Here is a 72,089-nt window from a genome sequence, read left to right on the forward strand (position 1 = left end):
AATTATTTTTCACTGGCCCTGCTGTGGCTTTTTCTTCAAACGCTTCAGCCCACCTAATGTCAAGTTTCCTCTGGTTTCTGCCTTTGTAGACTGGAAGCATCTGTTTGTTCTCAATCAGAATCAGAATGGATGGCGTTTGCTTTGACTGATTGAATTACGTTGTGTTGTTGGTCTGTGGATGTGTGTGTGTAAGGCAAAGTGCATGCTATTATGTTTGGGGTAACATTGTGTGTATGGAGACACAATGCTTATGTTCCTTTTTAGTTTAACATGTATTGGCGATCAGGCAAAATGGTTAAATTATTGTGTGAGTGTGTCTGTGTGCCTCTCACTTCAATGACAATGTCTCCCCACAACATGAGTGAAAATGGATAGATTACAGAAGAGAGGATCCTTTTACCCCCTTACACTCGTGGGAATTGGTAGGGCTAAATTGAAATGTTTCTTACAGAAGAAATATGTAAAGCATATGCATTACCAAAAGGGAACAGTTTGGAGATTATGGGAAAAGGATTAGACTAAAGGTGAGGACACAATAGCTCACCTGACACAAGACTGAATCCAAACATTACATTGTTGATGTTATGTGCATTTTACATTTACTGTACTTTCGATGCATTTCTTAATAACGGAATCTGAAAATACTCTGGATACATTCACTAACTGTACATCAAACACAGTGATCATAAACGTTGACACTGTATATTACATGGGTTTTATGATATGGAAATGTAAAGTGCACATTTGGAGTCACGGGTGTTTGGCTTGCTTGTATGACACCAAAACAGTAATTATTATAATCCTAAACGTCTCATCGTTCAAAATACTTTGAGTCCTCGTAATTTCCAGCATTTCCCTCACTGAGACAACAAAACATTTGCAAAAGTTGCCAAATTACCAGGAGGGATGGGGGAAACTTCTTGTCATGAGCGGTGCTCAAGTTCAGAACTGATGTCATTCAAAACCCATACAGAGATGTGAAGTGGAGACCCCAATTTAGGAGCTTATCAGTGTCCAAATGTGCCAGTTTCAACCCATATACGGGTACAAGTGTAATGGGTTAATAGCAGGGAAGGATGAATAGCATTAAAAATGTTAAGCTTTGTGTGGGATGGGAGCTTTGTTAGCTCACAACGCAGCACATAATAAGAAAAATATATTCTTATTTTGCATTTAAAAATATGTGTTCCATTCCCTGCCAATATGCCTCTAATGACTTTGTAACTGAATTGCAAGGTTATTTTGCAAAGATGCTCTCTCTGGAGAATATGGTAATTCCCCAAAAAACTTCAGATGAAAAATACGTTATGAGTGTTACGGAGCCCGGGAGGAGGGAGGAAGAATACCTTAAGTGGGGTGATTTAAAAGAACGCCAAGGTTACCGTCTGACAAATCAATACTTAACCTTGTGATGCATGGATCTCATTTTGAATTACTGTAAGTGATTCATTTACATTTTATTGTTAGAGGCTGTCACTCGTTTGAAAGATTTTCTTTTGAAAAACAACTGATTGTGTGTGTGTGGTGGTGGTGGGGGGGGGGGTCTCTGTGTGCATGAGTCAGGCCAACCAAACATGGAGCTACACAGTTCAGATTTCTTCACCTTTTGAAGTACGCTGTTTTTATTCTTCATACATTCCAAAAAAATAAAAACATTTCAATTTTTTATTGAATATCAAAAACATACAATATACTTGCAGTGAAGCTGCTCAACAACTACACCACACCAATCATCCAACAGACAAAAATGCAAGAAAACAAAGGACATGCCAGTTGAGGACTTGTGAGGCATCTGTTTCTCAAACTAGAAACTAATGTACTTGTCCTCTTGCTCAGTTGTGCACCCACTCCTCTTTCTATTCTGGTTAGAGCCAGTTTGCGCTGTCCTGTAAAAGGAAGTAGTACAAAGCATTGTACGAGATCTTCAGTTTCTTAGCAATTTCTCGCATGGAATAGCCTTCATTTCTCAGAACAAGAATAGACTGACGAGATTCAGAAGAAAGTTTTTTGTTTCTGCCCATTTTGAGCCTGTAATCGAACCCACAAATGCTGATGCTCCAGATACTCAACTAGTCTAAAGGCCAGTTTTATTGCTTCTTTAATCAGCAGTTTTCAGCTGTGCTAACATAATTACAAAAGGGTTTTCTAATGATCAATTGGCCTTTTAAATTATAAACATGGATAAGCTAACACAACGTGCCATTGGAACACATGAGTGATCAAAATCAAATAAAATACACAACAGGTGTAAACCTTACAGTGAAATGTTTACTTACAAGCCCTTAACCAACGATGCAGTTTTAAGAAAATACACAAAAAAATAAAATTACGAAAAAAGTAACAGATAAGAAAAACAAATAATTAAAGAGCAGGATTGAATAACCATGGTGGGGCTATATACAGGGGCTACCGGTACAGAGTCAATATGTCAATGTTTTATTTATTTATTTAACCTTTATTAAACCAGGGAGGCAAGTTGAGAACAAGTTCTCATTTACAATTGCGACCTGGCCAAGATAAAGCAAAGCAGTTCGACACATACAACAACACAGAGTTACACATGGAGTAAAACAAACATACAGTCAATAGTACAGCACAAAAAATAAGTCAATATACAATGTGAGCAAATGAGGTGAGATAAGGGAGGTAAAAGCAAAAAAGGCCATGGTGGCAAAGTCAATACAATATAGCAAGTAAAACACTGGAATGGTAGATTTGTAGTGGAAGAAAGTGCAAAGTAGAAATAGAAATAATGGGGTGCAAAAGAGCAAAATAAATTAACAAATACAGCAGGGGAAGGGGTAGTTGTTTGGGCTAAATTATAGATGGGCTATGTACAGGTGCAGTGATCTGTGAGCTCCTCTGACAGTTGGTGCTTAACCTCTTACATCTGCTCCAATATCCAATGATGGGCGTGGCGCGAAATAGAAATTCCTCTAAAATCCGAAAACTTCCATTTTTCAAACATATGGCTATTTAAGACTCTCGTTAATCTAACCACACTGTCCGATTTCAAAAAGGCTTCACAGCGAAAGCAAAACATTAGATTATGTCAGCAGAGTACCCAGCCAGAAATAATCAGACAACCATTTTTCAAGCTAGCATATAATGTCACAAAAACCCAGAAAACAGCTAAATGCAGCACTAACCTTTGATGATCTTCATCAGATGACACACCTAGGACATTATGTTATACAATACATGCATGTCTTGTTCAATCAAGTTCATATTTATATCAAAAAACAGCTTTTTACATTAGCATGTGACGTTCAGAACTAGCATACCCCCTGCAAACTTTCGGGGAATTTACTAACAATTTACTAAATTACTCACGATAAACGTTCACAAAAAGCATAACAATTATTTTAAGAATTATAGATACAGAACTCCTCTATGCACTCGATATGTCCGATTTTAAAATAGCTTTTCGGATGAAGCACATTTTGCAATATTCTAAGTACATAGCCCAGCCATCACGGGCTAGCTATTTAGACACCCGGCAAGTTTAGCCTTCACCAAAATCAGATTTACTATAAGAAAAATGGTCTTACCTTTCCTGTTCTTCCTCAGAATGCACTCCCAGGACTTCTACTTCAATAACAAATTTTGGTTTGGTCCCAAATAATCCATCGTTATATCCAAACAGCGGCGTTTTGTTCGTGCGTTCTAGACACTATCCCAATGGTAAATCAGGGTCGCGTGCATGGCACATTTCGTGACAAAAAAATTCTAAATATTCCATTACCGTACTCCGAAGCATGTCAACCGCTGCTTAACCTGTTGGGGCTAGGGGGCAGTATTTTCACGGCTGGATAAAAAAAATGTACCCGATTTAATCTGGTTACTAATCCTACCCAGTAACTAGAATATGCATATACTTATTATATATGGATAGAAAACACCCTAAAGTTTCTAAAACTGTTTGAATGGTGTCTGTGAGTATAACAGAACTCATTTGGCAGGCAAAACCCTGAGACAGATTCTGACAGGAAGTGGATACCTGATGTGTTGAATTGACTTTAAGCCTATGCCATTGAAAAACAAAGGGGCTGATGAATATTTTGGCACTTCCTATTGCTTCCACTAGATGTCACCAGCCTTTACAAAGTGTTTTGAGTCTTATACTGTGAGATCTGACCGAACAAGAGCCTTGGAACGGTGATGGCCCATTAGACACCTGGCGAGCGAGTTCATGTTGGGTACTCTCATTCCGAAACGTTTTAAAAGAGAACCCAATGGTCCGCCTTGAATTGTATTCATGTTCTGGTTAAAAAAGGCCCTAATGATTTATGCGATACAAGGTTTGACATGTTTGAACGAACGTAAATATATTTTTTCCGTTCGTGAAGTGAAGTCCGGCTGGCTTAGATCATGTGCTAACAACACGGAGCTTTTTGGACATAAATGATGAGCTTTTTTGAACAAAACTACATTCGTTATGGACCTGGGATTCCTGGAAGTGACATCTGATGAAGAGAATCAAAAGGTAATGGATTATTTACATAGTATTTTCGATTTTAGATCTCTCCAACATGGCGGTTAGTCTGTATCGCAAAGCATATTTTTCTGGGCGCAGTGCTCAGATTATTGCAAAGTGTGATTTCCCAGTAAGGTTATTTTTAAATCTGGCAAGTCGATTGCGTTCAAGAGATGTAAATCTATAATTCTTTGAATGACAATATAATATTTTACCAATGTTTTCTAATATTAATTCATTATTTTGTTGCAATGACTTGACTGCCGGTTATTGGAGGGAAACGATTTCCTGAACATCAACGCCATAGTAAAACGCTGTTTTTGGATATAAATATGAACTTGATAGAACTAAAAATGCATGCATTGTCTAACATAATGTCCTAGGAGTGTCATCTGATGGAGATTGTCAAAGGTTAGTGCATAATTTTAGCTGATTTTATGGTTTTGGTGACGCCTGTCTTTGAATTGACAATACAGTACACACAGCTATTGTCAATGTACTCTCCTAACATAACCTAACTTTATGCTTTCGCCGTAAAACCTTTTTGAAATTGGACAACGTGGTTAGATTAAGGAGATATTTATCTTTCAAAGGGTGTCAGATAGTAGTATGTTTGAAAAACTTGAATTTTGACATTTATTTGGTTTCAAATTTGCCGCTCTTGAAATGCACCTGCTGTTGATAGGGTGCGCCACGGGTGGCACGCTAACGTCCCACATAGCCCCAAGAAGTTAAACCCTTGGCCGTGGCGTTCCATCAGGGAACGAATCCCTTCCAAAAGCTTCTGTTGTAGCTCCTCATGCCTCCCAATGGTGGCTCCCTGCAGGGAGACAGCGTGGCGGAGCTGGTCCAAGTCTGCTGGGTCTGTCAGGGCCAGTTCATACTATAAGGGCCCAAGGCGAGACCCAGATGCAGACACGGGAGGCAGATGGTTTGTCTTTTATATTTATTGATCAATCCAAAAGGGGTAGGCAAGAGAATGGTTGTTGACAGGCAAAAGGTCAAAACCAGTTCAGGGTCAAAACCGGGAGGACTAGCAAAAAGAGAATAGAAGCAGGAGTACGGGAAAATACGCTGGTTGACTTGAAAGACATAAAAGACGAACTGGCACAGAGAGACAGGGAACACAGGGATAAATACACCAAGGAAAATAAGCGACGCCTGGAGGGGGTGGAGACAATCACAAGGACAGGTGAAACAGATCAGGGTGTGACAGAGACAAAATGCGATCGGATCTTCATCTAACTGACCTTTACATAACTCTTATAGAATTTCCACGTGGACGGGGATATTGGACATTTTATAGAAGTTTACTGGAGGACAACTTATTTTTAACTAAGACAAAATCATTTCTGAATTTTTCCAGTATAATACAGGTTCAGCAAATCCCCTTATTGTTTGGGATACCTTTAAATGTACCTTCAGAGGTCATTTAATTAAATATTCAATTAAAAAGCAGTTTCTGGATAACAAGACTAACAAGGGAAATACATGAACTAATAGTACAGGATAGCAATAAAAACGATACTACAGAGATACAAAATAAGTTAGAAGAAAAACAATAAGAACTTGAGAAACTTATTCAAGAATGATCCAATGTAATCTATTACAAAAATAAAGCAAACTGTATAGAATATGGAGAAAAATATACACAATTCTTCCTGAATCTCCAACACATGAACACAAACAAAAATTATTTGTAGAAGCTCTTCACTGAAGACGGAGTCATCTATGATTCTCCAAATGATATTTTAAAAGCTAAATATTTTAAGCAGATGTTGTCTTTTCTGTCTCATCCTCTCCCACTAAATGAAGAATACGGTAAGGAATTCTTTCCAAATAAAAAACAAATGGAAAATTAACAAATGTACAGAAAAATCTGTGCAAAAGCCAAATTACAGAGGAATAACTTTTTGAAGCTATTAAATGCTTTCAGTCTGGAAAAGCCCCAGGGCTTGATGGCATACCGGTAGAGGTATATCAAACCTTTTTTGATATACTAAAAGCTCCATTGTTAGATTGTTTTAACTACTCCTATAGAAATAGTAGTCTGTCAGGTACTCAGCAGGAAGGCCTGATTTCACTATTATTAAAACAAGACCCAGATGGCAAATATAAAGATCCAGTCTATCTAAAAAAAACTGGAGGCCCCTTACACTTCAATGTTGTGATGCAAAAATACAAGTAAAATGCATAGCACAATTAAAAAGGTTTTACCAGGTATTGTTCATCCTGATCAGACAGGATTTTTACATTGACAATACATTGGAGATAATATACTAAAACTACTAGAAATAATAGAACATCATGAAACATCTAAGAAGCCAGGCCTGGTATTTGTAGAGGATTTTGAAAAGGCCTTTGATAAAGTAAGACTAGATTTTATTTATAAATGCCTGGATTTTTTCAATTTCGGTGATTCTCTTATAAAATGGGTAAAAGTAATGTATAGCACCCCCAGGTGTAGAATAGTAAATAGCGGCTACTTCTCCGAGAGTTTTGAATTGTCAAGAGGAAGTAAACAAGGGTGTTCGCTGTCACCATATCTATTCGTTATGGCCATCGAAATGCTAGCTATTAAATCAGATTTAATAACATTAGAGGATTATAAATCCAAGGCTTAAAATGTCCATGTATGCCGATGACTCAAGTTTTATATTAAGTCCGCAAGCTAAATCCCTGCAATGTCTCATTGAAGATCTCGATAACTTTTCTGGACTCTCTGGATTAAAACCTAATTTTAATAAGAGTACAATATTACTTATTGGATCTTTAAAAATACAACTTTTACATTACTCTGCAGTTTACCAATAAAATGGGCTGACGGTGAAGTAGACATACTTGGTATTCATATCACAAAAGATATAAATGAGCTCTCCACAATTAATTTCATTAGAGAACTTGTAAAAATAGACAAGATCCTGCAACCATGGAGAGGTAACCATGGAGAGGTAAATTTATGGAAAAACCTATCTATTTATGGAAAAATTGCCCTGATTAACTCCTTAGTCATATCTCAGTTTACTCACTTACTTATGGCGCTGCCTACTCCTGATGATTCCTTTTTGAAATCATATGAGCAAAAATATTTTGCTTATCTGGGACGCTAAACCAGACAAAATAAAGCATGCCTATCTAAATAATGAATATGAATTGGGTGGGTTGAGATTATTAAATATAAAAGCACTGAACCTCGCTCTAAAAGCTTCACTTATTCAAAAGTTTTACTTGAACCCGAAATGGTTCTCAAGTAGATTACTAAGAAAAAATTACAAATTGCCTATTTGCCTTTGTGCAGATTGCCATGTCTCATTTTCGATTAATTTAAAATTATACTTTTTTCTAAGTATCTCTCTCTTTCAAAAAAGCATTGCAGAGCTGGCTACCATTTAAATTTCACGCCCCTGAAAACATTGAACAAACATTACAACAAATATTATGGCTGAACTCAAATGTGCTGGTTGATAAAATACCTGTATTTATGGGAAAGATGTTTGAAAAGGGTATTTTGTTCTTAAATTATATTGTAAATTGGAATGGTAGAGTTATGTCTTTCATGGAGTTATCAGAATTGTACAGGAAGGTCTGCTCAATCCAAGAGTACAACCAATTGATTACAGCATTACCAGCGGGAGGAGGTAGGGAACTGCCCAATATAAAGGATCAAAACTGGCGGAGGAATAAAAATAGCATATATAGGAAAGTATACCAGTTTCATTTGAGGAGCAGGACGTTGACAACTGTGCCATGCAGATTGCAAAATAGTTGGGAAGAGATTTTTGATGTACCGATACCATGGTACAGGGTGTATGAGTTGATATATAAAACGACGTAAGATTCAAGACTTCATGCTTTTCAGCTAAAATTATTATATAGATTTCTTGCCACCAACAAAATATTGAATATTTGGGGCATAAAATCATCAAAGCTCTGCAGATACAGACTCAATAAACCATTTATTTTGGTATTGCCCTCAAGTAGCCTGTTTCTGGTCTCAGGTTCAGGAATGGCTGAAAATGCATAACATTGATCTAAAATTGACACTAGAAATAGTGCTGATGGGAGATCTGGAGAGACCGGGTCAGTCAATTACTAATATACTAGTACTCTAAGTAAAAATATTTATCTTCAACTTGCAATCTGTGGATTCTATTAGATAGATTGAAATTCTACTTTAAACATCACAGCGTAGTCGACAGATATGCACTACCGTTCAAAAGTTTGGGTTCACTTAACCTCTCTGGGGTATGTGGGACGATTTCGTCCCACCTACGTAACAGCCACTTCAATCCAGTGGCGCGATTTTTGAATCGTTAGAAATGCTATAACTTCAATTTCTCAAACATATGACTATTTCACAGCTATTTAAAGACAAGAATCTCGTTAATCTAACCCCACTGTCCGATTTCAAAAAGGCTTTACAACAAAAGCAAAACATTAGATTATGTTAGCAGAGTACCCAGCCAGAAAAAATCTGACACCCATTTTTCAAGCTAGCATATCATGTCACATAAACCCAAACCACAGCTAAATGCAGCACTAACCTTTTATAATCTTCATCAGATGACACACCTAGGACATTGTGTTATACAATACATGCATGTCTGTTCAATCAAGTTCATATTTATATCAAAAACCAGCTTTTTACATTAGCATGTGACGTTCAGAAAAAGCATAACCACCGCAAACTTCCGGTGAATTTACTAACAGTTTGCTAAATTACTCACGATAAACGTTCACAAAAAGCATAACAATTATTTTAAGAATTATAGATACATTACCCCTCTATGCACTCGATATGTCCGATTTTAAAATAGCTTTTCGGATGAAGCACATTTTGCAATAATCTAAGTACATAGCCCGGCATTACAGGGCTAGCTATTTAGATACCCACCCAGTTCAGCCTCCACCAAAATCACATTTCCTATAAGAAAAATGTTCTTACCTTGCTTGTTCTTCATCAGAATACACTGCCAGGACTTCTACTTCAATAACAAATGTTGGTTTGGTCCCAAATAATCCATCGTTATGTTCCAACAGCGACGTTTTGTTCGTGAGTTCTAGAATGCTTTTTCACGGTCCCGCGCATGGCGCGTTGGCTTGTCAAAAATGTCTAAATATTCCATTACCGTACTTCGAAGCATGTCAACCGCTGTTTAAAACAAATTTTTATGCCATTTATGTCGTAGAGAAGTGATAATATTCCGACCGGGAGTATGCATTGAGCCTAAACAGCCGAATAAAATTTCTCCTCAGAAGCGACTCATGCACGCGCATCATTGAAAGGTCCTCCGAGCATCCACTTACAAAAGGCGATAATATGTTTCAACCTGAGGTTCCCTCGTAAACCTTCAGTTATTTCGCGGGCTCTGAGAGCCTATTGGAGCCCTGGGAATTGTCACGTTACAGCTAAGATCCTTACTTTTCAATAAAAAGAGGTAAGACGCACGACTCCTTGTCAGACAGGGTACTTCCTGCTTGAAGCCTTGTCAGGTTTTTGCCTGCCATAGGAGTTCTGTTATACTCACAGACACCATTCAAACAGTTTTAGAAAATTCAGAGTGTTTTCTATCCAAACCTGAACAATAATATGCATATTCTAGCTTCTGAGTTGGTGTAGGAGGCAGTTAAAAATGGGAACATATTTTTTCCAAAATTCTCAATACTGCCCCCTATACCAAACAGGTTAAAAATGTCATTGTTTTTGGAAGAAAGGCAACATTTTTGTCCATTTAAAATAGCATCAAATTGATCAGAAATACAGTGTAGACATTGTTAATCTTGGAACGCTCGTCCCGTATGCGGGATCAACATCCAGCGTAAAATCATTTCACCATATTCATAACCGAACAATAGAAAAATTTAATTTTCTTTTTTCAAATATAGGACTATTTTATATCGTTTTATAGATACAGCTCTCCTGAATCAAACCACGTTGTCCGATTTCAAAAAGGCTTTACAGCAAAAGCAAAACATTAGATAATGTTAGAGGAGTATATTGTCAAAGTATTCACATAGCCATTTTCCGACCAACCACATGCATCACAAATAACCAAAAAACAGCTAAATGCAGCACTAACCTTTGACAATCTTCATCAGATGCCACTCCTAGGACATCATGTTACACAATACATGCATTCTTTTGTTCGATAAAGTTCATATTTATATACAAAAACAGCATTTTACATCGGCGCGTGACGTTGAGAAACTATTTTCCCTCAAATGCATCCGGTGAATCAGCGCTACAATTTACTAAATTACTATTTGAAAACATTTTTAAAATGTAATATTGTCATTCAAAGAATTATAGATGAACATCTCGTGAAAGCACCTGCATTGCCACATTTAAAAATAACTTTACTGGGAAATCACACTTTCCAATAAAAGGGGATGCTATACTCAGAAAAATAGGCTAGCAATACAGGTCTGCGCCATCTTGGAACAGTCGAATATCAAATCTACTCTTGTATACTATTGTAAATATTCCCTTACCTTTGATTATCTTCATCAGAAGGCACTTCCAGGAATCCCGGGTCCACAACAAATGTAGTTTTGTTCGAAAAAGTTAATAATTTATGTCCCAATAGCTTCTTCTTGTTAGTGCGTTCCGAAGGCTACACAAAATGTTCCATCGTGCGCGGGACTTCTCATCACGAAAGCGCAAAAAAATAATATTTAGGTTCGTTCAAACATGTCAAACGTTGTATAACATAAATCATTAGGGCCTTTTTCAACCAGAGCTTCAATAATATTCCATGGGGACGGTTGCATTGTCTTTCAAAACGTTTCAAAAGGGGAGGGTAGCCAGGGGCGCCCGCATCATAATGGTGATGGCCCTCCCCATGTGACCAAGATCAACAGCATCTCATTCGGTCAGTTCGTATTGTAGAAGACTCAAACCACTTTGTAAAGACTGGGGACATCTAGTGGAAGCCATAGGACGTGCTCAATGAATCCTAACTCACGGTGTGATTTATAGGCAAAGTGCTGAAGTTGAGTCCGCAAATCAGATTTCCACATCCTGTTAGAAACTGTCTAGGGGTTTTGACTGCCATATGAGTTCTTTTATACTCACAGACACCATTCAAACAGTTTTATAAATTTTAGGGTGTTTTCTATCCACATCTATTAACAGTTATGGATAGGGGTCAGTATTTTCACGGCCGGATAAAAAACGTACCCAATTTAATCTGATTATTACTCCTGCCCAGAAACTAGAATATGCATATAATGATTAGCTTTGGATAGAAAACACTCCAAAGTTTCTAAGACTGTCTGAATGGTGTCTGTGAGTATAACAGAACTCATTTGGCAGGCCAAAACCTGAGAAGATTCCTTACAGGAAGTGCGCTCTCTGACCATTTCTTGGCCTTCTACACTCTCTTTATTGAAAACTGAGGATCTCTGCTGTAACGTGACACTTCCTACGGCTCCAATAGGCTCTCAGAAGGCGGCAAACTGCTGAATGATGTCTTTGCAGGCCCTGGCTGAAAAACAGTAGCGCATTTAGATAGTGGTCGATCTGAGAACCATGAGACTGAGGCGCGTGCATGAGGCGACACCATGTTTTTATTCTTTCGTCTTTGAACGAAAACAACGACTCCCGGTTGGAATATTATCGTTTTTTTACGAGAAAAATAGCATTAAAATTGATTTTAAACAGCGGTTGACATGCTTCGAAGTACGGTAATGGAATATTTAGAATTTTTTGTCACGAAATGCGTCGGGCGCGTCACCCTTCGTCACTATTCTGATAGTGTCTTGAACGCACAACAAAAAGCCGCTATTTGGATATAACTATGGATTATTTTGAACCAAACCAACATTTGTTATTGAAGTAGAAGTCCTGGGAGTGCATTCTGATGAAGAACAGCAAAGGTAATAAACTTTTTCTTATAGTAAATCGGAGTTTGGTGAGGGCCAAACTTGGTGGGTGTCAAAATAGCTAGCCTGTGATGGCGAGCTATCTACTCAGAATATTGCAAAATGTGCTTTCACCGAAAAGCTATTTTAAAATCGGACACCTCGATTGCATAAAGGAGTTCTGTATCTATAATTCTTAAAATAATTGTTATGTTTTTTTGTGAACGTTTATCGTGAGTAATTTAGTAAATTCACCGGAAGTGTTCGGTGGGTATGCTAGTTCTGAACGTCACATGCTACTTTAAAAAGCTGGTTTTTGATATAAATATGAACTTGATTGAACAAAACATGCATGTATTGTATAACATAATGTCCTAGGGGTGTCATCTGATGAAGATCATCAAAGGTTAGTGCTGCATTTAGCTGTGGTTTGGATTTATGTGACATTATATGCTAGCTTGAAAAATGGGTGTCTGATTATTTCTGGCTGGGTACTCTGCTGACATAATCAAATGTTTTGCTTTCGCTGTACAGCCTTTTTGAAATCGGACAGTGTGGTTAGATAAAGGAGAGTCTTGTCTTTTAAAATGGTGTAACATAGTCATATGTTTGAAAAATGGAAGTTTTGGGATTTTTGAGGAATTTGTAATTCGCGCCACGCCTATCATTGGATATTGGAGCAGGTGTTCCGCTAGCGGAACGTCTAGATGTAAGAGGTTAACCTCTTATGGCTAGGGGGCAGTATTTTCACGGCTGGATAAAAAACGTACCCGATTTAATCTGATTATTAGTCCTGCCCAGAAACTAGAATATGCATATAATTATTAGCTTTGGAGAGAAAACACTCCACAGTTTCTGAAACTGTTTGAATGGTGTCTGTGAGTATAACAGAACTCCTATGGCAGGCAAAAACCTGAAATGCTTCTGTTCAGGAAGTACCCTGTCAGACCTTTTATTTTCTTTGTTTGACATCTCTCCCAAAAACTAAGGATCTCTGCTATTACGTGACACTTCGCACGTCTCCAATGGAGTCTCAGAGCCCGGGAAAAACAGGAATGACGTAATTCAAAGCCCTGGCTGAAACAAAGGAGAGCAAAAGCTAAGTGGTCACTCAGTGGACTAAGCCTTACGCTTGCGACCCGCCCCGCCCCCGGCTTTCGGTTTTCCCCTCAGTATACAGACAGGCAGATTCCCGGTCGGAATATTATCGCTTTTCTACGAGATAAATTGCATAAAAATTGGTTTTAAACAGCGGTTGACATGCTTCGAAGTACGGTAATGGAATATTTAGAAATTTTTTGTCACATTCTGCGTCATGCTCGTGGCCGAGATTTAGCGTTGGGATAGTGTCTAGAACGCACGAACAAAACGTCTTGATGGAACATAACGATGGATTATTTGGGACCAAACCTACATTTGTTATTGAAGTAGAAGTCCTGGGACTGCATTCTGACGAAGAACAAGCAAGGTAAGAACATTTTTCTTATAGGAAATGTGATTTTGGTGAAGGCTAAACTGGTTGGGTGTCTAAATAGCTAGCCCGTGATGGCTGGGCTATGTACTTAGATTATTGCAAAATGTGCTTCATCCGAAAAGCTATTTTAAAATCGTACATATCGAGTGCATAGAGGAGTTCTGTATCTATAATTCTTAAAATAATTGTTATGCTTTTTGTGAACGTTTATCGTGAGTAATTTAGTAAAATCACTGGAAGTGTTCGGTGGGAATGCTAGTTCTGAACGTCACATGCTAATGTAAAAAGCTGGTTTTTGATATAAATATGAACTTGATTGAACAGACATGCATGTATTGTATAACATAATGTCCTAAGTGTGTCATCTGATGAAGATCATAAAAGGTTAGTGCTGCATTTAGCTATGGTTTGGGTTTATGTGACATGATATGCTAGCTTGAAAAATGGGTGTCTGATTATTTCTGGCTGGGTACTCTGCTGACATAATCTAATGTTTTGCTTTCTCTGTAAAGCCTTTTTGAAATCGGACAGTGTGGTTAGATAAAGGAGAGTCTTGTCTTTAAATAGCTGTAAAATAGTCATATGTTTGAAAAATGGAAGTTTTCGGATTTTAGAGGAGTTTGTATTTCGCGCCCCGCCCATCATTGGATATTGGAGCAGACGTTCCGCTAGCGGAACGTGTAGATGTAAGAGGTTTTAAACAACACAATGGAACTCCAAGTCAATCACACTTCTGTGAAATCAAACTGTCCACTTAGGAAGCAACACTAATTGACAATACATTTCACATGCTGTTGTGCAAATGGAAAAGACAACAGGTGGAAATTATAGGCAATTAGCAAGACACCCCCAATAAAGGAGTGGTTCTGCAGGTGGGGACCACAGACCACTTCTCAGTTCCTATGCTTCCTGGCTGATGTTTTGGTCACTTTTGAATGCTGGCGGTGCTTTCACTCTAGTGGTAGCATGAGACGGAGTCTACAACCCACACAAGTGGCTCAGGTAGTGTAGCTCATCCAGGATGGCACATCACTGCGAGCTGTGGCAAGAAGGTTTGCTGTGTCTGTCAGCGTAGTGTCCAGAGCATGGAGGCGCTACCAGGAGACAGGCCAGTACATCAGGAGATGTGGAGGAGGCCGTAGGAGGGCAACAACCCAGCAGCAGGACTGCTACCTACGCCTTTGTGCAAGGAGGAGCAGGAGAAACACTGCCAGAGCCCTGCAAAAGGACCTCCAGCAGGCCACAAATGTGCATGTGTCTGCTCAAACGGTCAGAAACAGACTCCATGAGGGTGGTATGAGGGCCCGACGTCCACAGGTGGGGGTTGTGCTTACAGCCCAACACCGTGCAGGACGTTTGGCATTTGCCAGAGAACACCAAGATTGGCAAATTTGCCACTGGCGCCCTGTGCTCTTCACAGCTAAAAGCAGGTTCACACTGAGCACGTGACAGACGTGACAGAGTCTGGAGACGCCGTGGAGAACGTTCTGATGCCTGCAACATCTTCCAGCATGACCGGTTTGGCAGTGGGTCAGTCATGGTGTGGGGTGGCATTTCTTTGGGGGGCCACACAGCCCTCCATGTGCTCGTCAGAGGTAGCCTGACTGCCATTAGGTACCGAGATGAGATCCTCAGACCCCTTGTGAGACCATATGCTGGTGCGGTTGGCCCTGGGTTCCTCCTAATGCAAGACAATGCTAGACCTCATGTGGCTGGAGTGTGTCAGCAGTTCCTGCAAGAGGAAGGCATTGATGCTATGGACTGGCCCGCCCGTTCCCCAGACCTGAATCCAATTGAGCACATCTGGGACATCATGTCTCGCTCCATCCACCAATGCCACGTTGCACCACAGACTGTCCAGGAGTTGGCGGATGCTTTAGTCCAGATCTGGGAGGAGATCCCTCAGGAGACCATCCGCCACCTCATCAGGAGCATGCCCAGGCGTTGTAGGGAGGTCATACAGGCACATGGAGGCCACACACACTACTGAGCCTCATTTTGACTTGTTTTAAGGACATTACATCAAAGTTGGATCAGCCTGTAGTGTGGTTTTCCACTATAGGCTGATGGTTTTTGAGTGTGACTCCAAATCCAGACCTCCATGGGTTGATAAATTGGATTTCCATTGATTATTTTTGTGTGATTTTGTTGTCAGCACATTCAACTATGTAAAGAAAAAAGTATTTAATAAGATTATTTATTTCATTGAGATCTAGGATGTGTTGTTTAAGTGTTCCCTTTATTTTTTGAGCAGTATATATGCTGGACGGGCGGGCAGGTGCGGGAGGGCAGGTGCGGGCAGCGATCGGTTGAAGAGCATGCATTTAGTTTTACTTGTATTTAAGAGCAGTTGGAGGCCACGGAAGGAGAGTTGTATGGCATTGAAGCTCGTCTGGAGGGTTGTTTACACAGTGTCCAAAGAAGGGGCAGATGTCTACAGAATGGTGCCGTCTGTGTAGAGGTGGATCAGAGACTCACCAGCAGCAAGAGCGACATCATTTATGTATACAGAGAAAAGAGTTGGCCCAAGAATTGAACCCTGTGGCACCCCCATAGAGACTACCAGAGGCCAACAGGCCATCCGATTTGACACATTGAACTCTATCAGAGAAGTAGTTAGTGAACCAGACGATGCAATCAGGCGAAGCAATCATTTGAGAAACCAAGGCTATTGAGTATGCCGATGAGGATGGGGTGATTGACAGAGTCGAAAGCCTTGGCCAGGTCAATGAATATGGCAGCACAGTATTGTTTCTTATCGATGGCGGTTACGATATCGTTTAGGACCTTGAGCGTGGCTGAGGTGCACCCATGACCAGCTCTGAAACCAGATTGCATAGCGGAGAAGGTGCGGTGGGATTCGAAATGGTCGGTAATTTTTTTGTTGACTTGGCTTTCGAAGACCTTAGAAAGGCAAGGTAGGATAGATATAGGTCTGTAGCAGTTTGGGTCAAGAGTGTCCCCTGCTTTGAAGAGGGGGGATGACAGCAGCTGCTTTCCAATCTTTTGTGCGGGGGCACCGGTGTCGAGGTAATTGAGATGATTATGTACATGCAGGTAGGGTTGTTAACGTGGCTAAGCATAGATAATAACAGAGAGTAGTAGCAGTGTGTGGGGGGAGGGGTGCAAATAGTCTGGGTAGCCATTTGATTAGCTTTTCAGAGTCTTATGGCTTGGGGGTAGAAGCTGTTTAGAAGCCTCTTGGACCTAGACTTGGTCCTCCAGTACCGCTTGCCGTGCGGTAGCAGAGAGAACAGTCTATGACTCGGGTGGCTGAGGTCTTTGACAATTTTTAGGGCCTTCCTCTGACACCACCTGGTATACAGTTCCTGGATGGCAGGAAGCATGGCCCAGGTGATGTACTGGGCCGTACACACTACCCTCAGTTGTGCCTTGCGATCGGAAGCCGAGCAGTTGCCATACCAGGCAGTGATGCAACCCGTCAGGATGCTCTCGATGGTGCAGCTGTAAAATCTTTTGAGGATCTGAGGACCCATGCCAAATCTTTTCAGTCTCCTGAGGGGGAATAGGTTTTGTCATGCCCTCTTCACAACTGTCTTGGTGTGGTTGGACCATGATAGTTTATTGTTGATGTGGACACCAAGGAACTTGAAGCTCTCAACCTGCTCCACTACAGCCCCATCAATGAGAATGGGGGTGTGCTCGGTCCTGCTTTTTCCTGTAGTCAACAATTATTCCTTTTGTCTTGATCATGTTGAGGGAGAGGTTGTTGTCCTTGCATCACACGGCCAGGTCTCTGACCTCCTCCCTATAGGCTGTCTCATCGTTGTCAGTGATCAGGCCTAACACTGCTGTGTCATCAGCAAACTTAATGATGGTGTTAGAGTTGTGCCTGGCCATGCTGTCAACTGTTGTTTACATAAATGCATTGGCCCTCGCCCCGTGTTTTACCAGAGGCTGCTGTTCTGTCTTGCCGATAGTGTAAAACCCGCAAGCTCTATGTTCTTAATGTTGTCGATCATCCACGACTCGGTGAAGCATAAAATATTACAGTTTTTAATGTCCTGTTGGTAGGATATATGTGCTTTCAGTTCATCCCATTTATTTTCAAGCGATTGAACGTTAGCTAGCAGAACGGAGGGTAAGGGCAGTTTAGCCACTCATCGCCGTGCCTCACAAGGCACCCTGATCTTTTGCCTCGCCGTTTCCTCCTCCAGCGAATCACAGAGGTCGGGGCCTGGTCGGGTGTCAACAGCATATCCCTCGCGTCCAACTCAATGAAGAAAAACTCTTTATCCAGTTTGAGGTGAGCAATCCCAGTTCTGACGTTTAGAAGCTCTTCTCTGTCATAGGAGTCGGTAGCAGAAGCATTATGTACAAAACAAGTTATGAACAACGCGACAAAACAAGCAAAATAGCATGATTGGTTGAGGGCCGTTAAGATGGGAGCCCTACCCACCAGTGCCATCATGTACAGATGGTTGCTGATAATGGGCCTCTGTACACCTATGTAGATATTCCATAAAAAAATCTGCCGTTTCCAGCTACAATAGTCATTTACAATGGTCATTAACCTCTTGACGGTCGCCTAGGATAGGGGGCGCTACAGCGATTTTTGAAAAAAATACGTGCCCATTTTAAAGCTAGTGAGGGAGAAGTGTTTCCAGTTTCAGAGATTTTTGTAGTTCGTTCCAGTCATTGGCAGCAGAGAACTGGAAGGAGAGACGGCCAAAGGAGGAATTGGCTTTGGCTAGAGAGATATACCTGTTGGAGCGCGTGCTACAAGTGGGTGCTGCTACGGTGACCAGTGAGCTGAGATAAGGGGGGACTTTACTTAGCAGGGTCTTGTATCTGGAAGTCCCCAAAGGTTGTTTTTCCGAGAGCATCCGAAGCCACCCGAGCTCCCTCGAGAATCACCAGGGACGGGTGAGTCAGATACTCCGGAACCTATGCAACTGGGCAGAGCTAGATTATCACCTAGGGGAACATTCACATAGGCTAAATTCCAACAGTTGTCTGTACTGTGGGGCTGCGTGACATTATATAGCCACCTGCCCAGTCAAGAGACCTATTTGTGTAATAGGTACAAGAACTCTGGTGAATCAGACTGGGAATCCTCTAAATCCCATCAACCGCACTCCCTTTTTTCTATACTGCTGTGGGGAGACCAGTCTAAATCTCTTCGGGTGCTCATTGACTCTGGGGCGGATGAGACTTTTATATGGACGCTACCCTAGTTTCTGAATTAGCTTTCCCAACTCAAATCCTCTCTGTTCCCATGGACGCTAGAGCACTGGACAGCCGCTCCATTGGTAGAGTTACCTACAGCACTGTTCCTGTTAATTTCCTCCTCATTGAGTCTCCCCATGTTCCTATTGTTTTGAGATTTTCTTGGCTCAAGAAACACAACCCCGTTATTGAGTGGACCACAAGTTAAACCCCGGGTTGGAGTCCGTTCTGCCATTCCCATTGCCTCAAAGCAGCGCTACCTTCCCGAGACGGCCTCATCCGGGCTTAAGTCAAGTTTCGGATTTCTCTGCCTTCCCCACGGAGTACCACGACCTCCTGGAAGTCTTCAGCAAGGCATGGGCTACTTCTCTTCCCCCGCACCGTCCTTATGATTGTGCCATTGATCTCCTCCCAGGCACCACACCACCTCGTGGTAGGCTATATTCTCTATCCGGGCTGGAGACCAAGGCCATGGAGGAGTACATAGAGGAGTCTCTGCCTACTGGGGTCGTCCGTCCATCTGCTTCTCCTGCCGGCAAGACGGACAGGACCCTGTGTCCATGCATTGACTACAGGGGTCTTAATGACATTACGGTTAAGAATCGTTACCTCTTACCACTCCTCTCCTCGGCTTTTGAACCTCTCCAGGGGGCCACCATTTTTTCCAAGCTGGACCTTCGGAATGCCTACCACCTGGTTCGGATACATGAAGGAGATGAGTGGATGACTGCCTTCAACACAGCCAGCGGACATTATGAGTACCAGCTCATGCCGTTTGGGCTCAGCAACGCCCCCGCTGTCTTCCAGGCTCTGGTAAACAATGTGCTCCGGGACATGCTAAACCATTTGTGTTCGTCGACCTTGACGACTGTCTTGTTTTGCACGCTTTGTACAAAATAAGTACTACAGGATATTTCTTAACGTAGCTCTTTATTAGCTAGCTACAACTGGCATGTTCACTTATCTCCAACCATGACCTAACCATCTGGGTGGTCTTAACCAATCATAGCAGAGTATGATACGGCGGTAAAATGCATTCAATTATAATTCAGTATGTTTACACTTATGAATATTACATCCCCCTTCTTTTAAAACAAAATAAAAATGTTTTACATATTCTAAGCGTTTCTTTTGAATACATGCTCTGTAGTTTGAACTCAAGGTAAGTAACCATTTATATTGCATACTACACCAACTGAATCAACATACTCTGAAACAATGATCCAACATACTGTTACTTTCGAACAAGAGATACTCAGCTTTCACTGTAGAAATGACATCTTAAAACTTCTTAGGGCTAGGGGGCAGTATTGAGAAATGTGAAAAAAATATGTGCCCATTTTTAACTGCCTCCTACACCAACTCACAAGCTAGAATATGCATATTATTGGATAGATAGAAAACACTCTGAATTTTCTAAAACTGTTTGAATGGTGTCTGTAAGTATAACAGAACTCATATGGCAGTCAAAACCCTGAGACAGATTCTGACAGGAAGTGGATACCTGATGTGTTGAATTACCTTTAAGCCTATGCCATTGAAACACACAGGGGTTTATTAATGTTTGAGCACTTCCTATTGCTTCCACTAGATGTCACCAGCCTTTACAAAGTGTTTTGAGTCTTCTACTGTGAGATCTGACCGAACAAGAGCCATGGAATGGTGATGGCCGATAAGACTCTGGCGCGCGAGTTCATGTTGGGTACTCTCGTTCCAATACGTTTTAAAAGAGAACGCAATCGTCCGCCTTGAATATTATTCATGTTCTGGTTAAAAAAGGCACTAATGATTTATGCTATACAACGTTTGACATGTTTGAACGAACGTAAATATTTTTTTCCCCCTCGTTCATGAAGTGAAGTCCGGCTGGCATAGATCATGTGCTAACAACACGGAGCTTTTTGGACATAAATGATGAGCTTTTTCGAACAAAACTACATTCGTTATGGACCTGGGATTCCTGGAAGTGACATCTGATGAAGAGAATCAAAGGTAATGGATTATTTACATAGTATTTTAGATCTCTCCAACATGGCGGTTAGTCTGTATCGCAAAGCGTATTTTTCTGGGCGCAGTGCTCAGATTATTGCAAAGTGTGATTTCCCAGTAAGGTTATTTTTAAATCTGGCAAGCCGGTTGCGTTCAAGAGATGTAAATCTATAATTCTTTGAATGACAATATAATATTTTACCAATGTTTTCGAATAGTAATTATTTAATTTGTTGTGCTGACTTGACTGCCGGTTATTGGAGGGAAACGATTTCCTGAACATCAACGCCATAGTAAAACGCTGTTTTTGGATATAAATATGAACTTGATAGAACTAAAAATGCATGTATTGTCTAACATAATGTCCTAGGAGTGTCATCTGATGGAGATTGTCAAAGGTTAGTGCATAATTTTAGCTGATTTTCTGGTTTTGGTGACGCCTGTCTTTGAATTGACAAAACATTACACACAGCTATTGTCAATGTACTCTCCTAACATAATCTAACTTTATGCTTTCGCCGTAAAACCTTTTTGAAATCGGACAACGTGGTTAGATTAAGGAGATGTTTATCTTTCAAAGGGTGTAAGATAGTTGTATGTTTGAAAAATTTGAATTTTGACATTTAATTGGTTTCAAATTTGCCGCTCTTGAAATGCACCTGTTGTTGATTGGGCGCACTGCGGGTGGCACGCTTGCGTCCCACATAGCCCCTAGAGGTTAACATTTCAAACAAATACAATACCAAAGCATTTCAAGTGAACTTTCAATAACAAGTTTACAGTCTGGAACTCTTTTAGGGCAGCGATCCGCCTACACCATTTGACATTTCACAGGTCTAGGACAGCTCTGGGCTTGACCTCTCTTCCTGACCTTGTGGGATATGATGCTGAGCATGCTTCTGTGTCAGTCAACAGTTCTTGTGGTGTTGCAGGTAAGTATGTTGTGCTGTGTGTGTGCTTAGTCCATCACGTTCTCTTTCAGGGGAACAATTCATCTCATCTCAGTGTTGTATTTTGTGTTCAGTAGGTGACGACGATTGCAGCGGTACACCGCTCCTTCTGCGGTGCGGACGTGATATGAATGTTCATTGTCAGCTGGCTGGATGATGACTGCTGGCTTCTAGAGGCCATGCTCCTGGATTCTAACTGACTCTCCGTCGATCAGTGGTGGCAGTGGTTTAGCTGACCTGTCATAGTATCGCTTTTGTTGTTGTTGTCTCTGTGCACGTTTTTCATGCATTTCCTTGTAGCTGACGACCTCAGGTTACAGCTGCTGGTTGGTGCTGGGAAGGGTTGAGCGAAGTCTGTGGCTCATCAAAAGCTGGGCTGGTGATTTGAAGTTGTCAACTGGAGTGTTGCGGTATTCAACGAGACTGAGGTAGGGGTCTGTCTTGTCTGCTTTTGCTTTGTCCATGAGTGATTTAACAATCTGCAGATTTTTCAGCAAGGCCATTACTTTGTGGGTAATGTGGGCTTGTGGTGACATGGGTAAACTCCCATGCTTTTGTGAAGGATTCAAACTCATTTGATTTGTAACAGGGCCCATTGTAAGATATTAAAGTCTTTGCAATGCCATGCCTGGCAAAGGCTGCTTTCAGCTTGTGTATCACAGCTGCAGATGTGGTGCTGTGAAGCTTGTCGAGTTCGAAGTATCTGCTGTAGTAGTCCACTGTTACGATGTAGTCCTCGTTGTTCCAGGTGAACAGATCGGTTGCCATGACCTGCCAGGGTTGGTCTGGGATACAGTGAGGTAACATTGGCTCTTTGGTGTTTGAGGGGCGTCGTTCAAGACAGATGGTGCATTTACCAACAATGTCCTCTATTTGTTTGCACATTCCGGGCCAAAACAAAATGTCCCGTGCTCTCTGTTTGCACTTTTCCATGCCCATGTGTCCAGCATGGATCTTTGTCAAAATCTCTTCTCTGAGACTGGTAGGAATAATGATATTCTCTCCTTTGAAAATGATTCCGTTGATCTGTGATAGTTCATCACGATGGTTCCAGAATCCTGAGACGCTCTGAGAGCATTTTCTCCTCTCCTCAGGCCATCCATCCTGTATGACTTTCCCCAGCTGTGCGAGTTGTGAGTCCTTTTCTGTTTCTGCTTGGATCTCCTTCAGTTTAGTGTCACTAACTGGTAAGTTGCTGTACACAGTGTGCACTTGCGTGTCCATGCCTTCACTGAGGCTGCTGTCCTTATAGGTAACAAAATTCCTGGAGAGTGTGTCTGCGACAGGGATGTCTTTGCCTGGACGGTAAGTGATTGTGAAGTCGTATTTTTGTAGTTGAAGGATCATTCTCTGTAACCTTGGCGGGGCTGCGGCTAGTGGTTTCCTCATGATTGACTCAAGGGGCTTGTGGTCAGATTCCCCAATGACTTGTCGTCCATGTACGTACTGATGGAAACGTTTACATCCGAACAGAATGGCGTAGAGCTCCTTTTCGATTTGAGCATAGTTGATTTCACAGTCTGTGAGAGATTTGGAAGAGGAGCTGATGGGCTTTCCTTCTTGCAGTAGCACTGCACCTAGTCCATACTTCGACGCGTCCACTTGGAGTCTGAGCTCTTTGTTGGGGTCGTAGTAGGCAATGATTGGTCCTGGTTCTTTCGTGATCAAGTCTTTCACACTCTGGAAAGCAATGTCGTGTTGCTTGTCCCAGAGAACCTCACTGGACTGCTTTAGCAGTTGATGCAGGGGTGCATTAGCATTGGAGAGGCTGGGTGCGAACTTGGCTAATTAGTTGACCATGCCAAGCACTGTTTCCAGCTCTGCACGGTTCTTTGGTGGCTCCATTTCTTTTATGGCTGAGATCTTCTGTGTATCTAGCTTGATTCCATTCGCTGTGAGAAGATGTCCGAAGTGGCTGACCTCGGTAGAGCCGACTGTGCTCTCCTCGGGGTTGGGCCGGACTCCTCTCTCATGGGATCTTTGCAGCATCGGGCGGAAGTTTCGGTCGTGCTCCTCTTTAGTTCGACCATAGACAAGGATGTCGTCCACAATTGCCACAACTCCGTCGAGGCCTTCGTACACTTCGTCGATCTTTCACTGAAACTCGTCTTGGGCTGAGATAATCCCAAAAGGCAGGCGACGGAACCTGTAGCGTCCAAACGGTGTGTTGAATGCTGTGAGCTTAGATGACTCTTCTGTGAGCTTGATGGCCCAGTTGCCTGATCTAGCTTCCATGACACTGAAGTAGTGTGCTCCCGCTAGCTTGTGTGTGATGCCATCTAGCGTCGGTAAAGGATAATGGGGGCGTTTGATAGCCTTGTTCAAGTCTCTTGGGTCGAGGCATACTCGGAGCTTGCCTGTGCGTGGTTTCTCTACCACCACTAACGCGTTTACACAGTCAGTCGGTTCTGTAACCTTGGTGACTATGTCAGATTGCTCCATGCTGATCCAACTCTTTCTTCAGACGGGCACGGAGAGCAAGGCAAATCTTTCTGAGTGGGTAGACCACAGGGGTTGCGTCTGGGTCAAGGTGAATGGTACATTCTCTTGGGAATAATCCTATTCCTGTAAAAACATCAGCAAAATCCTCCAGTACATTTTCTGTCTCTACTGGTGCTGTCACTGATAAAACTAGCTTGATGAGGTCCATGTCTAAACATGCTTTAAGACCTAGCACTGCAGGTGCTCTAGTGTCAACAATGTAAAAGTCCAACATCATGTCACTTTCCTTGTAATTGCATTTGAAAGTGCATGTGCCTTTTACTGGGAACATGTTCTTTATGTCAGACAGGTCCTTCAGCGCCACCTGGGAGAACCATTTGTTTGTGAAAGCCGAGAAGTGTGACTTCCACCGCTCTACAATCACCTTTCTGGGATATGTCATCGCTGAGGGAAATGTCCAGATGGATCCTGGAAAGGTGAAAGCAGTGGTGGATTGGCCTCAACCTACGTCCAGGGTGCAGTTGCAACGTTTCCTGGGTTTTTCTAACTTCTACCGCCGTTTCTTTCAGGGTTACAGCACCCTGGCGGCCCCCTTCTCTCTGCACTCACCTCTCCCAAAGTACTATTCACATGGTCTCCAGCTGTCGACAGAGCCTTTGTGGACCTGAATCATCGGTTCACCACTGCACCCATCCTCATCCATCCATCCCGTCAATTTGTGGTAGAGGTTGATGCTTCTGATGTTGGAGTGGTGACCATCCTGTCCCAGCGATATGCCCAGGACATAAAGCTTCATTCATCCCTGTGCCTTCCTGTCCCATCGTCTCAATCCTGCAGAGAGAAACTATGATGTAGGCAACCGAGAACTTCTGGCAGTCAAGATGGTGTTGGAAGAGTGGAGGCACTGGCTGGAAGGAGCAGAACAGACATTCCTGGTCTGGACCGACCATAAAAATGTGGAATATCTCCGTACAGCCAAGCGCCTTAACTCCAGGCAGGCACGGTGGGCTCTCTTGTTTACAAGATTTAACTTCACCATTTCCTTTTGCCCAGGGTCCAACAATGTGAAGCCTGACGCCCTGTCCCGCCTATACAGTTCCTCTGTCATTCACTCAGTCTCCGAAACCATTCTCCCAACCTCCTGCCTTGCAGCCTCAGTGGGTTGGGGTATTGAGACACTGGTTCGCAAGGCACAATGTTCCCAGCCTGGACCTGAAGGGGGCCCGGTTATCCGGCTGTTTGTCTCTAACTCAGTCCGATCCCGGGTCCTGGAATGGGCTCATTCCTCCAGGCTGACCTGTCATCCCGGTTCCCGCCGTACCCTAGCATTCCCCCGACAATGTTTCTGGTGGCCCACAATGGTTCCTGACATCTCTGTCTTCATCGCCGTGTGCATGGTGTGTGCCCAGAACAAGACTCCATGGCATGCTCCTGGCCTTCTTCAGCCACTACCGGTCCCTCATCGTCCCTGGTCTCATATCTCTCTGGACTTTGTCACTGGGCTTCCCCCATCAGATGGCAACACCTTCATTCTGACAGTGGTGGATCGGTTCTCAAAGGCCGCTCACTTCATCCCTCTCCCCATACTTCCTTCTGCCAACGAAACAGCCCAGCTCATGGTGCAGCACGTCTTCAGGATCCATGGACTCCCGGTGGTTGTGGTTTCCGACCGGGGTCCTCAGTTCTTGTCTTAGTTCTGGACGGCGTTCTGCACCCTTATTGGGGCGTCGGCCAGCCTATCCTCCGGATTCCATCCCCAGTCGAACAACCAGTCGGAGAGAGCTAACCAGGACCTGGAGGCCACCCTAGTTTGTAGAGTGATTTCCTTTACGGTCCATTGAGGTACTTAACATTACAGTACATTCTTTGATGTTATATCCCTGTTCTCCTTAGGATGGTTGGATCATACAAATATAAATACTACATAATATATGGGTTGGATTAAAATAGATGAATACACAGAATTATTCCTCTGGAATAATTCCTATTTCTCTGAGATTCAAATGTATTGCTGCAACAACTAGAGTATTGCAGCGTGAGACTTCCCAACGTCGACATCCTGAGACTTCCGGGAATGCTTGTGAAGCAGACTCGACAGACCAGACTGTGGTTTGAGAAGGGAAAATTCCTTAGTTGTTCATTTTCTAGATTTCTAAAGGAACATTCTATATTCAAACCAAAATTATAACCGTTTACTGCAGTGGGCTAAATCACTGTCACAGAGTTTTTCTTGAAAGTCTTAAACAAATCGACTTTGAAACAAAAGTATACAACTCACAAACATGGTTATGAGATGAAAAAAAGAAGACACCTGGGCTCCCGAGTGGCGCAGCGGTCTACGGCATTGCATCTCAATGCTTGAGGCATCATTACAAACACCCTGGTTCAATTCCAGGCTGTATCACAACAGGCTGTGTTTGGGAGTCTCATAGGGTGGCACACAATTGGTTTGGCCAGTGTAGGCTGTCATTGTAAATAAGAATTTGTTCTTAACTGACTTGCCTGGTTAAATAATTATTTGTTTAAATCATGTCAGACAGAGTTGAAATGTATTCAATTTTGACTCTGCATCCCAATATTACACTTTATATTTTTATTTTTATTACCGTTTTATCACCAAAGCCCCTACCTACCACTGCGACCTGTATGCTCTCGTTGGTTGGTCCTCACTACATATCTGTCGCCAAAGCCACTGGCTCCAGGTCATCTATAAGCCCGCCTTATCTCAGCTCACTGGTCACCATAGCAACACCCACCCGTAGCACACGCTCCAGCAGGTATATTGCACTGGTCATCCCCAAAGCCAACACTTCCTTTGGCCGCCTTTCCTTCCAGTTCTCTGCTGCCAATGATTGGAACGAATTGCAAAAATCTCTGAAGCTGGAGTCTTATATCTCCCAACTCTAACTTTAAGCATAAGCTGTCAGAGCAGCTTACCGATCACTGTACCTGTACACAGCCAATCTGTAAATAGCACACCCGACTACCTCATCCCCATATTATTACTTACCCTCATGCACCCCAGTATCTTTACTTGCACATCGTCATCTGCACATCTATCACTCCAGTATTAATGCTAAATTGTAATTATCTTCACCTCTATGGCCTATTTATTGCCTATCTTCCTACTCTTCTACATTTGCACACACTGTACATAGATTTTTCTATCTTTCTTTTCTTTTGTGTTATTGACTGTACGTTTGTTTATGTGTAACTCTGTGTTGGTTAAGTAAAGGTGAAATAAAAATATCATAGAAAACTGAAATATGACAAAATCGTTTCACATAGAAACACATGATTTTCTGAGTTATATATTTTTTTAATATAATGTTCATTTTCAAATTATAAAAAATACTAATAACATTCCACCCATGAGGCCACTAGAGGGTGCTTTGGGTTATTTCGACTGCAGGAAAGTGATCTACATACAGTAGCTGAACATATCATCACTATAACCTCATGAAATGAAATTTTCATAAAAAACAACTTTATATCAAAGGAGTGCCTTTGTTTTGATGGCATGCACATGCGCAGTTTGCCCCGACACAACCATTAGAACCGATGGCATATTTCTGCACTTGAGCTTAGCTAGCTATTGTCGTCATGACATCACCTACAGGCGTGATCAGGGATTTCTATTTGAGAAGCAGTTTCTACATATCTTCATACTAAACCAGATTTTATAATATCCTCCAATGTCACAATCCTTTCTGCTGGGTCTTGTTCCCTGAATCCTACAACCAACACTACCAGTGCCGCTCAGCCACTGTTTATGGAGTTTTGAAACAGACCTCTGTCTATTTCTACTTCTCCGAACTATATTTGCCCTAAAGAATAAATTCTAGGCTGGCGGAGATGGTCATACGACACTTAATTATAGTGCAGAGTGAAGTGGGTCAAAGTGTTTGTCAAAGTGAAAGGGTTGAGTTTGGAAAGTGAGAGAGTATAAATTGGGACAAGCTTGGGCACAAAGAGTAGCCTTCAGTCAGCGGCCTCACTTATGGACCCACAGCTCACACCTGCCATCCCTTAGTGATGGGGCACTCACTCACACTGAACCACAGACACACACACACACACACACACACTCTCTCCCACACACACACAGACACTTTCTAAGCCCTAGCTGCCGGGCCCTCCCACGCTTTGTTGAACTCCCATGATTAAAGCGGTCAGCCTATGGGTGTCGTTGGTATCTGGGTCTCCTATCCCTCTTCACTCTCTGTTGCTAAAAAAGCTGTGTGCTGAGAATAAAGAATGGAACAGCTCTACCATTTTTTCTCCCAGCACCTTTTCACCAGATAGGTGTCAGTGTGGGTGTATGTCATCAAGTGATGGCGGGTGTGAGATGCAGGGCACAAATGATGCCGGTCACTGAAGGCTACTCCATTTGTGTGATGGAATAGAAGCTGTCAGTTATGGACAAGTTCACCTATCTTGGCAGCCCACTGTCCAGTGCAGTTCCTATACACCAATGGTCACCAACCTGTCGATCCCGAATGGCAAACATTTCTGTAGAAAAACCAACGATAAAGCCTTGCACTCTTATTTATTTTATTTGTCTACACACCAGTGACCCTATGCAATGGGTAAATTGGTCTGGGTCCGAGCGAATTTTGAATTGTCTAATACATTTTTTAGTCCACATTTCATATTCCTCATCCAACAATACAAGTAATCAATAGCAGACAACCCCATAGTAGAATAGTTTACCTATTCAATTGGTCAGCTTGTAGCATTCTATGCGAGAAAATACTATTCATCTTCAGGCGCTTGAAAATTGTGGGTGGCACATTCTTAATGCAGTTGCAGGAAAACACCTTTGAAAGCCATTTAATGGCCAGTGTTCAAAGAGGAGGATCACAACTTTCTATTCCACCTACATTTATTTCTCAACTCCTAAAAATGAGCCAGCTGGACATAGCGTAGCGCTCGCCGATGGCATTGAATGCATAGTGGAGATTGGGGCTGAATCTAACACGGGTCATGTGTACAGTAACAGCTAGCTCTACATTATATTCACAGAAGTTTATACATCCTTGGCTGAGTGCCAGTGGAAAGTTTTAGGGGCACATCTATGTCATCAATATGTTGCAGAAAAAAGATCATGTTAAGAGTTTGTGATCTAATGGTTAGCGCAATGGTGATGATGGGCAACCCTTTGCTTTAGCCTATTTATTTATTACCACTATGCTGCAACTATTTGGCTAAATGAAATAATGGTTATTGCTATATAGCACACCTGTCTGATAAACATGTTATTGGGCTCATTTCTGGAGGAGGAAATTATATTTTAGATGGTGTCAGCATAATTTATGCTGTCAGCATCATTTATCATTTATGTATGTATTTTCATACATTTGGAGTATAATGTCCTTTTCAAAAGTTCCCACAACTGACCTTCTCACAGTCATTCTACTGGGCCAGAACCTACCTGCCCTATTCCATAATAACACTACAACTCAGCTACCCTTTTCACCACTGCTAAATACAAAATCCAGAGTAAACACTGATCAACCATTGACGTTTTAGATCCTTAAGATGTTAAAGCATGGACTAAATCACATGCTATTTGTTTGTAAGAAATGTGGTGAACAGCTGACAATTACAGCAGTTTAGAAATTAAGAGCCTGTATTATGCTCCCGTGCTGCTTTTGTCAGTATATTAGGTTAGAACATTATATCTTTCACACCCATTATATACAGTGCCTTTGGAAAGTATGCAGACCCCTAGACTTTCTCCACATTTTGTTACGTTACAGCCTTATTCTAAAATTGATCAAATAGTTTTAAAAGACAAAAAAAAACTGAAATATCACATTTACATATGTATTCAGACTTTTTACTCAGTACTTTGTTGAAGCACCTTTGGCAGTGAATACAGCCTTGAGTCTTCTTGGGTAGGATGCTACAAGCTTGGCACACCTGTATTTGGGGTGTTTCTCCCATTCTTCTCTGCATATCTTCTCAAGCTCTGTCGGTTGGATGGGGAGCGTTAGAGAACACAGCTATTTTCAGGTCTCTCCAGAGATGTTTGATCGGGTTCAAGTCCAGGCTCTGGCTGGTCCACTCAAGGACATTCAGAGACTTGTCCTGAATCCACTCCTGCATTGTCTTGGCTGTGTGCTTAGGATCGTTGTCCTGTTAGAAGGTGAACCTTCGCCCCAGTCTGAGGTCATGAGTGCTCTGGAGCAGGTTTTCATCAAGGAACTCTCTGTACTTTGCTCCGTTCATCTTTGCCTCGATCCTTGCTGCCATCACCATGCTTCACCGTAGGGATGGCGCCAGGTTTCCTCCAGACGTGACGCTTAGCATTCAGACCAAAGCATTCAATCTTGGTTTCATCAGACCAGAGAATCTTGTTTCTCATGGTCTGATAGTCTTTAGGTGCTTTTTGGCAAACTCCAAGCGGGCTGTCATCTGCCTTTTGCTGAGAAGTGGCTTCCATCTTACCACTCGACCATAAAGACCTGATTGGTGGAGTGCTACCGAGATGGTTGTCCTTCTGGGAGGTTCTCCCATGTCCACAGAGGACCTTTAAAGCTCTGTCAGTGACCATCAGGTTCTTGGTCACCTCCAAGACCAAGGCCCTTCTCCCCCAATAATTCAGTTTGGCCAGGCGGCCAGCTCTAGGAAGACTCTTGGTGGCTCCTAATTTCTTCCATTTAAGAATGATGGAGGCCACTGTGTTCTCGGGGATTTTTTTTTTTTTTTTACATTTTAGTCATTTTAGCAGACGCTCTTATCCAGAGCAACTTACAGTAGTGAATGCATACATTTCATACATTTTTTATTTTCCGTACTGGTCCCCTGTGGGAATCGAACCCACAACCCTGGCATTGCAAACACCATGCTCTACCAACTGAGCCACACAGTTGGTACCCTTTCTCAGATCTGTGCCTCGACACAATCCTGTCTCTGAGCTCAACGGACAATTCCTTTCACCTCATGGCTTGGTTTTTGCTTGACATGCACTGTCAACTGCGGGACCTTGTATAGACAGGTGTGTGCCTTTCCAAATCATGTCCAATCAATTGAATTTACCACAAGTGGACTCAAGTGGACAATCAAGTTGTAGAAACATCTCAAGAAAAATCTATGGAAACACGATGCACCTGATCTCAATTTCGAGTCTCATAGCAAATGGTTTGAATACTTACGTAAATAAAATATTTCTGTATTTTATTTGTAATAAATTTGCAAAAAAAAATTTTTTTTTCGCTTTGTCATTATGGGGTATTTGTGTGTAGATTGAGAAGGATTTTTATTTATTTAATCAGTTTTAGAATAAGGCTGTAACATAACAAAATGTGGAAAAAGTCTAGGTGTCTAAATACTTTCCGAAGGCACTGAATATCTACCATGTATTATATATATATATACTGCTCAAAAAAATAAAGGGAACACTTAAACAACACAATGTAACTGCAAGTCAATCACACTTCTGTGAAATCATACTGTCCACTTAGGAAGCAACACTGATTGACAATACATTTCACATGCTGTTGTGCAAATGGAATAGACAACAGGTGGAAATTATAGGCAATAAGCAAGACACCCCCAATAAAGGAGTGGTTCAGCAGGTGGAGACCACAGACCACTTCTCAGTTCCTATGCTTCCTGGCTGATGTTTTGGTCACTTTTGAATGCTGGCGGTGCTTTCACTCTAGTGGTAGCATGAGACGGAGTCTACAACCCACACAAGTGGCTCAGGTAGTGCAGCTCATCCAGGATGGCACATCAATGCGAGCTGTGGCAGGAAGGTTTGCCGTGTCTGTCAGCGTAGTGTCCAGAGCATGGAGGCGCTACCAGGAGACAGGCCAGTACATCAGGAGATGTGGAGGAGGCCGTAGGAGGGCAACAACCCAGCAGCAGGACCGCTACCTCCGCCTTTGTGCAAGGAGGAGCAGGAGGAGCACTGCGAGAGCCCTGCAAAATGACCTCCAGCAGGCCACAAATGTGCATGTGTCTGCTCAAACGGTCAGAAACAGACTCCATGAGGGTGGTATGAGGGCCCAACGTCCACAGGTGGGGGTTGTGCTTACAGCCCAACACCGTGCAGGCCGTTTGGCATTTGCCAGAGAACACCAAGATTGGCAAATTCGCCACTGGCGCCCTGTGCTCTTCACAGATGAAAGCAGGTTCACACTGAGCACGTGACAGAGTCTGGAGACGCCGTGGAGAACATTCTGCTGCCTGCAACATCCTCCAGCATGACCGGTTTGGCGGTGGGTCAGTCATGGTGTGGGGTGGCATTTCTTTGGGGGGCCGCACCGCCCTCCATGTGCTCGCCAGAGGTAGCCTGACTGCCATTAGGTACCGAGATGAGATCCTCAGACCCCTTGTGAGACCATATGCTGGTGCGGTTGGCCCTGGGTTCCTCCTAATGCAAGACAATGCTAGACCTCATGTGGCTGGAGTGTGTCAGCAGTTCCTGCAAGAGGAAGGCATTGATGCTATGGACTGGCCCGCCCGTTCCCCAGGCCTGAATCCAATTGAGCACATCTGGGACATCATGTCTCGCTCCATCCACCAACGCCACGTTGCACCACAGACTCTCCAGGAGTTGGCGGATGCTTTAGTCCAGGTCCGGGAGGAGATCCTTCAGGAGACCATCCGCCACCTCATCAGGAGCATGCCCAGGCGTTGTAGGGAGGTCATACAGGCACGTGGAGGCCACACACACTACTGAGCCTCATTTTGACTTGTTTTAAGGACATTACATCAAAGTTGGATCAGCCTGTAGTGTGGTTTTCCACTTTAATTTTGAGTGTGACTCCAAATCCAGACCTCCATGGGTTGATAAATGGGATTTCCATTGATTATTTTTGTGTGATTTTGTTGTCAGCACATTCAACTGTGTAAAGAAAAAAGTATTTAATAAGATGATTTCTTTCATTCAGATCTAGGATGTGTTGTTTAAGTGTTCCCTTTATTTTTTTGAGCAGTGTGTGTATATATATATATACCACCCCCCCCCCACCACTTGCACGCCCCCAAAATAGGGACCCCCAGCTACCAAATCTCAATTTAACCACTGGTCCTATACACCAGTGGTCACCAATTTGTCAATCGCAATCGACTGGTCGATCTTCAAGGCATTCCTAGTCGATCGCCAAACATTTCTGTAGAAAAGCCAACGATAAAGCCTTGCACTACTATTTATTTAAATTTGTCTTTCGCTGTAGGTGATAGGTGCGCTTGATTCATCTGCTATGTGCGCCGGGTAGGCAGTGTTCCCATTTTGAAACGTTTCATCTGTCTGAGAAACAAACTCTGCCCCCTTTCGATACACTAATGTACAATGTGTAATGGTCAACATAAATGTATGATGGATAAACATGTGTGTGTTTATTTGTGTTCTTCTGTTTTATTAATTTGTTACACTACATGATTGTCTATACTTGCTGAAACACTGACCTCAGACAGTGGTTGGTGGAACTATCATGGGCTAACACATCTCAAAGCAGAGTATATATTTTCATGATGTATAAAAGAGCAATCAGAGCTGATTTTTAGCAGTACCTTGGGGCATAAAATAGGTTTCCTTATATTTATTAAAATGAACCACACCAAAATATCTTCTGACTATTCACAGCAATCATTCTACTTCCTCTCCTCGTGCAGGAGGAAGAAAACTATGAATGCATGATTTATCATTCCTGAGCATTGATTCTCTGCATGCATTGACATTCATGCATAAATTATCTGGGATGTGAAATCACAACCCAGCCGACAGGGAGGTTGCTGTTGTTCTGATTGCTTTAAAGGTTGACTTTGGGAAAAAACACAACAATTATGGCTCTAAACTGTTTAACTGATCAACGCATCATCATACCAGGTCATTTAATGCTAAAATAAATGATTCATAGAAGTGTCATTTTTAACGATTTCTACAGCTTCCTTACAAAAACAAATCTGGTGAAATGACGTCAACACATACTGGAAGAGTTACAGGCTAGCTACAGTGGCAAGCTTAGCTAATGAACTAGCTACATCGGTTGCGGCACGCATGACCAGAATGACACATGGATGAACCACCAAAAGGCACAATCCATTTCTGTTTGAAAATTGAGAAAGAGGCGGAGCTGGACCATTTTTTCATGCTCAAAGTCGACCTTTAAAATGGTACCCGTGTGGGCTGGAGGAAAAGAAGGCAGGTCTGTAACAAACTGCAGCAGGATCCACCACCCGGCATCGACTGCTACACCACATTCATCCACTGTTATTGTGTTTTTATTGAGACATCCCTCCCCTCTCCTTATCTGCGTCTGTCTCTTCCTCTTTATGTGTGTGTGAGAGAGTGTCTGTGTGTGTGTGTGTGAATAAGTGTTTGTGTCTGTGTGTGTGAGTAAGTATGTGTGTATGTGAGTGATGCCCAAAGGGTGATAACATCCTACTGCCCCTATCCAGATAATCGCCTATTGATCCCCTTTGTGATCTGGGTTATAAATTCCCCACAGTATGAACGTAAGCTGTCACATCAGTGGGGGCTATCTCCATACCGCAAAGTTCAGACTCCGCAGAGTTCCGTAGAAACCAGTTTTCACTTGCCTGACCATACATAGCCTGTCTGTATATTCATAAACAAACAGTTTCAGTTTCATTTACCGATCAGTTCATAAAGGAAAGTGGCTGTCTACTTTTGTTATTGATCAGTGACTGAATCTTGCCCTTTGATTACATTCCAACTGCAGGATCTGTTCTCAACTTGGAGATTGGAAAAATATATTTTGATAAAGTGTCCCACCCAATTCTACCGCTTCCAATAATTTGTAATAAAGACGTTGGAGACTTATTTGTATTCAGTAAATAAAAAAATGGTGGTGAGGGTCAAGTATGTTACTATCAGTCTTCCCTCAAGACCAAATTGTGTCCTCAATCTAAGAAAGCTCTGACTGCTTTTGTTCCAGTTCACCAAACATATGCATCACAGAATTTCATTTTATAGACATGCTGACCCATGGAGGGAGATGACTGATTTATTCCAGTCAACTCTGACTACTTTTAAAATAATTTCACGTTATAGCTCAAATTTTCTCACTAATTTCACTTACATTACAGGTCTGCGATTGCTCATTTTCTTTGTTTTGTAAGTAATACACAATGTGATGCATGTATTAGAGCCATAATGCATTTAAGCAGTTTGATATTTGTGAGGTCATAAACATTGATTAACTTGGAATAAATATGCAAAGGAGAAAAGGTCAGAATGCAAATGATAATGCATGTTAAATCGAAATGTATGAATGGAATGGTGGCGTTGAAAAGAAGTATGATCTTTCATTCTGTGACCACATAATAGCATAAGCCAATCAAACAGAGTTGTCTAGACTCACTGCATCCAGCAACATGGCTGATGGCAACATCAGGAAGCCACATAATCCTTGACTTGCTGAATTGCATGGCTCCTATTCAAATACTTTGAAAACGTAGTTCAATAGGTACAGCCTACTTTTAAAGTTCATGACAATGAGAAGTGATCTGTGGGTCTACAAGCCCCATGGAGCTTGAATCAGAAATATTACATATCAAATCGCCATTAGTTCCAAAGGTAGCACTTTCAATCTAAACCTTTCAATGCATGGTTATATAAACACGTGTTTCCCCAAACTATTGTTAATGCACCTTGCTAATGTAATCACTGCTGCCATCGCTATGCAAATTACCCATCTGTTTTGTGTGTCCCCGCGAGTCTCCATTGTGAATGAAGCTGATTGGCTCCATTGTCTGTCTTATCTTATGTGTTCATTGCAGATTGGAGTGGATTGTTCCGCTGCACAGCATTGGGTATTCACACACTGGTATGAGTTGACAAGCAGTAAGGATTTTTGACAGATACCATTTTGTTATTGTCAAAGTCTGAAAGCATGCGGCAGACAAACTCCATGGTGTATTGTTGTTTTTCTATCAAAGCTGAAGAAATGTTTACAGATCATTCTAATATCAGTTTACTACTGAAATGAATGAATACCTCATTTGAATAATAGATTGTGTTGGTGGTGTTAATTGTGTTTGAACATCCTTTGGCTCTGTAGCCCCATAGATACCCCCTTGACGGCCAGAGGACAAAGTAGCTTTTACTAATCCTACGACATTGACTAAAATGTGTATGTCAATATGTAACATTTTAAAAAATCCTTCTGACCATTACAATTTCACTGAAATTAAGATCTTCCTGGTTTTATATTCTTGGTACCACAAGCCTTTTCAAATTTGATATTGGAAAATTAACGCCCCCTGCGTGCAATGCTGTTAATACCGTATACCACAGTATGGCACATGAATGGTTTAAAGGTATGAAAATCTGTATTCCGCCTATACTCTAGCAGCCACCAGATTACCAGTAACATGTTGTGGCCACACCCACACACATATGCATGCATGCACACAAACACATACACACACATTTGATGACTGGTGCAATGTTGTGTGCAGGCCCAGACTGAACAGGTAAATGGAAGGTCAGTGTGATACTGAGTACTGGTTCTATCGCTTCAGACCTCATAATGTTTATGGGATTTTCCAGGACCAGCTATCCATCAGTGTCAGCTCATTTATGTCTATTTCTCTGGAAAGCTGAGTCAGACCTACACACACACACACACACACAGACACAGCCCCTTGCTTTGCCCACAATCATGCATGAAACTGCCTGCCCCTTGTAGCAAGTGTTGGTCAGAAGCTTGAATCAAAGGGAGAATTCGGCTACAGTGTGAGATGCTTTGTTCATTCAGCGGTGAGCACATCGGCATTCGATAGCTGCTTGATTCTGCATCCATCAGGCATCAGCAGAAAACTGCATCAGATACAGTGTGCAGTCAATGCTCGGCTGGAAACCCAGCCTGAATGTCAGACACCAGATAACCTGTGGGTTTTTTGTCTGAAAATGTCCTCCCTGTTCAGGTTGGTTATGTAGACATGCTATGAATAGCCTGTTTCTGTGCTAGATACTAGGTAGTAGCACACATGCAAAGAGACAGACAGACAGGGAAGACTGCTTTGAATGGATCATTTCGTCAAACCTCCTTTGTTAGTGTTTTTCAACCTACCTTTCACCCCGGAGCAGTGGGAGGTAACCAATGAGCAGCCAGCCATGTGCAATACAGGACCAGGTTGGACTGGAGGATGATATGCTTTGATGAATTAAACATGGAGCGCCCACTGGAAATGCAATCTTAGCTTAATCGCAGCACATTTATACTAATTAGAGCAAACAGCCCAGAGTATGGAGGCATTTTAGAGTGCTTTTAAACTCCCCCGTTACACGGACTTACATAACATTTTCCATCAAATATCCAGCACTTTTATGATGGACGATTTTCTCATTCCAGCATGTGTATTGCATGAATCTGCTTCATCAGATTTTCAAATAGACACTGTCAATATGTAAAATATACAGGCATGTTGGAGGTCAAGTGTGGTATGTAACACTTGTTTGTTAGCACTTAGCACATAGGTTAACTTCTTTGGGATAGGGGGCAGTATTTTCACGGCCGGATAAAAAACATACCCGATTTAATCTGGTTACTACTCCTGCCCAGAAACTAGAATATGCATATAATTAGTAGATTTAAAGTTTCTAAAACTGTTTTAATGGTGTCTGTGAGTATAACAGAACTCATATGGCAGGCCAAAACCTGAGAAGATTCCATACAGGAAGTGCCCTGTCTGACAATTTGTTGTCCTTCTGTTGCATCTCTATCGACATTACAGCATCTGTGCTGTAACGTGACACTTTCTAAGGCTTCCATTTGCTCTCTAAAGCTGCCAGAAAGTGGAATGGGGTGTCTGCTGTCTCTGGGCAAAGCACAACAGCTCTGTTTGTAAGTGGTCAGCCTGGGGACAGTGAGACTGAGATGCGCATTCACGAGACTTCTCAATTTTTTTTCTTTCAGCCTTTGAATGAATACAACATTGCCCAGTTGGAATATTATCGCTATTTTACGAGAAAAATAGCATAAAAATAGATTTTAAACAGCGTTTGACATGCTTCTAAGTACAGTTATGGAATATTTAGAATTTTTTTGTCACGAAATGCACTCGCGCGTTACCCTTCGAATAGTGACCTGAACGCACGAACAAAACGGAGGTATTTGGATATAACTATGGATTATTTGGAACCAAAACAACATTTGTTGTTGAAGTAGAAGTCCTGGGAGTGCATTCTGACAAAGAACAGCAAAGGTAATCCAATTTTTCTAATAGTAATTCTGAGTTTAGGTGACCCCGAAGTTGGCGGATGTCAAAATAGCTAGCCTGTGATGGCCGAGCTATGTACTCAGAATATTGCAAAATGTGATTTCGCCGAAAAGCTATTTTAAAATCGGACATAGCGATTGCATAAAGGAGTCATGTATCTATAATTCTTAACATAATTGTTATGTATTTTGTCAACGTTTATCATGAGTAATTTAGTAAATTCACAGGAAGTTTTCGGTGGGTATGCTAGTTCTGAACATCACATGCTAATGTAAAAAGCTGGTTTTTGATATAAATATGAACTTGATTGAACAAAACATGCATGTATTGTATAACATAATGTCCTAGGAGTGTCATCTGATGAAGATCATCAAAGGTTAGTGCTGCATTTAGCTGTGGTTTGGGTTTATGTGACATATATGCTTGCTTGGAAAATGGCTGTGTGATTATTTGTGTCTATGTACTCTCCTAACATAATCTAATGTTTTGCTTTCGCTGTAAAGTCTTTTTGAAATTGGACAATGTGGTTAGATTAACCTCTTACATCTAGACGTTCCGCTAGCGGAACACCTGCTCCAATATCCAATGATAGGCGTGGCGCGAATTACAAATTCCTCAAAAATCCAAAAACTTCCCTTTTTCAAACATATGACTATTCTACACCATTTTAAAGACAAGACTCTCCTTTATCTAACCACACTGTTTGAACGGGGTTCCGCTAGCGGAACGTCTGTCCTAAACAGGTTAATACTTCGAAGACTTGGAAGTCATTATACGATTGTAATGGGTTGAAATGACATAACACTTGATAATGATAGATAATGACTTCCTATAGCACTAATAGTGATAGTATACCTTTAGTTACAGTATTTAGATACTTAAATGTGACTGCAATATAAACTCAAGAAATGTTTACCCGACATGTACAAACCCTTTAAAAAGCTTTCAAAGATTGATGCATCTGGAAATACAGCTTTACTGCCAAATAGTCTATCTATGTCTATTTTATGTCAGTTTAATTTTCCTATAAAACCTGATCTTACATCTTTGTTGAAAAGCTACTTGAGAACAAACCCTTTCTGCAAGCTGAATAAAACAGTATGGATTCAAACTTGGCATAAACAAAGCATTAGGCTTCTTCCACACTGGAATAAAACCACAAACTTGCTATCTTATTCTCTCTGCTGTCGAACCACACTCGGAGGCAAAATAAAATACACAATTCCATGGACCAGGACAATAGAGTTGCCCACCATCAATATGTTTTGGGAAAATCTAGCTTTTGTTTGGGCCCACACCTGAGACACAACGCTTGAAGACACAGAGCTTATAACAGATGTTCTATACTGGGGATGCACATCCGCAACACTCCCTTCCCTTTCTCTGTTGATGTGCTGTCCCTAGGCTTTCCTCAGCCTGTTCCAAATGCACAAACAATGTCCTTGTAACTTATTTCTCCCCAAACTCTCTTCCACCATCTGTTTCTGTGTAGGTCATGCACCGAGCTGAAGGGAAGGCTGCGGGGAATGTACTTTTGATGGGTCCGTGGTTCACTCAAAGGCATTAGGGTAGCGTTCAACAAGAGGTGGCGTTCCATGTCGTGTAACAACAATCAAATAAAATCATAATGGCTTGACAGACCTGTCGCTAGAGCCCGTTTATTGGGCAACAAGGCATCCACTGGCATTAATTAATTCAGAGCAGATACAATTGGAGGCTTGCTAGAGTAATTCAATGTCATTTTTTATATGGCACTGAGCGATGACTGTGATTGAAGAGCAATTTAAAGATACATTAACAGACATAGATTGGGAATGTGTGACGTAAGGTTTCAACCATTTTCCAGGGATACCATTTACTATCCAAAAAACTCTCAGCTTTCACCAGTACAAAATCATTTTCCATACAATAAAGACAGAACTAAACCTATCTGTATGTACTCTCTCACACATTTCCTAAAGCAGCCGGACCCATCTTTCCCCACTTATGCTTCCCCACTCAAATTTCTCAATTTCCCTCACTTTCACCCTTCCACCCACCCTCTTGCCACACATCTCCCTTCCTCCTACCCTCTCCTGTTCCATCACTCTCCCCTTTTCTTGCTCAGTAGGGTGAAGCTGTCAGATGCCTGCTGGCTGTCTCTCTATGATTATGCTATCATATTGCCCTGCCGATGCAGTTATCTCCCACTCCGACCAGGGGATCCAGTTTCATATTGGCCATTAAAGTTTAATGAGACAGGAGTTTGGAGGCGGGCATGGGCTGCCATGGGCTGCCCACCCTGGGGGCATTCAAGCCGGGTGGCTATGGAGGCATGCTGGCATGGTCGCACACACATATGCACACACATACTATGTAGTACTACATAATATCTGTATACATACAAGTGCACACACACACTCGTGTGGATGGATGCACACACAAAATGAAGGTGAAACATAAAGAAGTCATCAGTTGTCTGTACTTAGGTGCAGTTTCCGTCTGGTATTCACAGCTCGCACTCTCAATTAGGCCTCCAAGGCTACCTTCCATTTACCTCCACTACCACCATCAATTCCCACCCCACACTCATTACAAAGGGATCATAGACCCATCAGCCGGTAGCTATCTGGCTGCAAGCCAAACTGAAGTCATTAACAGTACATTGATGGAGGACAAATGCATGAAAAAAAGAGAGATGGGTTGCTATTCATATCTGTGGCATATGCATTGCACTTTTGATGTCTCATGTTCAAACGTATTGATTGTTTTTAAGCGCACATAAAGCTTTTAGTGGAGAACGGTGGTGGTATTCAATCAAAACTCATAACCAGGAGTTTCTGGAGTGAGACACTGAAGTTGTGGCAAAATCACAAGACGTGAGGCTTTCATATCTATTCAACTTCACTGTAGAACAGCGATTCAAACAGAAATTGGGTTTTCTGTAAAAAAAACTAAAATGCACATTGGGGGATAATGAGATATCAAAGATGTTTTGAGACAGCACCCAACCTTTGACACTTCAGAAAACTGCATAGTGTGATACTGAAATACCTATCCCCATGAACAGAAAGAATGCTGTTGTTGAACGTTGACTTACCCCATAAATTAAACCTGAGCCCCAGGCATTCTTTCCAGTGGGTCCTTCTAGTTAATTTACAGGTCAAACCAGGTTACTGTAGCTCTGCTTTCAGAACATCTTTAAGTAAGAATGACTAAACAGAAGAGAAAGAAGAAAAACCTAGGTCTCGATTCAATCACAACCTTTAATCTGTGTTGGCAGACATCTGCTTAGTGGGTGTTTTGGTGGTGGAGGTGTAATTCCGGTATGAGCTGACAAATAGATGAGTGGTTGTTCTTGTGTCACAAACCCCTCTTCACCTTATTATGGCTACTGTGTTAGAAGTTCAAACAGTGATAGAAAGGCTAATGTATGTTTTCATGTTAAATTTGATTGGGGATTTATAGCCTATCAATCTAATCAGGGTGTAGACAATAGAACATCACGCATTCGAGTGTTTGAACTTGTAAAGAGGTTGCATAAACTTCTAACTCAACTGCATAGGATTTGTCGGATATAAAATTGGGTGGTTTCGTTGCATCCAATGGCAGTGTGCCATTGGTGCCGATTTGCAAGGTGCCGATTTGACAGCTCTAATGCAGTTCCACCTCCACAAAAACAACCGCTAAGCAGGTGTCAGCTAGCGTAAATCTGATCGAATCTATCCCCCAATGATGTTACATGTTCTGTTTTAAATACGATTGAAGTGAATTTGAAAACTAACTGAAGCATTTGCATAAGCAATTATTTTGCTACGCTAACCAGAAAGCACAATGAATGTTTTCAATGACTCATCTAAACACATTGTTGCTAAACATTGTGTCGCATTACATTAACGTATGTGATGTTGGCCAGGGTGGACGAATTCACCCCTTTAGTGAGTTTCAGTGCTTATTTAGACTTGCAGGATGGTTCAATGTTTTTCTAATGACTACCAGTACACAAGCATGTATGATCTAACTTGTTCAGGTGAGTGAGCATACATGAGCATGTCTGTTCGTTGTCATATGATCCTGCGATATATCAATAGGTCCAAAGCAAGAAACCCATTACTGGCGCAGTTGTGTTCCAGGCAGACCCTGCCCGGAAACTCTTGGTTCTTTTAACATGTGTCTCCACACGTATGCCGTGCCAGCATTCGAGAGCTCCTCCAGCTAATGGCGTTGATGCTCGGCAGCCAAAAACCAATCCATCACGCGGGCGACGGGGGAAAAAAACAACGGCGGCACAGTACTTCATAGTTTTAAAAGGCTATTCATCACAATAGCCTCCCCTGTCAGATTTCCTTCTCATATTTCCAAGGGGGGAATCAAGCCTAAGCCAAACTCGTTTACGGCGCTGGTTGCAGCAAAATGGCACATCATGAAGTTGCTGTGAGAGGGGACAGTAGTAGACACACATGGATAGGCCTTGTAGACACACATGGATAGACACACATACGCACACACACTGGACGGGGCCCTATGTTTAAGGTATGGGTATTTGGGATGTGCAAGGGTTTGCTTGTGCAAAGCAAGAGACCTGGTGGTATTCTTTTGATGGTGTATCGTTTTGCTCATATGGGTGTGATGCGTCCCAAATAGGCTGGTGATCCATGGATCTATAGGAATCTATGACAATCTCTGTCATTTCTCAGCCCTATGCTGAACACAAGTTTTTAAAAAAGGTGTTGTACAAGTATGTTACTATATCTAGTACCAGATAACAGGTACCTAGGTAGTAACTAGTACTTCCTACTGCTTTAGCTATCAAATACAAAATAAGTATGCACAACATAATGAAATACACCATAACTACATCTACTTACTCGTCTATTACAGGTTAAACCACAGCATTGTTGAATACTCATTTTTGATTGGTTAGAAGGGCATTCTAGAATGGACATTAAAACCAGATAACGGGACAGTTGGAAAATAAATTGGGACATCTACACATGCAAACTGTATTAGATACACAGTTACAGAAAGCCAAACCAACAACCACACAAACTGAAATTGGATAAACACAGGTCCAACGAAGTAAACTATTTCTTTTAGCATAATTTTTTGGGGGGAGCAACTGATGACCTAACGTGGTAAGCGATGAATAAGAATTTTGCTGGTCCCTACTGTTGCAGTCATGACGCAAGTGGTGCTATGCTGTCAAATACATTTCTAGTTTGACCAGCTGTTTTCAGCAACTGATATTTTTGAATTCAGTTGTCATATTGGCAGGTGTGCAAGCCACAAACTATTTAGATCATTTCTAGCTTAGTGTTTGTTATGCAATGCAATCTCCTCATAATGAACAGTGTCCAGTGTCCTGACGAGAAGGAAAACTTTTCTAGATATGCCAGGCAAAATCGTCCATTATCAGCTCATTGTTATGGATGTATCCAACTGAATGTCAATAGAAAACAGCTACACTGCTGTTATTCTGACTGCAGAGGTCGTGACTCTGTTAGCTGTAAGCAAGGGATAAGATCGTTGCCAGCGAGCATGGCAACGCAACATAAAGAATGAATGACTAGTTCTCGTTCATAAATATCAAACTGAATGCATGCTTATATAAATGAAAATATTAACAAAAATGTTTTATTTCTACAATTAAATGTGTGCTTATAGTATTGTTTTCTTGGGCAACTGTGGTATAAGCAGAATAAACAACTAAAACAAACGCAACTGAATAAACTTTGCTGTTATTCTGGCTGCAGGGGTCGTGAATGTGTAGCCGTAGCTAGTTGGCTAGCTAGCAGCAAGCAAGGGATAGGAACGTTGCCACTGAGCATGGCAATGGAACATAAAGAACAAATGTCTGGGTCACGTCCATGAATATCGAACTAATCGAATGAACGACTGGTTCACGTTTCTAGCAACCAAAAGGTGATTAAGTATGAATTTGCATATACATTTGAAAATGTCAACAACAAAAAAAGATATTGATAAATGTGTGCTTTGATATTGATATTGATTTCTTTGGAAACTGTGGTAAAGGGTAAACGTAAAGGTAAACGCCTCCGTTCTGTACATTACCTTGGAAAAATGAACTTGGCTCCGCCTTGTCCCACTGCATCGTCCATTATTTCCAAGGTAATGTACAGAACATTGGCATTTATCCCTTACGTAATTACATTGGTTATTGAGTATTCCACTGGTATAAGGCCTCGGTCATCTTAATAAGTGTGGTCAAAGGTGGAAACTACACAATTTCTGTGATGTAGCTGAGCAGCGATTATATCACAGCTAGACTTGGCGAGTCGAATGGCATTTGCTGTGCATGCTACACATGACGGGGCAGCCACAGAGTCAGTGAACGGCCTCAGCTCTCATGTCCGCCTCTCCAGGCAATCAATGGTAAGTAGCTCACTAAGGGAGCAAGCAGCACATGTCAGAGCTTGTTGGACGAATATGTAATCCAATTTCTACCAGGTGTAGATTTGAGCATTAATATCCCTAAGAAAAAACTTGAGTTGCACTACAATGTGTGGTCTGAGGGCAGATTTTTATATTTGGATACATTTTACACTTAGGCTGCATCCCAAATATATATATATATATAAATATATATACAGTTGAAGTCGGAAGTTTACATACACTTAGGTTGGAGTCAGTAAAACTTGTTTTTCAACCACTCCACAAATTTCTTGTCAACAAACTATAGTTTTTTGCAAGTCGGTTAGGACATCTACTTTGTGCATGACACAAGTAATTTTTCCAACAATTGTTTACAAACAGATTATTTCACTTATAATTAACAATATCACAATTCCAGTGGGTCAGAAGTTTACATACACTAAGTTGACTGTGCCTTTAAACAGCTTGGAAAATTCCAGAAAATGATGTCATGGCTTTAGAAGCTTCTGATAGGCTAATTGACATAATTTGAGTCAATTGGAGGTGTACCTGTGGATGTATTTCAAGGCCTACCTTCAAACTCAGTTCCTCTTTGCTTGACATAATTGGAAAATCAAAAGAAATCAGCCAAGACCTCAGAAAAGAAACTGTAGACCTCCACAAGTCTAGTTAATCCTTGGGAGCAATTTCCAAACACCTGAAGATACCACGTTCATCTGTACAAACAATAGTACGCAAATATAAACACCATGGGACCACGCAGCCGTCATTCCGCTCAGAAAGGAGACACTTTCTGTCTCCTAAAGATGAACGTACTTTGGTGCGAAAAGTGCAAATCAATCCCAGAACAACAACAAAGGACCTTGTGAAGATGCTGGAGGAAACAAGTACAAAATTATCTATATCCACAGTAAAACGAGTCCTACATTGACATAACCTGAAAGGCCGCTCAGCAAGGAAGAAGCCACTGCTCCAAAACCTCAATAAAAAAAAACTAGGATTTGCAACTGCACATGGGGACAAAAATTGTACTTTTTGGAGAAATGTCCTCTGGTTTGATGAAACAAAAATAGAACTGTTTGGCCATAATGACCATCGTTATGTTTGGAGGAAAAAAGGGGGAGGCTTGCAAGCCGAAGAACACCATCCCAACCGTGAAGCACGGGGGTGGCAGCATCATGTTGTGGGGGTGCTTTGCTGAAGGAGGGACTGGTGCACTTCACAAAATAGATGGCATCATGAGGGAAGAAAATTATGTGGATATATTGAAACAACATCTCAATACATCAGTCAGGAAGTTAAAGCATGGTCGCAAATGTGTCTTCCAAATGGACAATGACCCCAAGCATACTTCCAAAGTTGTGGCAAAATGGCTTAAGGACAACAAAGTCAAGGTATTGGAGTGGACATCACAATGCCCTAACTTCAATCCCATAGAACATTTGTGGGCAGACCTGAAAAACCGTGTGCTAGCAAGAAGGCCTACAAACCTGACTCAGTCACACCAGCTCTGTCAGGAGAAATGGGCCAAAATTCACCTAACCTATTGTGGGAAGCTTGTGGAAGGCTACCGGAAACGTTTCACCCAAGTTAAACAATTTAAAGGCAATGCTACCAAATACTAATTGAGTGTATGTCAACTTCTGACCCACTGGGAATGTGATGAAAGAAATACAAGCTGAATTAAATAATTCTCTCTACACTTATTCTGACATTTCACATTCTATAGGGTACCATTTGGGATGCATTCTTAATCCAGTTATGTCCACCCCCTCACCCAGCTGCTGTTGAAGGGTAAATGTGTGTGCGCTTTACTCATGCCTAAACAGGACAATCTCCTCCCTTCTCTCTTCCCTTCTTCCTTCCTTACTTCCTTCCCAAGCTCCATTTCTTTCCTTCCCCCTTTTGCTCTGCCAAATTTATGTTCCATGTTCAGTTAAATGTGTGTGTGTGTTAAGTTTCCAGATAAATAACCTGTTGTCAGTGTTCTCAGGCTCACACTCATTCCCCTTTAATACTCCGGTGTCAGGACAATGTTCAATGTGCCAGACCGATGCTGATTGAACGGAGGCGTGGGGAGTGTGAGTGAACCGAGCGTGCCCACTCCTCCCCCGTTGCCAGACCCTTGCACTTTTCACAGGGACGGCGAGAATCTAAGCGTTCTCCCCTCATGCCTTGCCAATTTCATCACGCAGCAGGGTCTTTCACAAGCCCTGTCCCCCTCTGCCGCTGCCATCAATATGCTGACCACCCCTATACAGCCCAGCCTCACAGGGAAACTACACGGATAGCCATACTTGTTTCGTAGCCAGGGGATATCAGGGCTGTATATTGGAGGGGCAACTGAGATTTGAAATAGGGGTTTGAAGTGAATTACACCCTCTCAATTTGAACATTGACTTGGAAGTGGATTTAGAGGACTGTGGTGTAGTGTCTTTGTACAAGAAATGCTGATAATTTTGGAATGACTGCTAAGCAAAATCACAGATTTTGGAACAATTTATTTTACTGAAAATGAGAAGTGTGAAGGGAGGAAGTGAAGAAGCCTTCAGATATGTGTATTTTTAACACAGCAACATAGCTACTGTATTAACCATTTCCTTTTATCATAACCCACTGGACCAGTTATTTTTTTCTCAAAACAAAGAAATCCAAAAGAAAGCAATGGATCCAATCTGTCAATGTTTGCTGAGGTTACAAGATAATAAAGAGAGTATCTCACTTCTCTCAGCACTCAAGCTATCTACTCCAGATAGCTGTCCAGATCAGTCCTCATCAATAGAAGTCATCTGTCTTTGTGCAGAACACAACTGAGTGACAGTAAACCCTTCTTAAAGATGTACTCCAGTGATTGTCTTAACTTTTCCTGCTGAAAAGCAATATATCATGTATAAATAAATCAAAGTACACACAAAGATATTTTCAGCAAAATAGTATTTTTTTTGTTTACTTTCTGTGCGTTCTCAAATTACCTCCCCCAGACCGAAGGTTCCACAAAGGTAAAGCATACATTATCGGCCTTAACCTCTCCTGTAGGTTAGGTTACCTGGACATACAGGCAGCCTATCAATTCTTGGACACAGAGTTTTCTACCGCAGCGGTTCTCATTCCTGATCCTGGGGACCTAAAAGGGGTGCACATTTTTGTTTTTGCTCTAGCACTATGCAGCTGATTCAAATCATCAAAGCCTTCATTGACAACCAAAATAGCATTGCCAAGCAAATGGGCTTGCTATACACACAACGACCTGCTAAGTGTTTGTATGGCATGTTTAACCTTTATTTAACTAGGCAAGTCAGTTAACCTGTTGGGGGCAGTATTTTCACGGCCGGATAAAAAACGTACCCGATTTAATCTGGTTACTACTCTTGCCCAGAAACGACAATATGCATATCATTAGTAGATTTGGATAGAAAACACTCTAAAGTCTCTAAAACTGTTTGAATGGTGTCTGTGAGTATAACAGAACTTATATGGCAGGCCAAAACCTGGCAAGATTCCATACAGGAAGTGCCCTGTCTGACAATTTGTTGTCCTTCTGTTGCGTCTCTATCGACATTACAGCATCTGTGCTGTGACGTGACACTTTCTAAGGCTTCCATTGGCTCTCTAAAGCCGCCAGAAAGTGGAATGGGGTGTCTGCTCTCTCTGGGCAAAGTACAGCAGCATAGTTTGTAAGTGGTCAGCCTGGGGACAGTGAGACTGAGATGCGCGTTCACGAGACTTCTCCATTCCGGTGAATTTACTAAATTACTCACGACAAACGTTCACAAAAAACATAACAATTATTTTAAGAATTATAGATACAGAACTCCTATATGCACTCGCTATGTCCGATTTTAAAATAGCTTTTCGGTGAAAGCACATTTTGCAATATTCTAAGTAGATAGCCCGGCATCACAGGGCTAGCTATTTAGACACCCACCAAGTTTAGCCCTCACCAAAGTCAGATTTACTATAAGAAAAATGTTATTACCTTTGCTGTTCTTCGTCAGAATGCACCCCCAGGACTTCTACTTCAATAACAAATGTTGGTTTGGTCCCAAATAATCCATATTTATATCCAAATAGCGGCGTTTTGTTCGTGCATTTAAGACACTATCCGAAGGGTAAATCAGGGTTACGCGACTTACGCGTTTCGTGACAAAAAAATTCTAAATATTCCATTACCGTACTTCGAAGCATGTCAACCGCTGTTTAACCCCTGTGCGGCCTCCGTCCCGTATGAAAAATTCTATCGCCATTAGCATAACAAAATGTTATAGTTTTTTTTTTTCAATTTTTTTTTCAAATTATATCGTTTTATAGATACACCTCTCCTGAATCGAAACACGTTGTCTGATTTCAAAAAGGCTTTACAGTAAAAGCAAAACATTAGATTATGTTAGAGGAGTATATCGTAAAAGTAGCCACATAGCAATTTTCCGACCAACCACATGCATCACAAATAACCAAAAAACAGCAAATGCAGCACTAACCTTTGACAATCTTCATTAGATGACACACATAGGACATCATGTTACACAATAATGCATTCTTTTGTTCGATAAAGTTCATATTTATATATAAAAACAGCATTTTACATCGGTGCGTAACGTTGACCAACTATTTTCCCTCAAATGCATCCGATGAAACAGCGCTACAATTTACTAAATTACTATTTGAAAACACCTGTAATGCCAGATTTAAAAATAACTTTACTGGGTAATCACACTTTGCGATGAAAGGGGATGCGATACTAAGAAAAATAGGCTACCGTTACAGGTCAGCGCCATCTTGGAACAATCGCATATCAAATCTAGTCTTGTATACTATTGTCAATAATCCCTTACCTTTGATTATCTTCATCCTTTGGCACTTCCAGGAATCCCAGGTCCACAACAAATGTATTTTCGTTCGAAAAAGTTCATCCTTTATGTTCCATTAGCTTGTTGTTGTTAGCGCGTTCTGAAGGCTGCACCAAAAGTTCCGACGTGCGCGGGGCTACTCTTTCAACAAAATGCATTTTTTTCTTATTTAGGTTCGTTCAAACATGTCAAACGTTGTATAACATACATCTTTAGGGCCTGGTTCAACTAGAGCTCCAATAAGATTCGAGGGGGACGATTGCATTGTGTTTCAAAACGTTTCGAAAGGGGAGGGTAGCTAGGGGCGCCCGGCGTCATAATGGTGATGGCCCTCTCCGTGTGACCATGTTCCACAGCGTGTCATTCTGTCAGTTTTCACAGTAGAAGGCTCAAATCACTTTGTAAAGACTGGGGACATCTAGTGGAAGCAATAGGAAGTGCTCCATGAACCATAGCTCACGGTGTGATTAATAGGCAACGTGATGAAGTTGAGTCCGCAATTCAGAATTCCACTTCCTGTTTCGATCTGTCTCGGGGTTTTGACTGCCATATGAGTTCTTTTATACTCACAGACACCATTCAAACAGTTTTAGAAACGTTAGGGTGTTTTCTATCCACAAGTATTAATTATATGCATATCCTAGCTTCTGAGTTTGAGTAGTAGGCCGTTTAAAATGGGCACGAATTGTTTTCAAAATGCGCTGTGGCGCCCCCTATCCTAGGCGACCGTCAAGAGGTTAAAATCTATTTTTATGCCATTTTTCTCGTAAAAAAGCGATAATATTCCGACCGGTAGTGGTTGTTTTCGTTCAAAGAGAGAGAAAGTAAACATGGAGTCGACTCGGGCACGCGCCTCCAGTATCATTGTTCTCAGATCGACCACTTACAAAATGCGCTAATGTTTTTCAGCCATGGTCTGCAAAGCCACCATTCAGCTTTTTGGCACCTTCTGAGAGCCTATGGGAGTGTTAGAAAATGTCACGTCATGCCAGAGATCCCCTGTTTTGGTTAGAGATGATCAAGAAGGCCATGAAATGGTCAGAGAGAGCACTTCCTGTTTGGAATCTTCTCAGGTTTTGGCCTGCCAAATGAGTTCTGTTATACTCACAGACACCATTCAAACAGTTTTAGAAACTTTAGGGTGTTGTCTATCCAAATCAAACAAGTATATGCATATTCTAGTTACTGGGCAGGAGTAGTAACCAGATTAAATCGGGTACGTTTTTTATCCGGCCGTGCAAATACTGCCCCCTCTCCCCAACAGGTTAAGCAGACCACCACAGTGCCTGTGCCCAAGAACACTAAGATAACCTGCCTAAATGACTACCGACCCATAGCACTCACGTCTGTAGCCATGAAGTGCTTTGAACGGCTGGTCATGGCTCACATTAACACCATCATCCCAGAAACCCTAGACCCACTCCAATTTGCATACCGCCCCAACCGATCCACAGATGATGCAGTCTCTATTGCACTCCACACTGCCCTTTCCCACCTGGACAGAAGGAACGTCTATGTGAGAATGCTATTCGTTGACAACAGCTCAGCATTCAACACCATAGTGCCCTCCCTCAAAGCTCATCCAGGACCATGGGACTAAACACCTCCCTCAGCAACTGGATCCTGGACTTCCTAACGGGCCGCCCCCAGGTGGTAAGGGTAGGTAACAACACATCCGCCATGCTGATCCTCAACATAGGGGCCCCTCAGGGGTGCGTGCTCAGCCCCCTCCTGTACTTCCTGTTCACTCATGACTGCACGGCCAGGCACTACTCCAACACCATCATTACATTTGCCGATGACACTGGCAACAATGCGACAGTCACCGACCCTCACCGACAACAACAAGACAGTCTATAGGGAGGAGGTCAGAGACCTGGCAGTGTGGTGCAAGGATAACAACCTCTCCCTCAACGTGGTCAAGACAAAGGAGATGATTGTGGACTACAGGAAAAAGAGGAGAGAGCACGCCCCCATTCTCATCGATGGGGCTGCAGTGGAGCAGGTTGAGAGCTTCAAGTTCCTTGGTGTCCACATCACCAACAAACTAACATGGTCCAAGCACACCATGACAGTGTCACGCCCTGACTGTGGAGAGCCCTCGGGGGTTCTCTGTGGTGTAATAGGTCAGAGTGTGACTAGGGGGGTTTCTAGATAGTATATTTCTATGTTGGTGTATGTGTATGGTTCCCAATTGGAGGCAGCTGATAATCGTTGCCTCTAATTGGGGTTCATACTTAGTGTGTTCCTTTTCCTACCTGCGATGTGGGATATTGTTTTGTTTTGTATGAGTGCCTATGTGCGCAACATTTTTCACAATCGTTATATCTTTGTTGTTTTGGAAGATTCACTATTATTAAAATGTTGAACTCTACTCACACTGCTCCTTGGTCCAATTATTTATATGATGATATTGACAGAATATCCCACCATTACAGGACCAAGCAGCGTGCCCAGGAGGTGAAGGAGAATTGGACATGGGAAGAGATACTAGGTGGATGCGAGACCCTTCCTTGGCGGGAGTCGCCGAGGAGTAAAGGAGGACAGCGACAACGCCGGGGTCCGCGGCCACAAACAACCCAAGGGCAACTCCATGTTTTTTTGGGGGGGGGCACAAGGGGCGTTCGGCCGAGCCGAGGAGAGAGCCAGAGACTGTCTGGGAGTCGATGGGGCAGTTGGAGGAGGGATATCGGAGAGAGATGTTGGTTAGGTGTATTCTGCAGCACAGGCGCCCTGAAGAGTGTGTCATCAGTCTGGTTCAACCTGTGCCGGCTCCACACACCAGGCCTCCAGTACGTCTTCCCAGCCCGGTACGTCCTGTGCCGGCTCCCCGCACTCGCCCTGATGAGCATGTCATCAGTCCGGTGCAACCTGTGCCGGCTCCAGGTCTCCAGTGCGCCTCCCCAGCCCGGTAGTCCTGTGCCGGCTCCCCGCACTCGCCCTGAGGAGTGTGTCATCAGTCCGGTTCAACCTGTGCCGGCTCCACGCACCAAGCCTCCAGTGTGCCTCCCCAGCCCGATACATCCTGTGCTGGCTCCCTGCACTCACCCTGAGGAGCGTGTCATCAGTCCGGTGCAACCTGTGCCGGCACCACGCACCAAGCCTCGAGTGCGCCTTCCCAGCCCGGTATGTCCTGTGCCGGCTCCCCGCACTCACCCTGAGGAGTGTGTCATCAGTCCGGTGCAACCTGTGCCGGATCCCCGCACTCGCCCTGAAGAGTGTGTCACCAGTCCGGTGCAACCTGTGCTGGCTCCACGCACCAGGCCTCCAGTGCGCCTCCCCAGCCCAGTACGTCCTGTGACGGTTCACAGTCCAGAGCTTCCAGCGATGGTTCATAGTCCAGAGCTTCCAGTGACGGTCCACGGTCCGGAGCCTCCAGTGACGGTCCACGGCCCGGAGCTTCCAGTGACAGTACACGGCCTGGAGCTTCCTGCGCCGGTCCACAGCCCGGAGCTTTCTGCGCCGGTGCCATGGCCGGAGCCTTCCACTGCACCGATGCCCAGTCCAGGCACGGTGTTCTGGCCGGAGCCTTCTTCTGCGCCGATGCTCAGTCCAGGCACGGCGTCCAGTCCTGCTCCATGGCCGGAGCCTTCCTCTGCCCCGGTGCTCAGTCCAGGCATGGCGTACAGTCCCGCTCCATGGCCGGAGCCTTCCTCTGCGCAGGTGCTCAGTCCGGGCACGGCCTCCAGTCACGCTCCATGGCCGGAGCCTTCCTCTGCACCAGTGCTCAGTCCGGGCATGGCATCCAGTCCCGCTCCATGGCCGGATCCTTCTTCTGCGCCGGTGCCCAGTCCGGGCACAGTGTCCAGTCCCGCTCCATGGCCGGAGCCTTCCTCTGTGCCGGTGCTCAGTCTGGGCACGGCGTCCAGTCTCGCTCCATGGCCGGAGCCTTCCTCTGCGCCAGTGCCCAGTCCGGGCACGGCGTCCAGTCCCGCTCCAGTCCCGACTTCCTCTGCGTCGGTGCTCAGTCCAGGCACGGCGTCCAGTCCCGCTCCATGGCCAGAGCTTTCCTCTGCGCCGGTGCCCAGTCCGGGCACGGCGTTCAGCCTGGTTCAATGGCCGGATCCGCGGTCTGAGCGGGTGCTACGTCCCGCACCGGAGCCGCCACCGATGCTAGTTGCCCACCCTAACCCTCCCCATCTAGTTTCAGGTTTTGCAGTCAGAGTCCGCACCTTTGGGGGGGTTAGGTTGGGCCCTCGGGGTTCTCTGTGGTGTAATAGGTCAGAGTGTGACTAGGGGGTTTCTAGATAGTATATTTCTATGTTGGTATATGTGTAGGGTTCCCAATTGGAGGCAGCTGATAATCATTGCCTCTAATCGGGGATCATACTTAGTGTGTTCCTTTTCCCACCTGCGATGTGGGGTTTTGTTTTGTATGAGTGCCTATGTGCGTTACATTTTTTACGATCGTTATATCTTTGTTGTTTTGGAAGTTTCACTATTATTAAAATGTGGAACTCTACTCATGCTGCGCCTTGGTCCAATTATTTATACAACGGTCGTGACAGATAGGGACTTTTTCCATGGTCCCACCACTGTAGGGCCTAAATCACATGTGCTTCCATGATTGTGTTTATTAGCCTATAATGTCACCGGTACGTTCATCTGCATTGAAATATTAGGCGTCCATGATATGGGTTCATGGGTTTTATGCCATTACAATGGCAAAATGAGATTGGTTCATAATGGTAAGGAAAGGCCTTCTATTGCAATCACACACACTGTGAAATGCGTTCCATTTTTTTATAGAGTGCTACATCACTTTTACAATCAACAACACCGTAAGATATAAAAAACACCTCTATTACCCACTCCGTAAGCTGCATCATTATATATGTTTGTATACCCTCTGTAAATCACCTCATCCACAAACGCATAAAAATGGGGATCATTTGACGGCCAACACGTTAACTATGTCTAGATCCAAACTGTAATGCAGTGCCCGAGGTAAAAAAAAAACAACATCAGGCCATGTAAATGCACATGGCCTCCTCAACAGGTAAACAATAAAAGTATTCAGGACTACATTTAGGTCTCTATTAAAACCGTATCGAGGAAGTTCGACGTTACAGTATGACTGACATTTAAAGGCAATGTTCCAGCATTAGCGGAGACATCATTCGTGGTAAACGCTGCATATGTCGGCTCAATCGGAAATTTAATTTCTTTCGTGCAGTCTAAAATGCTTCAGCGGTACAGATTGAATACAGCCCTTAAAGGAGAGAAGGGACGAACTGGAGTGAACATAAACGTGTAAATGTCAGTGCTGCCTTGAATTGTTTAAAAAGCCCAACAGTAAATTACTGGGATTTCAACTGATTGCTGTGTCAAATAGGGCTTAAACTTGAAAGTAAAAGGAAATGTAATTGTTACGCTTAACCCATACTTGGGTTATTTCAGTCTTCTTCATTTACTGAGGGAAATTAACAAATCCATTGCTCTACTAGTTCATATTTAGCATTTCCTTCTCTCTCTTGAGTGTGCCAGTAGGCTTGAAAGAACAAAAGTAGCAATGATAGTGAAAATGTATGTAATTGGTCTTCAGAATTAAATGTAAGTTTGGGGCAACGTGTGTCCAGGGAAATCAATTAAGGGTGCTTCAAATGAAACTGATTCGGAAATTACCTGAAGTCCCAGTGGCTAAAGATGGTTAAAGTAAGTAAGCTCCCTGCGTAGGGCATGATCAAGTACAACTAGATGTAGGGTGTCTATCACACCATTTTTTATTTGTGTCGGAGGCTTTTAATGATTGTCTCATTTGGAAAGATTACACCCCATGATTCGCTCCCACTGCTTTTTAAGAATTCATAACAAATGCTATTTTCTTACTCTCATTATTACACAGTTAAGCTATACTGTGTCTTCCAAAGAGAGTTATAATTTCTAGAGATTGTTACTGAACTACTGGGGGGAAGAAAGAAGTCAATTTACATGTGAATAAAATACATACCCTTGTTATTGCCAGCAAGCAAAAATGAATTCTGTCCATATGGTAAGTGCATGGGAATTTTCCCATGTCATACCATAGCTATAGAGATGCTATAGACAATAAGCAATGCATTGTTGGCTGAATGCTAATTTGATACACTGGCTCACCATGGATCATGGATCACCAAGACTTTATTGTGCAATAAGAGAGAGAGAGAGATGGTATATTTTGTGCAGTAAAACAAATATACAGTTCCTTAAAGAAGGCAATCACCTCACATTAAAGACTACTCCTGTCAAATTAATCTGCTTGCCATGTGTAAATGTCAGCTACTCAGCTCCGTACCGCATGTTAGCTTTTTCTGCCATCACCATTTCCTCTTATTTTGTCTTCTTGTGCACTCCAATAAACACTTAATCCCACACTTAGATTTGCTGTGCATCCAGGGAGCAAAGGTAAACAACCTTGAACCATGACTACACTATGAACTGTAAATCACTGTGTGTATCAAAACCCAGAGTCATAACATTTATTGTCCACTTCTTTGTGAGCATTTACTGTTTTTCTTAAAGTATTTTTACAGTCCACTTACTCTATAAAAGCATCTCATGAACTCACATGTACTCAAATAAAATTAAATATTATTTATTGTGAAGGCAACTCCAATCATCAATATTTTACCTACTATTGCATTTTATGAAATACATTTACTGCAAATACTTCCACATTGTTCATGCGATGCCACATGTGAACACATTGAAAGTCAGTGTCACACTTAATGTACGTCCACAAGCATTACGATTCACTTTGTGTATCTCTAGGTAGTTAATGTTAGAGCCTGTGTGTTCATTCAATGGGGCTGTGGCTGCATATAGAGCAACTATCTCTACCCATTGCCTAATCCCAAGGAATATGAAACATGTTGCTGTTGCCACGGTTACTCTGCGCCTCTTCTGGTGCCAATTTGTTCTACCTCAGAACAAACCGTTCCGACATTGAAGGAAAAGTGTTCATGTCGCTGTTCAAAAGAGTTCCATGAAAACAAAGATACCATTGTCATATACATGGTTAAAATGGTTGTATGTTGGACAGTGGATGGTGAGTGGGAGAAAAGTAAATTTCCCTTCCAATTAACCCCTGGTCAAAAATGCTATCCAACTCCACTTTTCCTGGAACCTCTGCTGTGTGTACATCCAGCATACTGTTGTGTTTGTATTTGCTATATGTAGCCCTTACCTTATGTAACACTAACATATATGAGATGGTTGACAAGTGAGTGCTATAGACATTGTGTGGTGGGGTCACCTGCTCTGAGACCTGTAGTAATGTCACCTCAGCCTATCACAGCCATAGTTTCAGTAGGCTAGTTAGCATACTTTGGGAGTTTTGTTTTGAATGTGATACCGATTCCCTGGTTGGCCATACAGGGATGTCTCAGTTTAATTCACACTTACTCCCAGATGCAAAATACTAAAAACCCTCCACAGTATTAAGATGCAGATTAAGCATAAGAAGAACAGATCCAGCAGATCTCAAGCAGTGTCAAGCTGACTAAAATAGCAATCTGCTAATCATGCTCAACAAATAGGGACCCCCTGCCAACTCATCTACATATAATCACTGGCTATCCAGGAGATAACAAGCTTGCGCTATAAGCTATTTAGCATGGCTAGCCTGGAGAGAGGGGGGGTCTAGTTTAGCTTAGCCTGGCTCGACTGGAGATGACATGAAATGACTGGCCTGGCCATGATTCAGCTAAATTGCAAAATGCTCCGTTCTCTCTCCCTCCCTGTGGCCTTATTAACAGGCATCTATTTTAACTTTTGGCGAAGAGCAAGTCAGATAGCGTTGCTCATTTGAGAGAGCCCTCGGCGTGATAGAAATCTGAGTATCAACCGCTTATGTGATTGAAAGGCTGATAGCACCCTTGCTAATGCGTTGGAGTGACTCGGGTTACTCAAGAGGGAATGTGTCTATTGGCAGGAGAATCAAGCGGACTCAAGCATGGCATTGTCTTGTTTTTAAAATATTTTGTATCATTCTTGAATTGCCGTGTCATTTACATCCCTTGCCTTTGCAAACATGAAAACACTTTAAAATGACATAGTTACACATAATACATATTTTTGTTTAGAATAAACTGTTTATCAATGATAAAACATATTGCAAGTTATTTATACTGTAACAGCTTTATGTTTGTGAAATCTTTAAAGTACTTAGGGAAAGCAAATTGGTAGTGATTGTAGTGACATGTTTTGGGGATTTAGAGATATCTATTATTTTGAACGCTAGAAAGTAAACAAAAGTATTTAATTTACGGTATAGATCAGTAAAAACAAAGAATGTTATTAAAATACCTACTTTATAAAAATATAATGTTTCCCTAAGTGTTATGTCATTGGTGTTCCTGCCTTGAAAATCAGTTCTATATTAAATAGTATTAGCAAATCACACCCTTCTAGCATATCGGAAATTTGAAGATTCCATTGATAATTTGGTGTGTCTAAATACAAAGTTTCATTGGTGTTATTCAATTTAAATGAAAGGAATTTCAATTGTGAGGAAAATAATTATTCATAACACTTCAGTAAATTATGTTTAAAGGTTTAATGACCTTAGATTTGAGCATCTGTGGCCAACATTCAAGAAAGTCCTCAATTACCTAAAATGTTTCATTAATGTATTACCGTTAATGGTGCAACTACTCATACTGGTGGCACAATGTTATCATAATGGTAAAACATTATTTTAAGTAATTATGCTGCCATATTAGATTTAATAAAAATAAAATAATGCCATAACCAAATGCCACCGCCATTCAAGAATGACCCTTCTGGTAAGACTTTATTAGGACTTCAACCTATGTGATCAATAATCAATGATGGTTCTACACCTTTATATTAATAGGTCACATGAATTCTAGCTTGGATTGTTCCAATAATGTTACAGAATGTTGACGACAACCTGACAGTGTTGAGATTCTGTCACATGTCGAATCAATGCATATCAAGGCCAAGGTTAGAAAAGAGAAAAGGAGAGGACGATACTTAAGACTATTGAGATGGACCCCATCAGAGTAGTATCAGCAGTTGCTTGTTCCCCAACACGGTCAATACATTAACAGTACTTATTTTTACACCCCAACACCTGTCCCCTAGATTGTTTGGTGCTCTAGCGCCCCTCATGGACCACCAAAGGGTACATTCCGCCGTCTCCTCGGGGCACCGTGTGACGGAGGGCCCTGAATTCCGAGAAGTGCGTGTTTACATGCTGCTGCTGCGACAGTGCTTCATAAATCACCGTTATCTCCCGCCGATGGCACATGCCGCTTTTGTCCTTCACACAATGGGGGCCGCCTTCAGTCGGGTGGGCTGCCAGGAGGCTGGCACTCCCCTCCACCACCCGCTCACCAACCACCCACCCACTCTCAACCTCTGAAAGGCTGTCAGCAACACCCGCCAGACAAAACCAACCCTCCTACAATTCAACATCCAACCCCCTTCTCCACAACTCCAAACTTTTCCCCAAAATATGCTTCTCTCCTTAACTGTCACCGGGGGCTAGCTCACCTTCAATGCGCCAAATGACCCTGCAGCACTTATGTAAAGTCCTCAGTTCCACTGTCCAAGTCTGAGTATATATGAATCAGTGTCTGGCAAAAAGCTGTTTATTTTAACAGCCCATGGGACCTCATTGTGTGCCCTCGTTTTGATAATGCCAAATTACATAATTATCATTACATTGCAAAGCTTAGAGGCCTTTGTTAGGATGTGTGAAAACGTGTGGGTTTAAATTGGTGGATATGGAAAATCAAGTTTACACACACACAAGTGCACATATGTATACAGACACACGCACAGGCAAAGACACACACACACACAACCCTCCTACAACTCAACATCCAACACACATTGACATGGCACCAACCAGGGCACTACAATAGCTCTCTATTATTTGACGCAGCTGGAAAATACATTTCAGGATTATAAATGACACGCCAAACCAAACAATACAGCTATAATTACTGTATTTCATACACAATACACATTGCCAATAGTACAACGCATATAATAGAATTCTAGTGTGATGTATGTTGAAAGTGGAATTCCCATGGAAACGTATATTTCATCAATGCCCCTCCATTAGTATTTGTAATGTTGTCACTGTATTATCTGTATCTCACAAGCTGGGGGCCTATTGACACATACAGGTAACTGCCAAAATAATGGAAACACTTGAGTAAATGAGGGATACAAAGTATATTGAAAGTAGGGGTTTCCACAGTGTAGTTGCTGAATTAACTAAGTAATTAACATGCCATCACGCTTTGGGTCATGCATAAAACTGCTGGGCAGGCCATTATTTTGGCCATTATTTTGGATACCATGACAATGCCCCCATCCACAGGGTTGCCATGGTCGTCTCAGTCACCAGATCTCAATCTCTTTTGCACTCCACACTGCCCTTTCCCACCTGAACAAGACAAACACCTTCGTGAGAATGCTGTTCATTGACTATAGCTCAGCATTCAACACCATAGTGCCCTCCAAGCTCATCACTAAGCTCAGCACCCTGGGACTGAACACCTCCATCTGGACTTCCTGATGGGCCACCCTCCAATTGTGAGGGTAGGCAACAACGCACCACTACGCTGACCCTCAGCACGCGGACCCTCAGGGTGCATGGTTAGTCCCCTCCAGTACTCCCTGTTCACCCAAGACTGCATTGCCGTGCACGACTCCAACACCAGCATTAAGTTTGCTGACAACAGAACTCTGGTTGGACTGATCACCGACGACGATGAGACAGCCTGTAGAGAGGAGGTAAGTGACCTGGCAGTGTGTTGCCAAGGCAACAATCTCCCACTCAACGTCAGCAAGATAAAGGAGCTGATCGTGGACCACAGGAAACTGAGGGCCGAGCACGCCCCCATCCACATCGACGGGGCTGTAGTGGAGCGGGCCGTTGACCAAGTTCCTCTGATTCCACACCACTAAGGAATTATCACACAGTCGTGAAGAAAGTATGACAACACCTCTTGCTCCTCAGGAGGCTGAAAATATTTGGCATGGGCCCTCAAAAAGTTATACAGCTGCACTACTGAGAGCATCTTGACTGGCTGCATGGTATGGCAACTGCTTGGCATCTGACCCGCAAGGTGCTACAGAGAGTAGTGTGCACGACACAGTACATCACCAGGGCCGAGTTCCCTGCCATCCAGGACTTCTATACCAGGCGGTGTCAGAGGAAGGCCTTAAAAATTGTCAGACTTCAGCTACCCAAGTCATAGACTGTTTTCTATGCTAGTGCACGGCAAGCCGATGCAGCAATGCACCAAGTCTGGAACCAACAGGGCGCTGAACAGCATCTACCTCCAATCCATAAGACTGCTAAATATACTGAATAAAAAGATAAATGCAACATGCAACAATTTCTAAGATTTTACTGAGTTACAGTTCATATAAGGAAATCATGCAATTGAAATATTGTAAATTCATTAGGCCCTAATCTATGGATTTCACATGACTGGGCAGGGATGCAGCCATGGGTGGGCCTGAGAGGGCTGGTGTGGTTGCACGTGGTCTGTGGTTGGACGTACTGCCAAATTCTCTAAAACAATTGGAGGCGGCTCATGGTAGAGAAATTAACATTACATTTTCTGGCATCAGCTCGGGTGGACATTCCTGCAGCTTTCCAATTGCACACTCCCTCAAAACTTGAGACATCTGTGGCATTATGTTGTGTGACAAAACTACACATTTTAGAGTGGCCTTTTATTGTCCCCAGCACAAGGTGCATGTAAATGTAAATAAATGTAAACAAATGTAATGTCATAATGGTGGGTGTAGCTGGTGTATGCAGTCAGGCGCAGGAGAGCAGAGAATTGGGAGCAACGTAACTTTACTCAGAATAATGAATGGTGCAAGGTAAAACATTACACTTGCCCAAACACAAACACACGAACATCAACTTTTACGCACGGGTAAAAAACAGCACCCGTCGAAATAACCAGTCACCAACATTACCGAACATGACATAAAACAATCCCGCACAACACCATGGGGGAAACAGAGGGTTAAATACATGAACAATAATTAGGGGAATGAAAAACAGGTGTGTAGAAACAAAGACAAAACAAATGGAAAATGAAAAGTGGATAGGCGATGGCTAGTAGACCGGCGACGCCGACCGCCGCCCAAACAAGGAGAGGAACCGACTTCGGCTGAAGTCGTGACATGTAAACATATTTGTGCACAAACATTTTGAGAAATAATATTTTTCTGAGTATGGTATCTTTTATTTCAGCTCATGAAAAATGGGACCAACACTTTACAGGTTGCGTATGTAACAGTGTAGGTTCCGTCCCTCTCTTAGCCCCAACCCGGGCTCGAACCAGGGACCCTTGCACACATCAACAACTGACACCCACCGAAGCATCGTTACCCATCGCGCCACAAGAGCCACAGCAATGCAAGGGGAAACCCTACTTCAAGTCTCAGAGCGAGTGACGTCACCGACTGAAACGCTATTAGCACGCACCACCGCTAACTAACTAGCCTTTTCACATCGGTTACACTCACCCCCCCCCTTTGACCTCCTCCTTTTCCGCAACAACCAATGATCCAGGTCACGGCACCAATGTAACAGTGTAGGTTCCATCCCTCTCTTCGCCCCAACCCGGGCTCGAACCAGGGACTCTTGCACACATCAACAACTGACACCCACCGAAGCATCGTTACCCATCGCGCCACAAGAGCCACGGCCCTTGCAACGCAAGGGGAAACCCTACTTCAAGTCTCAGAGCGAGTGACGTCACCGACTGAAACGCTATTAGTGCACACCACCGCTAACTAACTAGCCATTTCACATCAGTTACACTTATATATTTTTGGTCAGTGTAGTTCGTTAAATAGTTAAACAATTACTACCCAGACTAATTGCATTGACCCTTTTTGCACAAACTCTTTTGACTCATCACATACGCTGCTGCTACTGTTTATTATATATCTTGTTGCCTAGTCACTTTATCCCTACATATATGTACATATCTACCTCAATTACCTCGTACCCCTGCACGTCGACTTGATACTGGTACCCCCTGTATATAGCCAAGTTATCGTTACTCATTGTGTTTTTATTCCTTGTGTTATTATTTTCCTATTTGTCTTTTTTTCTCTCTGCATTGTTGGGAAGGGCCCCATAAGTAAGCATTTCACTGTTAGTCTACACAGATGCAATTTGATTCATTTGAACCCAAATGAACACTTATGGGAGATCCTTGAGCAATGCCAGTGATAGCGTATTCCACCACCATCAACAAAACACCAAATTATGGAATTTCTTGTGGAATAATGATGTCTCATTCCTTCAATAGAGTTCCAGACACTTGTAGAATCTATACCTAGGTGCATTAAAGCTGTTCCGGATTGTGGAGGACCAGCACCCTATTAAGACACTTTATTTTGGTGTTTCCTTTATTTTGGCAGTTACCTGTGCATTCAGCTCATATGTCAAATTAAAACCATAACTCTCGAAGTGGTGTACAGTAACCCAGCTCCCCGTATTAAGCCGGGGCAGATTGACAGTTTTATTGCGGTGCAGAGGCGCGGCGAGCAAATATGTTTGCCTTTATCGGCTAGGAATGTGGGTAATTTGGAATGTAATAATAGGGAAGATTTCCTTTTGACTGAGGAAGTCAATGGAGTGTATTTACAGCCTTTTGTGATGTAATGAAAGGTGTAAAATGTGCTTGCTGAGAATGTCTGGCTGGTGAAATTTAATGGTGATTTTCTCTGTGTCTTCAGGGTTGTGGGCATTTAATATGAGTATGATGACCACCCTTTTCTAAAGAATAACATTAGTATATTTTCTACAATTAAGCACAGTTGCCTTAAAAAAAAATAACATCTCATTGCATTTCTGAGTACTGAACCCTAATCCGTTTCACATCTAATCAGACTAAGTGGTATGAACCAAATCATGGATTTAGTGAACTGTTACACCATTAGCTAGATGATTTGTTGAGTTGTTGAATCAGGTGTGCTAGCCCTGGGCTGGAACAAAAAAGTGCAACCTACAGGGGGACCTGAGGACAAGACATTTCATTTTATTTTACCAGTAACACAATGGACATCTCACACAACAAACAATGTTTCCCCCATTACTGTTACGCTGAGACTATTGCTGAGGAAGGTTGGAGAAATAGACAGGAGAGTGAGTCTGGAGGAGAGAAGAGGAGCAGAGAGGAGAGGACTGTAGTTCCATAGAGTGATAGAGGCAAGCGGGTGGGATATACTGTAAAGTGGAGAGACAGACCATGGGTGAGAGATGGAGAAACAGGGAGGGGAGAAAGAGGGGGAACAAGTGAATGAGAAAGACACTAAGCGACAGATAGGGAGAGAAGACGATAGGGGGGTTGCCCATGAATTTTATCTAGGCGTCGTGGCGTGACAAACTTTAATCTTGTTAAAAGAACATAAGGACAACACGAGGAGAAAACAGAACATGAGGACAACACGAGGAGAAAACATAATATTTACAGATACTCGAATCGTGATTAAATATGAGTTATGGGGAAGGAGGGACGCTGGCAAGGGCTTTGTTAACTGTGCGAAGCTAACAAAGGCAACACACACTGTTTGCTGTAGCTAGACAACACAGCAATGCCCTTCGGTTTCTAGCAACCATATAAGAGCTTTTACTCTTACATGCAATGTTCCCTATTTATGGGACTTTAAGCAGTTCTGGACCGGTTCCGACCATTTTTGTGTACAGAGCGCTCTGGGAACAGCGCAACATCAATTGCATAGCGAACAAAATGTGAAATGTTTTGGCCTATCCAGACAAAGAATCGATTTCCTCTGGCTGTGAACCTCGCAGCTCCGCTTGCAATACTGCATATGAAATGCGGGAGCCTATCGATTGCAGCAAATGCAGTCTCATTTCACTGAGATGTTCTCAGATGGATTTAGAGCTCTAAACATGAAAAAATACAACATTCTTTTGAAGAATTGAAACAAGACTGCTTTCTCCTGGTCGCAGAGGGACAAAATCACTTTATGTTTAAAGCTGAAGTTGTAACAAGTCAGCAGGCATCGCTGAATGGTGTCTCTGCGTCTCTCAGAAGACGCTGGGCAGAAATGTATCTGTTGTCAGTTATATGAAATGATGCCAATTTTGTACTGTCACTAAGTATGATCATAGTTATTTAACAGTTACACAAAAGGTAAATATTATATTAAGTTGTTTGTAATTGGATTGTTACTATATTTAGAAAGCATTTCAATCATTTATAATATTTGAGAGGGTTTCATTATTATTATTATTATTATTACAGTTAGCTACCATCCCTTATATTGTAAAGCAGTTCACATTTAAGTCATTGGCTGTTGATTGGCCATTCAGTGACTTTGGTATGCAAACCCTCAGCCAATCCCATGACCAAGCTCTTTTTCTACTCATCTGTCAGCCCATGAAACCAACATGAAACAAAAAGAAACATTACTTCACTGTAATGCAAAAGGGAGTAGAGAGGCGGGAGTCAAAGAGTTTATTTTTACTTGAGACGGCAGATGTGTGTGTATCTGTTTCTCTATGTGTGCATGCATGTCTTGTTGTGTGTGCCAAAGTGCCTGTGTGTGTGCATGTCTGTGTGTATGGAGCCCTACACATGCTTGAAAGGGCGTGTGTGTGTGTGAATTTGGCAGTGCAACGGCGTGGGCTTCAAACACATCCCAGCTTCATTGCTGAGCCCACGTTCCCCTCCGCCTTGGAACCTAGGAGGCATCTCCAGTTGAGTAGATTAGGATTAGAGTGATTAGACAAGGCTGCCACGGGAGACACAATGCTTGGGTGTGTGTGTGTGTGTGTGTGTGTGTGTGTGTGTGTGTGTGTGTGTGTGTAACACATCCACAAAGCCACTGAACAGAGTTACGTCAACCTAAAGCAAAAAAAAATTGCAAAATCCACAAGGAATATGAATACTAAGTGATTTTGTAATCGTGTCACATGTAGACTAAATTGAGGCGTATCGATAGTGTGCTGATATAACTCTTTCATTAAATAGTATAAGCAGAATGGTAATTCCTGTCAGAACAGTGGATTATATATTGATAATTGACTATATTAACTGACAGGCATGACTGTTATATGCTCCCATTTCGGAAGGAAGTTGCTAACTATCCTTAGAGCAATTGCTAACTAGCTTTAGCGCAATGACTGGAAATCTATGGTCACATCTATCTGTATCGCTAACTTCCTTAATACTAGATACAGAGACATAAAATGGTATCCATGAGTTAATCTGAATCCAGGGAAGTAGATAAATGCCAAAAACCCAAAGTATCAAGTAATCAAAGTAATCAAACTAGCAATGTTTAAGGGAATGAACATCCTTAAAAAGCTTTGGGCTGCTGGGCTAATAAATAAAATAATATAACAGAAAGTCCACTGTATTTGCTCCCAATTACCACCTTTATTGACAACGTTTCCTTCCACAAGGATCTTCGTCAGGAACCTCTCTTTAGCCAATAATTAAATCCATGACGGAAAGTGTGCAAGTGCACACTTCGGGACAAGGGTGGAGGATTGGAACTCAGCCAAAGAGTGAGAGTTGGAAGCAGGTGGAGATTTTAGCCTACAGTATATGACAATAAACACAGTTCTATATCTTCCTTTTCCCCTTCCTCCTTCCCTCCCTCCTTCCTCTGTACCTCTCTATATTGTGTGGTCATCCTCACAATTGAAGCCAGTCCTCCATGAAAGCAATTCAGTTTGTCCTTATTTTAGGCTTAATTTGTGTCCAGGAAAGGCCCCTCTGTGTGTGGTTTATTCCTTAAAAAAAGGTCTGGATCAGTTATACCATTCCTGTTGATTGGCAAACAAACAAATAATTAGGCTACAGCAGTTCTAATGGTTTCAACATTATGGTAAAAGTCCCAAAGTGTTTTGCAATTGTAATGGTATTGGGTTGGGTTTAACCTCTCTAGGGTAGGTGGCACCAAATTGTCCCACCTACGTAACAGCCAGTGGAATCCTGTGGCGCGTTATTCAAATACCTTTGAAATGCTATTACTTCAATTTTAGCATGTGACGTTACAGCAAAGATCCTCAGTCTTCAATAAACAGAGAGAAGAAGAACAAGATCTTGTCAGAGAGGGCACTTCCTGTAAGGAATCCTCTCAGGTTTTTGCCTGCCATATGAGTTCTGTTATACTCACAGACACCATTCAAACAGTTTTAGAAACTTAGGGTGTTTTCTATCCAAAGCCAATAATTATATGCATATTCTAGTTACTGGGTAGGAGTAGTAACCAGATTAAATCGGGTACGTTTTTTATCCGCCGTGTAAATACTGCCCCCTAGCCCTAACAGGTTAACCTCTTACATCTAGACGTTCCGCTAGCGGAACACCTGCTCCAATATCCAATGATGGGCGTGGCTCGAAATACAAACTCCTCTAAAATCCGAAAACTTCCATTTTTCAAACATATGACTATTTTACAGCATTTTAAAGACAAGGCTCTCGTTAATCTAACCACACTGTCCGATTTCAAAAAGGCTTTACAGCGAAAGCAAAACATTAGATTATGTCAGCAGAGTACCAGCCAGAAATAATCAGACACCCATTTTTCAAGCTAGCATATAATGTCACAAAAAACAAAACCACAGCTAAATGCAGCACTAACCTTTGATGATCTTCATCAGATGACACTCCTAGGACATTATGTTATACAATACATGAATGTTTTGTTCAATAAAGTTCATATTTATATCAAAAACCAGCTTTTTACATTAGCATGTGATGTTCAGAACTAGCATACCCACCGAAAACTTCCGGTGAATTTACTAAATTACTCATGATAAACGTTGACAAAATACATAACAATTATTATAAGAATTATAGATACAGAACTCCTTTATGCAATCGCTATGTCCGATTTTAAAATAGCTTTTCGGCGAAAGCACATTTTGCAATATTCTGAGTACATAGCTCGGCCATCACAGGCTACCTATTCACACACCCGCCAACGTCGGGGCAACCTAAACTCAGAATAACTATTAGAAAAATTGGATTACCTTTGCTGTTCTTCGTCAGAATGCACTCCCAGGACTTCTACTTCAACAACAAATGTTCTTTTGGTTCCAAATAATCCATAGTTATATCCAAATAGCTCCGTTTTGTTTGTGTGTTCAGGTCACTATCCGAAGGGTAACGCGCAAGCGCATTTCGTGACAAAAAATGTCCAAATATTCCATTACCGTACTTAGAAAGAGGTCAAACGCTGTTTAAAATCAATTTTTATGGTATTTTTCTCGTAAAATAGCGATAATATTCCAACCAGGCAACGTTGTATTCATTCAAAGGCTGAAAGAAAAAAATGGAGAAGTCTCGTGAACTCGCATCTCAGTCTCACTGTCCCCAGGCTGACCACTTACAAACTCTGCTGCTGTACTTTGCCCAGAGACAGCAGACACCCCATTCCACTTTCTGGCGACTTTAGAGAGCCAATGGAAGCCTTAGAAAGTGTCACGTTACAGCACAGATGCTGTAATGTCGATAGAGATGCAACAGAAGGAGAACAAATTGTCAGACAGGGCACTTCCTGTATGGAATCTTCTCAGGTTTTGGCCTGCCATATGAGTTCTGTTATACTCACAGACACCATTCAAACCGTTTTAGAAACTTTAGAGTGTTTTCTATCCACATTTACTAATTATATGCATATTCTAGTTTCTGAGCAGGAGTAGCAACCAGATTAAATCGGGTACGTTTTTTATCCGGACGTGAAAATACTGCCCCCTATTCCAAAGAAGTTAACCTCTCTGGCGCAGGCGTTCCGCTAGCAACCCACCTCGGCTGTAAAGCCTTTTTGAAATTGGACAATGTGGTTAGATTAACGAGAGCAAAGGAGCTCTGCTTCATTCTGCATGCCACTTACAAAATGGTCTCATTCTTCCTCATTTTTCTGAAAACAAGCCTGAAACAATGTCTAAAGACTGTTGACATCTAGTGGAAGCCATAGGAACTGCAATCAGGGTCCTAACCATTTAGATACTCTATAGGCATTCAATTGAAAACTACACACCTCAAAAATATCCCACTTCCTGGATGGATTTTCCTCAGGTTTTTGCCTGCCATATCAATTTTGTTATACTCACAGACATTATTTTAACAGTTTTGGAAACTCTAGAGTGTTTTCTATCCAAATCTACCAATTATATGCATATCCCTGGCCTGAGTAACAGATAGTTTACTTTGGGCACGCTTCTCATCCAGACGTCGAAATATTGCCCCCAAGCCATAACAAGTTTTAAGGAGAGTTGGGTTGAAGCATTAGATTGCTTAGAGAAGGACTAACTGAATTGCTTTATGGAGGACTGGTTTGACAACACAAGTTATTTTCACCATGAGCAAAAGCTATTCGTTTTCTACACAAAAGTTCAAATAAAAAGTTGCGATCGATTTAATAAACTTAAGACCAGCAAATGAATAAAACGATGTTGTGGCAGTAGCAAGAACAGCAAAATCTAGTGGGCAAAACTTGGTACTTTCACACTAATTAATGATAGAAGGCAAGCGACTTCAATGGCTAATTTCTCTGAGCGGAAAAAAAACAGATCGACAGGGAATACATTACAAAGGATTAAGAAGCAATACTCCAAGCAGCAGCTCCATGCTACTTGTCAGACATAGAGAACTGATATTGGTTGTTGGGGTGGGATTGGTGTGGGGTGTGGGGAGTCTGTGGGTGGCTATTGATAATTTTATTGGATTCCTCATATCTTGCTCGTTGTTAGGAAGAATTATGTTCCAAATCAGATGTTTGGTATTATATACTGCTCAAAAAAATAAAGGGAACACTTAAACAACACAATGTAACTCCAAGTCAATCACACTTCTGTGAAATCAAACTGTCCACTTAGGAAGCAACACTGATTGACAATACATTTCACATGCTGTTGGGCAAATGGAATAGACAACAGGTTGAAATTATAGGCAATTAGCAAGACACCCCCAATAGAGGAGTGGTTGTGCAGGTGGTGACCACAGACCACTTCTCAGTTCCTATGCTTCCTGGCTGATGTTTTGGTCACTTTTGAATGCTGGCGGTGCTTTCACTCTAGTGGTAGCATGAGACGGAGTCTACAACCCACACAAGTGGCTCAGATAGTGCAGCTCATGCAGGATGGCACATCAATGCGAGCTGTGGCAAGAAGGTTTGCTGTGTCTGTCAGCGTAGTGTCCAGAGCATGGAGGCGCTACCAGGAGACAGGGCAGTACATCAGGAGACGTGGAGGAGGCCGTAAGAGGGCAACAACCCAGCAGCAGGACCGCTACCTCCGCCTTTGTGCAAGGAGGAGCAGGAGGAGCACTGCCAGAGCCCTGCAAAATGACCTCCAGCAGGCCACAAATGTACATGTGTCTGCTCAAACGGTCAGAAACAGACTCCATGAGGGTGGTATGAGGGCCAACATCCACAGGTGGGGGTTGTGCTTACAGCCCAACACAGTGCAGGACATTTGGCATTTGCCAGAGAACACCAAGATTGGCAAATTCGCCACTGGCGCCCTGTGCTCTTCCCAGATGAAAGCAGGTTCACACTGAGCACATGTGACAGACATGACAGAGTCTGGAGACGCCGTGGAGAACGTTCTGCTGCCTGCAACATTCTCCAGCATGACCGGTTTGGCAGTGGGTCAGTCATGGTGTGGCATTTCTTTGGGGGGCCGCACAGCCCTCCATGTGCTCGCCAGAGGTAGCCTGACTGCCATTAGGTACCGAGATGAAATCTTCAGACCCCTTGTGAGACCATATGCTGGTGCGGTTGGCCCTGTGTTCCTCCTAATGCAAGACAATGATAGACCTCATGTGGCTGGAGTGTGTCAGCAGTTCCTGCAAGAGGAAGGCATCGATGCTATGGACTGGCCCGCCCGTTCCCCAGACCTGAATCCAATTGAGCACATCTGGGACATCATGTCTCGCTCCATCCACCAACGCCACGTTGCACCACAGACTGTCCAGGAGTTGGCGGATGCTTTAGTCCAGGTCTGGGAGGAGATCCCTCAGGAGACCATCCGCCACCTCATCAGGGGCATGCCTAGGCGTTGTAGGGAGGTCATACAGGCACGTGGAGGCCACACACACTACTGAGTCTCATTTTGACATGTTTTAAGGACATTACATCAAAGTTGGATCAGCCTGTAGTGTGGTTTTCCACTTTAATTTTTGAGTGTGACTCCAAATCCAGACCTCCATGGGTTGATAAATTGGATTTCCATGTATTATTTTTCTGTGATTTTGTTGTCAGCAAATTCAACTATGTAAAGAAAAAAGTATTTAATAAGATTATTTCATTCATTCAGATCTAGGATGTGTTATTTTAGTGTTTCCTTTATTTTTTTGAGCAGTGTATTTATTGAAGATTATATGAGTCCTATCAATTAAAATGGCCAATTTGGGTGCAATCAATTAGCTTCATTTCTCAGAGATCAAATTATATTTTATCAAAATAATGTTTTCAGGAATGAAAATCTTATCTGTTTCAAACAACATAAACGATTTCAGAACAATTTGAGATGGTTGGTGTCGAAATACTCTTTCTTGTGCTTTTTCAGGTGGAATGACTATCTCCTTCCACTGTCTGGAAGCAACTGTCTCAGACAGCGTTGCCCTTGCCCCATACCGCAGCAGTCTCTGCTCTGACAGTTGACCCTGTGGCATGGCAGTTCTGGATGACTGGCTGCAGCGCCGCAGATGTGTCCCCTCCTTGTCCTTTTCTGTCCCCCACCCCGTGAAGCGACCCCTCTCAGTCTACCTGATGTCCCCCCATGGGGTGCCACCACCACCTCTCCTACTTTCTCCTTTCTCCTCCTCTGTCCTCTCCTCTCCACATGGCTTAACTCTCCTTTTTATTTTTCTATCCATCCCCTCCTTATTTTTGCTGGCATGTCGTACAGTAGGTTGCTTTTGCTTTTCCTCTCATCTCATTTCTTTTAATTTTCCTCCCACTCAGTCCCTCCATCTTTCTTTCCCATTCCTTCTCATCTTTTCTTTTCCTAGCTTCTGTCATCTGTCATCTTTCCTGTTTCTGCCTTCTTCCTTCCCTCTGTTCTTTCCTTTTCTTCATAACTTCCTCTGGTAACGCTTTTCATTAAGCTGCCCCTATTGCTATGTAGCTACACAGTAATTACTGTAGTAGCTACATAGTCACACCTATGTAATGAGGCCTTACATGGTAATAAGGATGTAGCACTATCAATTATTACTCTATTGGAACAAGGAATGTTTAATTAGACATCCACTTGCTGAACCGGTCAATTACTGACGTTATTCCACATTTTCTTGTTCCAC

Source organism: Salmo trutta, chromosome 20 (assembly GCF_901001165.1).
Source record: "Salmo trutta chromosome 20, fSalTru1.1, whole genome shotgun sequence".
Lineage (NCBI taxonomy): Eukaryota > Metazoa > Chordata > Actinopteri > Salmoniformes > Salmonidae > Salmo > Salmo trutta.